Source organism: Silene latifolia, chromosome 2, assembly GCF_048544455.1.
Source record: "Silene latifolia isolate original U9 population chromosome 2, ASM4854445v1, whole genome shotgun sequence".
Classification (NCBI taxonomy): Eukaryota; Viridiplantae; Streptophyta; class Magnoliopsida; order Caryophyllales; family Caryophyllaceae; genus Silene; species Silene latifolia.
This window is the reverse complement of record NC_133527.1, coordinates 114,796,506-114,868,594: the sequence shown is the minus strand read 5'-3', so window position 1 is coordinate 114,868,594 and position 72,089 is coordinate 114,796,506. Positions and strand designations below refer to the sequence as shown.

Below are 72,089 nucleotides of genomic sequence, written 5' to 3'. Positions count from 1 at the left end.
TAGGGGTCTCTTGACCGAGTCAGTGAGGTACTCGGTAGAGGATTGCGTACTCAGCTGAGTGTGTTGGGTACTCGGCCGAGTGCCCGTTATGGGGTCGTATTTTGCGCGGTTTGATTAGAATGATTTGGGAGTTATATAATCACATAATCAGTTTTCGTTAATCATTTCTAACCCTAAAACATTTCTCTAAACTCTCCCTAATCACTCTAATCTTCAACCTAGCAAGGATCTACCTTTTGTTGTCGGATTTCACCTTACGTCGCGTCAATCGTTGTTGTGAGTCTCGATCTCTATTCTTATGTTTATACTAGACCTAACCCTAATTTTGGGGAATTTGGGGGAATTGCTAACTGGGCACTAGATTGATTATTGAGGGGTAGTAGTGATTTTATGTGATTATTTGTAGGTGACGGTTTCATGGAGAGCATTGCTCTTGCGATTACATGTGTGCACTTGGATTGCGAAAAGGTAGGATTTCCTTACTAAATATGATTTTACCATTGTAACATCCCCACTTATCCAAGATCCTTAGGCTAGGCATCTCAGATAAAAGACGGTGTTACCATCTCAGTTGTTTGAGATAAATAGTACAAAAACTACGAATCAAAGGTACTTTAAATAAAAATTTAAACAGTGAAAGGAACTGTCCAATGTGGACTACAACCTCACGGCGAAACACGACCAACCAACCGTTATGCCAAATAAAATTTAAATCACAATCGGACAAATTAAGTGAAAAATAAATAGTAAAGTCTAACTACTAAACATAAATTAAAGTGATGACTCAGGTCCAGCTAACGCGTCCCAGCCAAGCCATAATCATCAACTATACCTGCTTATTATCTGCTCCATGACGGAAACAGTAATTAAAAGACACATAAACAAACATAAGTCAACCTCATGCTAGATAATAATAGAAGGACAATATGTGAATAATATAAAATAAACAATGCAATGATTACGAAGTCATAATGCCACTGCCTCAACCATAAGTCACAAGTAGTCTGTTGCCGAGGCTCTCAGCCCAAGCTCAACCACACCATGTGGACTAGCCACGCCAGGTCCAGGGCCAACTCCGAACACCATGTCCTTCCTATCCTATACAAAACGAGGTCCACGGCTCTTCCACATCCCCGTGCCTGGCCTATCCATATCACAACCAATCTCGCAACTTCGTTGCCAAAACAGAATAAACCAAGGCTCACACAGTTCAACCACTATGATAAATAAATGACAAGTATTTTAATAGCCAACAATGCTAAGTTCTCTTTACGTGAATTATATTAACATGTTAATGCCAAATGCAATACGATAAAATGCCAAGCAAATAATGGTCATGCCAATATGATACCATCAACTAGTGAAATAGGCAACAACCACTCCAAGGCCCGACCATAAGACAACACGCCATACATATTCGGCCAAAGGCCAATTACACAAACCAATTAGCAAATTCCGTCATATAAGATTATAATCATGCCAATGACAATTAATTAAGACACATAAACACGTAAGGAAGCCTCGCAGTTAAATGTTGAGTAGCTAGCCTACCTTTTAGAAATTCCACTTAAGCAATCCAAGCAAAGCAACTCAAAAAGCTTCTTCAAACAAACAGTCACCTAATTCAAACAATGATACGAAATAATTACTAACTAGTTTAAGTTCAAGACGGTATTAAGTTTCTTAATTAAAACCAACACCCACAACATGTCTCGGCTAACTAACGCCACCCACCCATCGCCTGGTAAGCCACCTATTAACCACCACAATAGCAACCCGACAACACCGTATACCACCCTCACCAACACCACATGCTCTCGGCCTTACCCAAGCCCTAAACAAACCCGTGTCCTTGCCCTAATGCCAACACACACACCCATTCTCTAATACTCATCCTCGGCATCACCACCGATAGCACCACCCTTGGTCACCACCGTGTCAGCCACCAGCCCAGTAAACCACCCCCTTAACCAGTGTCCTATAGTCTGCCCTATCATACGGTACAACCACACCCACAACACATGTACACCGTTTAAGCCACCACCACAGACCCCACGGTCAAACTGCCATGGTCAGGTCAACGGTGGTCAAATAGGTAGTCTACGGTGGTCATGGTCAGAGGCGTCCCTCGGTGGTCAAAGACGAGACAACTATAATACGTAAACAATTGCTATTAGGGTTTAGTTACTTACCACGAATAAGATTAGCGCGAGGTAAAAACGTTTCACAATCTCTCTCAAATGTCCTCTTAAATTTCTCTTTGACCTCTCTTATAAGGTGAGTTGTGCTTTTGTGAAATAAAGATCTAGGTGGTATATGATGTAAGTATATATACTAGTCATAAAGAAGTTTCTAGGTAGTTTTATTATAAGATTAAATTAATAAAATATGTAAGACTAACCCAACTACCCTTTTGTACTACCCTACTCGTGTCCTACTTTGCCTTTTTCTTTTCTTCTTATTCTTATTACGATAATAAAACTCATAAAATATAAAATGCCTTATAAAATATAAAATAGATCTTTAAAATGTCTTATAAAAGCTTAAAAAAATACTGGGTATTACAACCGTTGTTGTATTGATTGATATTGTGGTTGATTATTTGTGATATCGTATTTGTGATTTATGAAGGTGTTGGTTGGATATTGTGAGCCATGTCGGGAGATGGTTTTGGTATTTTTGCGTTTTATGCAGGTTTTGGGATATCTATGATCATTGGGAAGCATGCCAAGAGGAAAGCACTCGATCGAGCACTTTTTGTGTTCGATCGAGTAACTGTGCAAGAAAAAGTTTTCGATCGAGTGGATTAAAGCTTTCGATCGAGTAGGTGAATTTGGGGTCTTCGATCGAGTAATAGAAGCTCTAGATCGAGCAAATGAGAAGAAAAGCTCTCGATCGAGTGGTTTCAAATCACTCGATCGAGCACACTGAGCTGATATGAGCACGAGGGAGTATCTCTTTCCCTCTTTCTATTTCATTTGCTCAATCTTTTTTCCCCCAAATCCCTCGACACTCCCAATCAATCCCTCACCAAATCCCTAATTTTTCCCTTAAATTACAAATTAATTACCCAAATACCTTCCCATTCATCAATTAAATCAATCCCCCTTAATTGCTTCATTGATTTTTGAGTAATTTGGGCCTTTTTGAAGAATTAGGGTTTCGAAAATCGGAATTTATTTCGATTAAATTGCGAATTTGTTGATTTTAATTGATTATTGTGTTGGGTAATCAATTCAAGTAAGTTCCCCCCCTCTCTTTAATGTTCAATCGCGATTTACCTTGATTTTGTGCAAAATTAGGGTTTTAAGAAATCGAATTGGGAAAAAATCGAATATGATTGATTGTATGTTGATTAGGAACTTGTCTTTTGTTTAATTGGATGGATAGTAGTATGTCAACTGTTTCCGCTTCTACCTCAGCTACTAGTCCGTCTATTTCTGAGACGGTGGTCCCTGCTGGTACCACCGTCACCACTGCCGCACCCGTTACCACACCTGCCACCACGGCTGAGGTGGTTACTCATGCTGCCACGGGTCCCATGGTGTCGACCCCTGCTGTGTCGACACCAACTGCTGTCACAACCACTGCTCTCGTCACTTCGACCACTGCTGCTGGTCTTGCCACTGCTGCTGCAGCTGCTTCGGGTTCACGTGCGGGGAAGGCTACGGGGTTTAGAGCTGCCGCTTTACGTACCGCTTCTAGGTACGCCACTGACACTTCCACGAAGACTCTGCCTGAGTTTCCGCATGTACGCTTTATAAACCGCTCCATCACACTCGTTTCTTACATTTGCTAGAATGTGACGTGACATCGATCTGTTTCTTGTGTCGACCATCCTTGGAGAAGTTGGGGATTTTTGAGCCCATTGTTGAGCTGCTCAACGGGACAGGCATGTCGGGTTTGGCCACCATGAAAGAGCTCACTTATAGACAGTCGACTTTAGAATTTTTTAGCTCTTTCACCTTTTCACCTGCGGCCTATGCGACTGACCCCGGGAGCAAGTGTATTACCTTTAGACTGTTCAACATGACCTACACCTGGACCTTAGGTGAGTTCGGGGGGCGGTTGGGTTTATTTAGCGACGGTCTTCAGGAGCCTCCTAGGAAGCTCCTGGCTCTACTTTGGCCCACACTTGCACAGACTCCCTTCGGTCTGTGACGTGTCGCTCACTTCCACCTACCCCCGGCCCGTTACTTTCTCTGTCTGCTGGGAGAGACCATTTTTGGTCGTCACGAGCCCAACAATGTTAACAATGTCGAGCTATCCATTTTAGCGGGTTACCTGTACATCGATAGCGGTGACCCGTTTGTCCTTAATATAGCTTACTTGATTGCTCAACATTTTAACACTGTCGGGCAGAAAGTGATGGGCACGATAGCTTGTGGCGGGTTGGTGACTCGCATTGCCCGCAGCCTTTTTCCTGACTTTCCCCGTGGCCTTAGATTTTTAGATAAGTTTAACGTCGTCGACATTCTAGTCATGTCTTCTATGCATTGGCTGACAGCTGACCATCGGACGTGGAAGATAGGCTCTTTCACGTCCATGACTTTACCTTCACCTAACCTACCCCGTATTTTACCCTTGACTACTGTGTCGGGTAGGTTAGCACCACCTCTTCCTTCCTACCTCTTAGACCTTACCCCCGATTCTTAGAGGCCTCCCACTATTGTTAGGGAGACCGATGAGGGGTCTACACAGACACAGGCTAGGCAGACGTCCACGCCCACGCCCACGCCTATCCCTACCCCTACAACTACACCCTCTGTCCCTCAACCGGCATTACCGTCTAATTTTGTTGCTCCTCCTATTTTTGAGGCGCCTAAGGTCATGGACCAAAGGCGTCGTGACGCTTTACTTTTAGAGATGTGCAGTAAAGTGGCTCGTATAGAGCGGGATCAGGCACTTGCCTTATTCCCTCTATATGAGTACCACATGATGAGAATGTTGGAGTATGTGTCCTCAACAATAGTGCGATCACATTAATAAAACTCATGATAAGAATACATAAAGGGATGATTTATTTTATACATCAACTGATCAACATTAATTGGTAATGATTGGCTGACTAGAGTTTGACATTACTGTTGTTTGACGGTGGTGATCAGTTGATCCCTTAAGGTCACACCTAAAGGACAATTCCCTTAATAGATAAATTAATTAATTGTATGATGATACAGATTAATTAATTCCTTAAAATAGAACAATTCACGAATGTGAGTAAGAATATGAATCTTATTGTAATTCGATTAAATGAGATTCGTTTTAGTAATTAAGATGTTATATTACTAAAATTTTGTTTGTGAAACATTTAAATTAAGAACGAACAGTTAATTATAATTGCAATATGTTGTAAATTATATTAACATGTATCATTTTATTTATATATAATTGGGAATTACTAGTCAATTATTGTATATAGTTAAATTAATATATGTAATGATATTTAATGGTTAAATATGCATTAGTATTAGTAATAACATGTTACATGTTACACATTATATGACAAAGTGACAATTGGCAAAAATAAAATGGATTCCATATTATAAGGGCCACCGGTTTTTAAAAGGGAAATGGGTGATTTGGTTAAGTTGTTTTAATTAGTGGAAAACATAATCATTACAATACTTAACCTAATCTACACACTAGTTGATATTGAGAAGAACAATCTAAAAAGAAAAGGAGCATGCATTGGCTCCCCCTTTTCTCCCTCCTAAACCGGTTTTCCCTCTTCTTTTCATTATAAGAATTGTTCTTATTATTCACTTATTCATTCTCACACAATTCACTTCTTACTCTTCTCTCCTTTTCTCTCTAAAATAAAGTTTTAGAAAAGAAAAATTAAATTGTTCAAAAATCTTATATTTAGATTACTAAAAGTAGTAATAGAAATAATAATAAGATTAATTTTTAAGGTCACTAATTTAATATATCTAGTTAATATATATAAATTAGTATTAAGGGTTTGTCTTGGTGCAATTGAAAGGAGATTCTCACATAATTGAGACAAGGAGGATTATCCATTTATTTTAAGCTCATGAACAAGTAAGAAACGTGTTCTTACTTGTGCCCTTATAAACCGATTTTCGCATTGTAAGAAGCTTTCTTTTTAATCTTTGTTTTAATTTTGTTATGCATGCATAAGATCAGTATCTAGTTTAATGAGCAAATTATCTATAATTAAAATACTTTAATTAGAGGGTTATAGAATCATTTTAAGTGGTATTAAGAGCTTTGGTTGTTGCATGCATAATCAGCTTAGTTTTTCCGACTAAATTAAAATTTAAAATTTGTGATTTATTTGATTAAGCCATGAAATTATTTTGCATGTCATATATTCTGGTCCTAAAATGAATTTAGGTCATTTTGATGATTTATGGTATTTTTAGCTCATTTTAATGATTTTTAGTAGTTTTATTACATTTTCTTGTTTTAAATGGTGTTTAAAATGCTAAAAATAGTTAAACTTTGTCTCTGACCTTGAATTTTTTATATGACCTCACATGCATATTTTACTTATTGTATGTAAAAGTTCGTATAAATTTGATTTTGGCGCATGATTTATGATTTTTATGAGATAAAAATAGAATAAATGGAGGTAAAATGATTAAAATTAGTTAAATTTCGTAACAGGCCATGAAATTTTAGTATGTTGTCACATGCATGTTTTTCTCACTGTGTGTAAAATTTGAGATGAAGATGATTCATTTTGCATGATTTATGAATTTTTAGATTAAAAATGACATAAATAGTGACTATTTTAGTAAAAATAGCTAAAACGAGTTACATGGCATGAGAAAATTATTTTAGGTTGTATAATTATCCCAGTTTTCAGATCTAAAGTTGGAACTTTGATTAGATTAATTTTCATACACTTTAGATGTTTTATTTGATAAAATCGATAAATAGCAACCATATTTTCTCGAAATAAATTTGAAAAATTTAACCTTGATTTTTGACATTATGAGTGTCATGGAATTTTTCTAAAATTTTCAAAAATTTAAAATTCAAATTTTGAAATTATAGTAATTTAATTTGGATTTATATCATAAAAGGTTATTATTTTAAGGTAAAAAATGAGCATAAATGTTAAAACAAGTTGAATTATTGTCAAAAATTGAGTAATGACTAATTTTTGAGTCCTAAGATATTAGAGTGATTAACTTGGACTAAAATTAGATTTTAGTATTATTTTGCGATTTTAATAAGTTAAAAATCGCAAATTTTCCATAAAACCGGATTATATACGATATAAGATTTAAGTAGGGCGATTTGGCACATTAATTTGGCATGTTATATACATATTATAATGCTGCATATTTCATTGATGAATGTCATATTTTATTTATGTAATTTTGGAATTATGTAATTTTATCTTAGTATGACCTTAGTTTTTAATTGGTATTACCCGTAATGAAAGGGAATATCGATTTGGTTGTAATTTTAATGTGAACTTGCATCACCGTCTTGTAATTTAATATATTTAATTTTTTTTATTACAAATGTATAATAGGAATAGCTACATATTTTTATTATTATTTTGTAATTACGGAGATTCCTAAAGACGGAGCCATTCGGAAAGGAGTTCCTATCAAGATGGTATTTCCTTGGGAGGCATGTCACTTGAAGTTCAAGGGACCAATGGAGTTGGTTTCCGAATTTGTAATAGAATATTAGATTTTCTATTTTAGGAAGGCCATACTAAGAAATTTATTTATTGCTTTGCATTTTTCTTTATATGTTTGCATGCATTGCAAAATCGCCATAACATCATATGCATTTATATATATATATATATATATATATATATATATATATATATATATATATATATATATATTGTTTTTCGACCGTGTCGATTATAATTATCGTAGTTCACTAATATAGTTCACAGAAAAGGTGATAGAAATAAATCGATAAGACCTCACACATATTTAAAATTGAGATTAGCCTTACCAAATAGTAGGACTCATGAATCTCTTTGACATTTGGGGTAGATTCGGTTCCTCGTGGTACTTTTATTTTTTATTGGGTAAGTGGGGGTAATAAAACGTTATTACACGCGAAATTTGGTTGGTCTCAACGGGACATGAAGACTAGTCTAATGTTCCGAGGCTAGAGATGAACTTAACGTAATTTCATCGACCGAGAGTTCTAATTGTAGAATCGGTTAAAAAGTTAACCCACCGAGTCATATTAGTGAGGGATGTATCGGTTTCCCGTGCCCGAGTTAATATGAATTTGGATCTCGGAATCATTTATATAATTGGGTGGAGGTCATTATATAAATGCTAAAACATGCTAAAATGTTTTTCATATTTTAACGATGAATGTTGTTTTTCCCATTATTTTGTTGTTTAATATTGTTCTTTATTATCGCTCCTACTAATATATGATATCAATTCGATTGTAACACGAGTCTCCGCTAAACCACTATTACTATCGACAAATAGAATCTCTTTCTAAATCCTCGAATGAACCATATCATAGGTTGTGGACTAGATACATAGGAATCGTTCTATTCCAAAGAACTCGATAGGAATCGTCCTATGCAAATATAAGATTAGCATCTTAAAATTCCTTACATACCTATGATTTCTTATGAAGAATATGAATAGAAGTAGTACTTAGTCAAAATATGTTTTGATAATTTCTTCTATGCATCCATGATTCAAAAGTCTTATTGCTCAACCTAAACACTTGTCATCAAGCACTTAAGTTGTTAAGAACATGACATTGTAAAATTGGTAAATTGATTTGTTAGAAATTTTGATTAACCAAATACCACAATAAAGGTAACCCTTGTGAAGGATTAACTAGGAATTTATATGAAGATAAGTCTTCATCAAATGGAAATTTTAAAGTTAGTGGGAGCAATAAGAAGTAAGTACCTATCTTAATTGTTAAGGATAGAACTAGGCTCGAAAGAGAAAGTGTTGGACACTAAATTAGATACAAACCCCAAATAAGTAAAGATCAAGGAAGTTGGTTGTGTGACTCCAACATACTCCTTCTTGAATATCTATGACATCGACATTGCATTCTTGCAAATTATCACGTCATGAGTATTTGATACAAATCTATGAATCATGTTAGAAATTGCCACATTTCATTTCATATGGCAAAAGGATGACAAAACCACCTTTCTAAATGGGTATTTAGAGGAGGATGTGTTCATAACACAATCCGAGGGTTTTGTAAATCCTTAGAATCCTAACATTGAATAATCGTATGACGACTAGCAAGAATAAATTTAGAAATTTACATGAATGGAACTAGGGTAGTTTCCATTTCATCCATGAACATATAAGTGTTATAGTGTACTCATTTTAGTTTTGTATTTAGAAATGTACCTCAATAATTATTATGATGTACACCAACTCTAAATAAGAATATAATTCAAGTTTAGCATTGTGCCCTATCACACCACGATTAAGATTATGGTGAGCCTACAAATCAAGGTAATTATATTCAAACTAAAATAAATGTCATATATATATATATTTATTACATAAGACTCAAGTTGGCGACCCCAATCATTTCTTAATTCTTGATTGAAAGTTGTATTTAGAAACTAGTTTTGACTAGTGTCCCAAACCATTTGATTGGGAATCTCTTGGTATGTACAAATCTTGTATTCAAAGCAAGATTAATTCATGACTTCTTTCTTGAAAAGGATTATGAATAGAGCAAGATATTCGCCCTATTTTCACGTTAAAGTGTATGATCGAATACAATTTCAATCAGAAAAGGTTATTACTTTTTCATCTCTTTTACCAACGAACTAAGTAGATACTTGGTATCCACTTAATGAGGTAAGACGAGAAATTCTTTGAATAAGTTCAATGAATGATTAAAAGTATCAAAACCTAGAGATTATAAAACCAAAGTATTAGTATTTTGTTAAAACAGGGAACAATAAAGTGAAGACTTTTATATGCACCAAAAGGAGTGTGATATGGTATCACAAGTTCACCTTCATAATATTAGAAGGTGACAAAGAATCCTATACGATATGATTGAATCTTTACTATAAAGTTGGAAGTAGTTTCTATCACAATTTGTCTAGTATTTATTTATTCCACTAAACCAAAACATAATTAAAGCAATCATCTACATTTCATATGAGATATGATTAGTGATCGGAGCCATTTCGTGTTCACAATTAAGCATATGTGGTCGTTGGTCAATGGTCGATACAAAACACAATTTATACTTTACAAACAACTCTACAATTAGTAAAGAGGCAAGTAAAGGTCGGATCCCAAGGGACGGGTATTGAAATGAAGATTCTATTGTAACTAGTGGTGTCTAGGGGTGTCACAAATTGGGTTGATGTAGAAGGTTACTAAACTAAGATAGCAATGAAAATAAACTAACAAGATAAATGAAATAAGGGGTGTAAACAATTGATTAAAAGCACTAGGGTGTCATGGGTTCATAGGGGAATCATGGGATATGATCATACAAACATGTTCTCAAATTATAAGCAAGCAATTATTGTTGTGATGGATTGAGTTGGGTTATATCTTACAATCCTAGGAAAGTTTGGGTCCCGGAGCCGAATCTCTTGGATTGTACAACACCTACAAGTCGACTTAATCTTCCCTACTTAACACATGCATGGTCTAACAAGACTCGAGTTGGGTTATGTCTTACAAGTCAAGTTGAAAGGATAGAAGATGATAGTAAATGCAGGGATTCATAGGCTTAGCATTTCATCAAATATAACATGTGCATGTATTAAGATCAAAACAAGCAAGCAAATAAGATATGAAAGCATATTAATTTAAGCATGAATCATTCCCCATGTTGGTTTCCCTAATCACCCATTAAACCCTAGCTAAGAGACTACTCACTCATTATCATATTGATCATGCTAGAAAGGTTGTCAATCATACTAACATAATGAAACATGATGAATAAATGAAAGTAATTAGCAATAATTAAAAAGGGATTAAGAGATTATACCTACTAATGATTCCAATAATAAAGCAAGAATAATAGAAGTACTTGAATCCTAGATTGAGAGGTTGTCAATCTCCCAATAATAACCCAAATAATCTTCAATTACCCAAAATAAAGTAAGAACAAGAGAGAGATTAAAGAACTAAAACTTGGATTAAAACTTGATTAATATTTGATTACAATATTGAAGAGAGATTTGATTGATATTAACTACACTAATTATTGATAAGAAGAACATGCCCCTCTAATTAGACTAATGGGGTATTTATAGTGAAAATTAGGGAGGATGCATTAGGGTTAACTAAGGGCTAAACTAGTAATTACACTTTTTAAGTTGAGCAAGGAGCCTCCGGGATTATCCGAGAGAAGGGCTTCTCTTATCGATGCTTGAGGAATGAAAACGTGCTGTGCTGCGATCCGTGCGGATGGGAGTCGGGACGACCGGATCTGGGCTGAGGAATCCGAGCGGATTCTTGGGCAAGACGCTCGGATGGCGAGGGGGAATCCGAGCGGATTCCTTTGCGGGGACGCTCGGATTGGCGAGGACGGACGGATTCTCTACAATCCGTTCGGATTGTAGTTCAACAACTTTCCTTCTTCTTTTTCTTCCCTTTTCTTCATGAATTCCTTGGGGATTTCCTTGGGGACTCAAGGATCCTTTTCTCAACAATGCTCTTCTACTATGCTATGTACAAAGGCCTTCTAGTCTTGTCTCTCCTTGATGCTTGGTCATTGAATATGATCAATTTAGCCTTGTTTTGCCATGAAAATGCAAGATTCTTACTCCTTTCCTACCAAGGGATCAAAATCTCAAAGAATATGCAAAACAAAGAACTAAAGATAAGAAATGACCCAAATAGGCACTAAAAAGCATGGAAACAATGGTAATTCGGGGGCTAAATATGCGCCAATTATGGTCACATCAAATATCCCCAAACCGAACCTTTGCTCGTCCCGAGCAAAGAGGTGACAAAGACTAGGACCAATACTAACCTAACCTAATAATAATAGCCGATATGAGACAATTAGCGGGTCTCACTCCGCCCCTTCAACTCACAACAAGACAACCATGAGGTAGGATGCCTTCTTGCAAGGCAAGGTGGGTCTTGCCAAAATGGCGACACATCCAAACATTAAGCACACAAAAACACATAATGGATGCATCTACAAAAAGAATAGCCACTTTCATCATCTAAGTGGCGGAAATTATCTACAAGGGAAGCAATTCAAGGGTACACAATTCTTCATAGATGCAATTTGTTCAAACTACTAAGCCTAGAAGGATACCAATAAATCACCTCCAAAAGGTGTCAAGCTAGGGTACCTTTGTCCTCAATCGTTAAATGCTTTTGTCAAGAATAGACTCCCTATGGTGTTAGAAACACTGGAGGATCGCGGAATTCCCCCTCTTGCCTAGACAAGAAGAAGGGTCGTCCCCTCTCTACCATGCACAAAAATGGATATGATGGATAAAGGGATCAATAGATATTTGAGTTTCATTTTGGGAGTTTGCTTTCATTTTTGTTTTCCCCCCAAATTTCTTTGGCATTTGACTTTTTGAGAACACTTTCTTTGCCATTCTTTTTGATTTTTGGCATTTCAATACTTGACAACTTTTTGCATTTCTTTTGAACATTTTCAAAGTCACCCCAATTAGTAACGAGGGTGCTTTGTATTTGAAGCTTAGGAGTTCTATTTTTTTTTTGCTCCTCTTTTCATTTGATGCATTTTTGCAAACTTTCTTTCACTTTTCATTTCATTGAACTCAAATTGATTTCTTTTTGTTTTGTGCCCATTACCTTTGATGACAAAAATATGGTAGAACATGGATGAATGATAGAAGTATGCATGGTTTCAAGGGTCACCTTGGAATAAACGGTAGCCAAGGAGTTATCACACCACAAGGTACTCTTGACTAGGCCTTAAACCATGGGTCAAAGGATACTAGCATGACACATCCTAGGGTGTTTTACAAGTATTCTAACAAGCAAAGTCTTAAGAATAAAAAGCATCTACTAGGGCCTATATACACTTGTCAAGCTTCCCAAATAGACGGTTTCACAAAATTTTTCTAACATGCAACTACATGCCATGATGCAACTAGCATATACACATCCTAATGCAAATGATTCTACCAACTAATATGACATATAAACTAAATGCAATCCTAAGTTCACATTGTTTTTACCGCATCAATCAAAATAAAGCCACATAGTCATTAACATAAAGAGGAAAAAGGAGATTGGAAAGATCATACCATGCGGTCTTCAATATCCTCATGTCTCGGATGTGGCGTAGTCAATCAAAGTGAACAAGGATAAACAAACACAATATATACAAAACAATATATACAAAGGAAATGAACTTGTTTTTGGTTTTTCAATTTTTAAATTTTTATGATTTTTGAAATTTTTCAATTTTTATGGTTTTTTTGAATAAAAGTTAAGTGTTAGAATTCCCATCCCCACACTAATATGGGCATTGTCCTCAATGGCCAAAATGATGGAAATTATGCAAAGATGATGCATGATTTCTATACTAAATGCAATTCTATACTAAGCTATACTACATGATGCATGGTTTTTGTTATGACGGAGAGGATAATTTAGATTACCTCCCGTTGCGTATGCATTAACTTCCCCAAACCAAGTAAGACACTATTGCTAATGTCAAAGCATGGGGGAGTTCATGCACATGCTATGCTATGCATGAAACTAGATTGTCATTTTGGATTTTCAAAAATGGGAACAATAAAGAACACCTCAAAGGAACCGAGGTGTGAGTCCTTTGATGTTGCTAGGACTAAACCAACAATGATCAAAGTTAAATAAAATACAAACAAACAAGATGCAAAGTTCTTTTCATGAAAAATAAAGATAAAGAGGAGGGTTGAGAAAACTTCACTTGAACTAAGGTGGGTGCCTCTTGCCCGCTCCACCTAGTGATGAAGTAATCTCCTAGATATCGGCATCATCTCCTTCAATATCGGTATCCCAAATATCCCTAGAAGCATCACTTAAACTTGGATCCATGAATTCATCTTCTTCACTCTCAAGCTTCACCGTATCACCTCCACAAGAGTCGCCGCTCTCCTCCCCTTTGCGACCGTTTGCCCCTTCATTGGCTTTGTCCGAGTTAGGAAAGAGCAACTCCATTTGAGCCCATGAAGGAAAAGCTCCTTCTTCACTTATCCGTCCCTTTTGAACCATGTCGTGGTATTGAGGGTAAAGAGCATAATAGTTGTCCACCTTGGTTTCATATTGACGGTAGTGCAAGTCTTGCAAGATTCCCGTGACAAAGTCGTCACGGGGGAGGATGAAGGGATTCGGATGGTTGTAAGGTTGGTAGGGAAAGGGGTAGGGAGACACCTTTATCTTTTCACCTTGAGTTTGTTGTTCTTGTTGTTGTGGTGGAGGAGCTTGTGGGGGTGGAGCTTGCCTTTCTTGACTTTGAATGAGGTAAGAGGGTATTGGGGACAAGCTTCCTCTCCTTGGGGAGACTCGAGGTAGGTCGGCCATCGGAAGGTAGATAGGATCACTTCCTTTCGTCAACCATTTGATCCTTTTATCAACCCCCTCAAGGGTTATCCAATGGTGTTGGACAACAAGGAGGTCTTCATTAATTCTCATCCCTCCCGAGAGTGGAGTGTACTCATTGTTCTCATTGAACCTAGGATTAAAGTGCTTTGCAAGTCTTGTTATGAGTCCACCATTCACTATATGCTTCTTCCCATCATCATCACCATTTCGGAATTTCGCCCACTTTTCTAGCAAGACTAGAGGTGCATTGAGATGATACCCGTCTCTTCCTTGAATGTTTAGATAGGATTCCATGAACATGAGGTCCATTTGATTCACAATAGCCGGGTCTCGGCGGGCGAAGAGGGTACCCGAAAGAAATCGGTATGTGAGCCTCAAGATTGGGTTTTGGATGTGAAAAGCAAGACACTCTTTGGTAAGAATGAAGTCCCGACCCGTCATGGCCCTCCACAAAGGTGCGACACTATACTTCTTGGGTCTTGATGTTCGGGTAGGCGAGACATCAAGACCGAACACACTCGCAAATTCCACAAGGGTCATTGTTCTAGAGACATTCTCCAACCTAAACTCTATGCTAATCACTTTGTTTGAAGTTGTAATCTTTAAGCAACTCAAGAATTCGAGCACAAGAGACCGATAAGTGGGTTCAAACATGCGAAAGAGTGTTGAAAGACCAAAAACCTCAAATAAAGCCTCCACTTGGTGGAAAATTCCAAGCTTTCTTAAGGTATCATGACAAAGAAATTTAGTGGGAAGAATATTCTTACTTAAGAGTCGATGGAAGACCAATCGCTGCACATCATCAAGGAATTCCACATTCGAGAAATCGTCGAGCCTTGTGAGGTCTACAATTTCTACATGCTCTCTTCTAATGGTGTTGAGATGTGAGGTAGAGGAACTTCCCACCATCCTAGGTCTTCTTGCACTTCTAAAGGAGGATCTTCTAGGTGCCATCCTTGAGTTCTTTTGATTTGTGAAAGAGTAAGGTTGCTATTTGTTGATTGAGTGTTGAAAACCCTAGAAAATTTGGGGGTTTTTGATTTTGTGGGTGAAGAGAGTGATTTGGATATGTATGGGAGTTACAAGGGGGTGAGTTTTATAGGGTGAGTGGAAGGAGTAGTGATGTGTCATTATATGGGTGGTGGGGTGTAATTTAATTGAGAAAAGTCGGGTCGAGAAACGGGCAGGGAGACGAGCGGATTCGAAGCTGAGACGCTCGGATTCTCCTCTCACGGGACGGGCGGATTCTGGGCAAGACGCCCGGATTCTGCCACAGAGTATAATCCCAGAATTTTTCTCGCCTCAAGACGGGCGTCCCGAGCATAAGACGCTCGGATTCATCAGGGTCAGGACGGGCGTCTTCTTGAGAAGACGGGCGGATTCTTCGACAGAGATTTTTCTTTGAAATGCTCAGGGGAAAAGACGAGCGTCTTTCCACTAATCCGGCCGGATTCTCTCAGACGGGCGTCTTCTTCCTTAGGACGCTCGGATTCTTCTTGATCCGAAACCTTCAATTTCTCAACACGGTGGACGCGCGCGGTTTTTCCCTTGGACGTCCGTATTCTCGCCGGGGACGTCCGGATTTCCAGAGAGACGCACGGATTCTTGCTGCGAGTGTTGACTTTTTCTCCTTTCTTTCAATGCATCCCCACACTTAGGAATTTTCTCCTTCCTTCATTCAAAAACTCATTAGTAACCCTCCCTCACTTGCGCTCATGAAAAGAATTTATGCTTATTAAACAAATGCAATTAAATAATAAATACAAGTTAGAGGGTTAGTATATTTACAAATGGTGGTTTAGGGAGGACTCCACCAAACTCTCATTCTTGATGAGATGTCAAGGAGGAGGGGGACCGAGGTAGGTAGCCTCGACCTCTCCAACAAATGCTCCTTCATAGTATGGCTTCAATCTTTGACCATTTACCTTGAACTTGCTTCCATCTTCCGCCTTGAGTTCGAAATCTCCATACTTCCCAACTTCGGTTATCACATAGGGACCCATCCATCTAGAGTTCAATTTTCCGGGAAAGAGTCGGTAGCGGGAATTGAATAGAAGGACTTTGTCTCCCTTGTGCAAGGCCTTTTGTCGAATCCTCTTATCATGAAGCAATTTTGTTCTTTCTTTGTAAATCTTTGCATTCTCATAAGATTGTAGTCGGAATTCCTCCAACTCTTGGATTTGGATCATCCTCTTTTGACCGCTCAATTTGAGATCAAGATTGAGTGCTCGGATTGCCCAATAAGCTTTGTATTCCAATTCGATTGGTAAATGACATGCTTTTCCATATACAAGCTTGTAGGGGGAGGCACCTATGGGAGTCTTATAGGCCGTCCTATAAGCCCAAAGAGCATCATCAAGCTTTGTGCTCCAATCTTTCCGAGTCTTGTTCACAACTTTTTCAAGAATTTGCTTGATCTCTCTATTTGAAATTTCCACTTGACCGCTTGTTTGAGGATGATATCCCAAGCCGGTTCGATGTTGAACACCATATTTGGTCAAAAGGGATGCAAGCTTCTTTTCATGGAAATGTGTTCCTCCATCACTAATGATAGCTCTAGGAACTCCGAATCTTGGAAAAATTATCTTCTTGAAGAGCTTGGTGACCGTTTTTGCATCATCATTCGGGGTAGCAATTGCCTCTACCCACTTTGAAACGTAATCTACGGCCACAAGGATGTACTTGTTCCCGTTAGATGTCACAAAGGGTCCTTGGTAGTCGATTCCCCAAACATCGAAAATGTCTACCTCTAGGATGCCCCTTTGTGGCATTTCGTTCCTCCAAGATATATTGCCCGTTCTTTGACAAGCATCGCAATGAATGATGAATTCTCTTGTATCTTGAAACATTGTGGGCCAATAGAAACCCGATTGGAGGATTTTTGCAACGGTTCTTCTTGCTCCATGGTGGCCACCGTAGGGTGATGAATGACATCCTTCCAAGATTCCTTGGATTTCCCATTGAGGGATGCATCTCCGGTAGAGCCCATCACTACACTCCTTATAGAGGTTTGGATCATCCCAAAAGTACCTCTTCACTTCGAATAGGAATCTCTTCCTTTGGTTGTGGTTCAAGTTAGGAGGGAGCACTTTTCCAACAATAAAGTTAGCATAATCGGCAAACCATGGGGTGATGTGCCTTTCAAGTTGAGTTTGAATAGCCATCAAGATATCGTCGGGGAATGAGTCATTGATCGGGGTTTCTCCATTTTCATCATGAAACCGGATCCTTGACAAATGATCCGCCACTACATTCTCGGCTCCTTTCTTGTCTCTTATTTCCAAGTCAAATTCTTGAAGTAGCAAAATCCATCTCAACAACCTTGGTTTTGCCTCCTTCTTTATCAAGAGATGTCGAAGAGCACGGTGATCCGAAAATACAATCACCTTGGATCCAAGTAAGTAGGACCGAAATTTATCCAAAGCATATACAATGGCAAGAAGCTCCTTTTCGGTTGTGTCATAATTCACTTGAGAAGGGTCAAGGGTCTTGCTTATGTAATAGATGGCATGAAGAGCTCTCCCTACCCGTTGGCCAAGTACCGCTCCAACGGCGTAGTTGCTAGCGTCGCACATAATCTCAAAAGGTAACTCCCAATTTGGGGGTTGGATGATTGGTGCCGAGATTAATGCTTCTTTGATTCTATTGAAAGCTTCAACACATTCGTCAGTAAATTGGAATTGGGCATCCTTAAGCAAAAGTTGAGTGAGGGGTTTTGCTATTTTAGAAAAATCTTTTATGAAACGACGGTAAAAACCCGCGTGACCGAGAAAACTTCTCACCCCTCTAACATTCACGGGGGGTGGGAGTTTCTCTATCACCTCAACTTTAGCTTTATCGACCTCGATGCCTTTTTCCGAAATCAAATGACCCAAAACAATTCCTTCATTAACCATGAAATGACACTTTTCCCAATTTAAAACAAGACTAACATCTTCACATTTTTGCAATACAAGAGAAAGATTATGCAAGCATGAGTCAAAGTCCTTTCCATAAACACTAAAATCATCCATAAAAACTTCCATTATGGTCTCTAGATAATCGGAGAAGACACTCATCATGCATCTTTGGAAAGTAGCGGGGGCATTACATAATCCAAAAGGCATCCGTCTATATGCAAAAGTGCCATAGGGGCACGTGAAGGTGGTCTTATGTTGGTCATCCGGGTGTATAGGGATTTGGAAGAATCCCGAATACCCGTCAAGGTAACAAAAGAATTTGTTAGAGGCTAACCTTTCAAGCATTTGGTCAATGAATGGTAAGGGGAAGTGATCTTTCCTTGTTGCGGAGTTCAATTTACGGTAGTCAATGCACATACGCCAACCGGTGATCATTCTTGTGGGTATTAATTCATTCTTTTCATTTGTCACTACCGTAGTACCTCCATTCTTAGGTACCACTTGGACGGGGCTAACCCACAAAGAATCCGATATGGGATATATGATTCCCGCATCAAGTAATTTCATGACTTCTCCTTTGACAACTTCTTGCATGTGGGGGTTCAATCTTCTTTGGGGTTGAATGGTAGGTCTATGGTCGTCCTCTAGATGAATCCTATGCATGCAAAAGTTGGGACTAATCCCCTTAAGGTCATCTAGACTATAACCTATAGCCTTTTCATGTTGTTTCAACACATTAAGCAATTTACGCAATTGGTCATCATCAAGTCTATCATTAACAATCACGGGTTTGGTCTTTGATTCATCAAGGTAAGCATATTTCAAATTTGGGGGAAGGGGTTTTAAAGTAGGAGTTTGTACCTCACTTTCCTCCTTTGGAGTGTCATTGAGAATTTGCTCCATCTCCATTAGACATTCCATTCTCATAGCATACTCAACTTCACTTTCATTAACCTCATCATATTCAAATTCCATGATGGGTTCCTCTTGCTCTTGAGTTTGTAGAATATCCTCTAGGATAGATTGCTCATCCTCTATGGGTTGACATGCTTCTACTAGAATATTATGCACCAACTCGGATTGTGCATGGGTGAGTTCTTTGTTAGCTAGAGCGGCCTCAAAGAGATCCACCTCCAACTCCCAATACATGCTCTTAGCCTTACTTGCTTCTAAGGCCTCTAATGCTTGCATGGGATCCTTGAAGTAAGGGATACTCAAATGGTCCTCTACAAAACAATCTATGAAATCCATTCTCGCAAAATACCAAACAACTTGAAAACGATTAGAGCAAACCTCGAGGGGTTTTACTTCCCCAAGGTGAAAAAGACACAACTAAAAACAATAAAAGAAATCTTAAATCAATTAAACACCGTCCCCGGCAACGGCGCCATTTTTGATCGGAGCCATTTCGTGTTCACAATTAAGCATATGTGGTCGTTGGTCAATGGTCGATACAAAACACAATTTATACTTCACAAACAACTCTACAATTAGTAAAGAGGCAAGTAAAGGTCGGATCCCAAGGGACGGGTATTGAAATGAAGATTCTATTGTAACTAGTGGTGTCTAGGGGTGTCACAAATTGGGTTGATGTAGAAGGTTACTAAACTAAGATAGCAATGAAAATAAACTAACAAGATAAATGAAATAAGGGGTGTAAACAATTGATTAAAAGCACTAGGGTGTCATGGGTTCATAGGGGAATCATGGGATATGATCATACAAACATGTTCTCAAATTATAAGCAAGCAATTATTGTTGTGATGGATTGAGTTGGGTTATATCTTACAATCCTAGGAAAGTTTGGGTCCGGAGCCGAATCTCTTGGATTGTACAACACCTACAAGTCGACTTAATCTTCCCTACTTAACACATGCATGGTCTAACAAGACTCGAGTTGGGTTATGTCTTACAAGTCAAGTTGAAAGGATAGAAGATGATAGTAAATGCAGGGATTCATAGGCTTAGCATTTCATCAAATATAACATGTGCATGTATTAAGATCAAAACAAGCAAGCAAATAAGATATGAAAGCATATTAATTTAAGCATGAATCATTCCCCATGTTGGTTTCCCCTAATCACCCATTAAACCCTAGCTAAGAGACTACTCACTCATTATCATATTGATCATGCTAGAAAGGTTGTCAATCATACTAACATAATGAAACATGATGAATAAATGAAAGTAATTAGCAATAATTAAAAAGGGATTAAGAGATTATACCTACTAATGATTCCAATAATAAAGCAAGAATAATAGAAGTACTTGAATCCTAGATTGAGAGGTTGTCAATCTCCCAATAATAACCCAAATAATCTTCAATTACCCAAAATAAAGTAAGAACAAGAGAGAGATTAAAGAACTAAAACTTGGATTAAAACTTGATTAATATTTGATTACAATATTGAAGAGAGATTTGATTGATATTAACTACACTAATTATTGATAAGAAGAACATGCCCCTCTAATTAGACTAATGGGGTATTTATAGTGAAAATTAGGGAGGATGCATTAGGGTTAACTAAGGGCTAAACTAGTAATTACACTTTTTAAGTTGAGCAAGGAGCCTCCGGGATTATCCGAGAGAAGGGCTTCTCTTATCGATGCTTGAGGAATGAAAACGTGTTGTGCTGCGATCCGTGCGGATGGGAGTCGGGACGGCCGGATCTGGGCTGAGGAATCCGAGCGGATTCTTGGGCAAGACGCTCGGACTGGCGAGGGGGAATCCGAGCGGATTCCTTTGCGGGACGCTCGGATTGGCGAGGACGGACGGATTCTCTACAATCCGTTCGGATTGTAGTTCAGCAACTTTCCTTCTTCTTTTTCTTCCCTTTTCTTCATGAATTCCTTGGGGATTTCCTTGGGGACTCAAGGATCCTTTTCTCAACAATGCTCTTCTACTATGCTATGTACAAAGGCCTTCTAGTCTTGTCTCTCCTTGATGCTTAGTCATTGAATATGATCAATTTAGCCTTGTTTTGCCATGAAAATGCAAGATTCTTACTCCTTTCCTACCAAGGGATCAAAATCTCAAAGAATATGCAAAACAAAGAACTAAAGATAAGAAATGACCCAAATAGGCACTAAAAAGCATGGAAACAATGGTAATTCGGGGGCTAAATATGCGCCAATTATGGTCACATCAATTAGGCATGGTGCCTGAATTGTAACTTGTTTCGATAATAAATATGTGCTCTCTCTTCCTACATGATCACGAGAACAAAGGGTTTGTGGCTCGTGATGATGTGTATTAGAGAAAAGAGGATCATTTCTTATAGACAGAGTGGAAGAAAATGTTCAAGAGCCACAAACTGAGAATAAGATGTGGGAAGATGTTCCTTCTTGAGTACTAATGATTAGTAAATATTTCTTTGAAATCTAAGTAGACAGGAATCATGTTATTTTTGAAAATAACAAACATGTAACTTATTAAGATACTCTATCTAGTTTCAACTCCGCGAAAGTCCGAAGCAAACATAAACATGAAAATGTTTATTTAGCTTGGTTGGTTGGTGGCAAAGGGTTTTGCACGCAACAACAACGTTTCATTGTATTCGGATATGATTTGATATAGTTGGATTTTAAAATCATCTTGCATGAGTTTTGTAAATCGCAACTATCCTAAGGTAGGATACAAACTTAAGAAGAATTATTAAGTAGATGGTAAGGAGTTGAATTGTATGTTTTGATCATGTGCTAAACTTTTCTCGAATTGTCGAGTAGTTCTGTTTATACATGGAGTTTAGTGGGAGTACGGTGGTACTATTAGTCTTATATGTGAATGACATATTGATCACTGTGAATGATGAAAGCCTTAGGAGAGGAATAATACATTTCCAAGGTATCCAGACCTATAAAGATAGTTCTAAGAGGATATTAGCGTTAAATGAATATTCTTATATTGGTGAGAGTCTAGACAAGTTCAAAAGTATTGAACATGTAGAAATTGAATCCACATGCTTCCGCTGCGGGATTAATTCATTATGCTATAATGTATCGCCATTCTTAAAATTCGTATACTTAGAGTATCACGAAAGGTTATAAATCGAATTTATGTGAAAGTCACTATATAGCCATATAGTCTGATCTATTCATTAGTACTCAAGAAGCACTAATGATTTGTCTTCTATGTCTCATATGTAGATAACATATTATTCATTGAGAATGACAGGCCAATACTCTCTTCCGTCAATAAGTGATTGGGAGACTAGGAAGAGATGCAAGACATCTTTAGTATCCGAATCTATAGTGATAGATAAGAGAGGATAAGTGTGTAGAAATAATTAATGGATTTGTATGCAAGGAGTTACACAAATACTATACTCTAAAACACATAAGGATGGTTAGAGAACCGTCTTGGCTATATTATTTAAGGAGGATATCTGCTAGAAACATCCTAGGCAGTTGAACAATGAGATATACACAACGGAAATTGAGTACACTTGCAGTAATGAGGTATGCCAGAAGGAAGGGATGATATTAGGATTCAGTTTTGTGAATTGGAGGAACTATGGTAGTTCGTTCCAATAACCGAAGGTCCTATCCCTGCTCACTGTGAGATCAGTGGGAGCTATTCAAGGCTCGAAAGCCTATGTCTAGATTGAATTTAGACACGTACTCAAAAGTTTTATAATAAAGATTATACATAACAAAGGGAAAAAGTATACAGTAAGGTTAGGAAAGTGTAATGTGTTGCTAAGACTACAAACCAAAGCCTTCTCATAGGCTTAGCATGATAAGTCATGCCATTTCAATTAAGTTGAGATGTATGGATGTATACAATATTAAGATTGGATTATAGATTATGTTGTAGTTGATATAGTATCAATTTTACATAAGTGATAATATATTTATCGTTTGAGTTTTATTCAAAACTTTTTACTTATAATACTTTATTTTCTAAATAGGTTGTCGAGACAATAGTGAACCCTATTTAAGTGAACTGGATTAACATAGTAGTGGCCCCTAGTCACTTATATGAGGTGACGTCTCCAAGTGACTAGGGTGTGATGCGATTGATGTCAAGTTCAAGTGCCATAGGGTCATGAGAGATAACTAGTCGATCACATAGGTAGACTGTAAGGGACACTCTGTCGGGCAGTGACCGCTTATAGAGTTCTGGTAATTCATATACAGCCTGGTCGTGGCGAGAGCTACTATAGTATTCTTTGAGTCAATTCTTTAACTAAAGACTATTCGCCCAAGTTGGCACAGATTCTGAGTGACTTTGAGTTATGCTCTACGACTTTCGTAAATGGGGTTAAATGGGCAACTCTTGGGTCATGATGAGCTGTGGCTAAACAATGGGAATAGTGCGATAGGAATTGTCCATCCCCTTGTCAGGGTTATTTAAAATCTCAGGGCCACTCGAGGAGTAGTGAACTGGAAATGCGTGGCCACGCTCGGAAGGTATCTACGGTAGATAATTCCGGTCAGACAGTTACTCTCCAGATCGAGGAAACCACTCTAGATATTATCACTTGCAAGAACGACCTGCAAGACACCTTGCGTTGAGTGAGAGATAGTAATAGGACAAGAGAATTGGTGACGCACACTTGTCTCGGACAAGTGGGAGATTGTTGGAGTATGTGTTCTCAACAATAGTGCGATCACATTAATAAAACTCATGATAAAAATACATAAAGGGATGATTCATTTTATACATCAACTGATCAACATTAATCGGTAATGATTGACTGACTAGAGTTTGACATTACTGTCGTTTGACGGTGGTGATCAGTTGATCCCTTAAGGTCACACCTAAATGACAATTCCCTTAATAGATAAATTAATTAATTGTATGATGATACAGATTAATTAATTCCTTAAAATAGAACAATTCACGAATGTGAGTAAGAATATGAATCTTATTGTAATTCGATTAAATGAGATTCGTTTTAGTAATTAAGATGTTATATTACTAAAATTTTGTTTGTGAAACAATTAAATTAAGAATGAACAGTTAATTATAATTGCAATATGTCGTAGATTATATTAACATGGACCATTTTATTTACATATAATTGAGAATTACTAGTCAATTATTGTATATAGTTAAATTAATATATGTAATGATATTTAATTGTTAAATATGCATTAATATTATTAATAACATGTTACATGTTACATGTTACACATTATATGACAAAGTGACAATTGACAAAAATAAAATGGACTCCATATTATAAGGGCCACCGGTTTTTAGAAGGGAAATGGGTGATTTGGTTAAGTTGTTTTAATTAGTGGAAAACATAATCATTACAATACTTAACCTAATCTACACCCTAGTTGATATTGAGAAGAACAATCTAAAAAGAAAAGGAGCATGCATTGGCTCCCCTTTTTCTCCCTCCTAAACCGATTTTCCCCCTTCTTTTCATTATAAGAATTGTTCTTATTATTCACTTATTCATTCTCACACAATTCACTTATTACTCTTCTCTCCTTTTCTCTCTAAAATAAAGTTTTCGAAAAGAAAAATTAAATTGTTCAAAAATCTTATATTTAGATTACTAAAAGTAGTAATAGAAATAATAATAAGATTAATTTTTAAGGTCACTAATTTAATATATCTAGTTAATATATATAAATTAGTATTAAGGGTTTGTCTTGGTGCAACTGAAAGGTGGTTCTCACATAATTGAGACAAGGAGGATCATCCATTTATTTTAAGCTCAAGAACAAATAAGAAAGGTGTTCTTACTTATGCCCTTATAAACCAATTTTTGCATTGTAAGAAGCTTTCTTATTAATCTTTGTTTTAATTTTGTTATGCATGCATAAGATCAATATCTAGTTTAATGAGCAAATTAGATCTATAATTAAAATAGTTTAATTAGAGGGTTATAGAATCCTTTCAGAGAGGACGTCCTATCCCAGCTGACTGGCCACACCCTTCTTTCTACCGGTTCCCGGCGGAGGGTACCCACAGTCAGCGAGCGAGGAGGACACAGCTGAGAGGGAGGAGCGGTACAGAGCTGAGCTTGCTGCAGGAGGTCGTCAGAGAAGGAGAGGAGAAGTGGAGGAGGACCTCACCTACGAGGTGGTTGACGAGGAGGAGGCTGACGAGTAGCTACTGGTCTACTCACTTCCCCAGTTTATTGACTGGTTTGGGGAAGTTCGTATATATTGTAAGTATTTCTTGCTTTTTATTCTTTTTTATCTCCATTTTATTTATTTCATTTGTTTACATATTATTGGTTGTATTTTTCCCGTTCCCCATTTATTCTGTTGGTGTATGTTGGAGGGTAATGCATCCTTTGAGTCCGCATTTGCATTTGTTTTGCATTCACGTTTATTGCATTTCTGTTTGCATTGTATTTTATTTCAAAAAAATGAAAAAATCAAAAAAATCAAAAAGTTCGAAAAGTTCAAAAATATTTCACGTTTATTTTTGCATATAGGTTGAGTCGGAACGGTGAATGTCAATGATGAAATTGCACTACATTTAGTCATTTCACTTAAGCCTTGTGAAAAATTGATGTCTTATTAGCTTTGTCTTATTAGCTTTGTCTTATTGCATATCTACGAGTTAATGTTAAAATATAACTGAACAAATAGACTTGACCTGATAATTTTGGCAAACTACTTATAATTTCTAAGGAAATAAAGCCGTATAAACTGGTGTCATTTGTGACCAGTTCATGTAGGATTGTGAGTGGTATACTCCTTACATAGCATGTATCATTAATTTGCACATATATTAAATTCAATTGCTTTTTGCCTACATACATTCGGGTTAGTGGTTGGTGTCACATGCAGGGAGGTGCTTATATTCCCTTTTTCTATCATTTTTACCCATTAAACTTCACATTTAGCCAAATTTGCCTTTGACCCTTAACTACATCCAAATTTAGCCTACCTTGTCAAGCTAGTTTAGTGTATGTTTTGCGGTATTTTGTCTATTGATCCGAGTTTGGTTTATATTGTATTGTTTTGGAGTTGGTATATGAAAAAGAAGGAGGATGATATGATGAAAAAGTTGAAAGTGAAAGAAAAAAAAAGAAGAATTCGAAAAAAAAAGAAAAAAAAAAAAGAAAAACCGTGGAAAAGAAAGAGAAGAAGAAAAAAAAAGAGTTTGATTGTTGACGGTCTTCCTCCTATGCATTATTTTCATCCTATGAGGAGTATTTATTTGGTTAGTGAGTTTGTATGCCGAAATAAGGAGCACTTGTGCTTATTTCTAATGATTCAGAATCGGATATTGTTTAGTTTGGTTTTGATTAGGTTGCTAGCTTGACTATTACCTCACATTTCCAATTTTTTTTTTTTTTGCCTTTTCTTACCCATTGCCTCTTGTTCCCATAACTTTTGTAAGCCCTCGGCTGTGATAGACTCTATTTGGTTGGAATGTATGTACAGTAGTTAGAATTGTCTATCATATTAACTGCATGCATGTCTATGTCGGTCGTAGTTTAGGTGAGCGACTATTTTTCTTCCTCTCTTACATTCATATGCTTACCCTTTGCTTCATGAAAGAAGACTGACCCGTGAGAGTCCATTTTTAAAGGTCTTGCAAGGTCGACAGTTCAGCTTATTTATAAACATCTTGCAACTCGTTTACACTTGACTGTTTTGGCTATTAGTGTCAGTTTGTTTGCATTAAACCGGTTTAAGTGGACAATTTGTAGCTAGCTCTGAGTTTTCTTTTCCGTTCCATTAGTTAGTTTTGCATATAGTTTGCTTGGGGACAAGCAAATGTTTGGTTTGGGAAGGTTTGATACATGCATTTCATATAGTCTTTTTGAGCCTTTATTGCACGTATTTCTAAGTAATTTACGCAGTGTTATTGTAATACTACGGTTTTATGAGTCTCTGGGTACTCTATCGAGTGGGCCTTACTCTGTCGAGTAAGTGTGTTTTGCGTTTTAAAATAGTTTCTAACCTGTTGGGTACTCGATCGAGTAGCCTTGGTACTCGATCGAGTAGGCGACACTCGATCGAGTACGTCAGTTACTCGATCGAGTTGCCGTTTTACGGGGGGATGATTTGTCGGGTTTTTTTAATAATGCAAATTAATATATAAACACTTTCGTCACTTTCATAATACACTTTTACGAACCTAATTACTTTCAAAAGAGAAATCAATCTACGTACTTCGCATTCATCGCATTATTGACAAATCCCGGAGCTTGGAAGGTCGGAATTCATCTTCCTTTACATCTTTGTGATCCTTGCATCGAGGGTAAGATCTACGTACTGTTTTTATAGTATTTTGTTTAAGTTGATTAAACCCTAATTTGGGGATTTGGGGGTTTTGTTGTCTCTCTTGATTGGTAGTAATTGTATGATCATATGTTAGGAGGAGGATTCGTAGAAGAGGCCTTTTGATAACAACTGTTGAGATCGTCTGACTGTATTGCATTCCAAGTAGGGTTTCCCTACTCAGTATTAGTCCCATAATGTGTTGTTGGTGTTTTGTGGTTGTTGAATATTATCATACTCGTATTGTGACGATTGCTGGATTTGGTTGTTGATAGTAGTTGTGATTGTTTGTATCTATCTGTGTTCTTCGGGGCGCGTCCCTGGCTGAGTGGAGTCACTTGCGGGAGTGGCTTCACGCCCATTATTCGCCTTCTGTGGAACCCGCCACAAAAGGGATGTGCACATTAATGGATTTGGGTTTATCGCTCGACGGAGATGAGCGGGGATTAGGTGGGAACGGCTGCGGTCCCCCACTGGCGGCGTGGAGTGACCTGTTGCGATGGGCACTCTAGCAGGGCTACACACTTTAGTGTGTTGTCAGTATTGTGGAGTTGGTGATGGAGTTCGGAGTATATCTGTGACGATTAAGCTGTGTTGTTTGCTGTGTTGTTGGATTATATAAATTGTGTGATTAGTACTGACCCCGTTTAAATGTTTTAAAAACTGTGGTGATCCATTCGGGGGTGGTGAGCAGTTGTTGAGAAGGTATGATTGATGCGCATGGGATAGCTGGGATGAGTCATCACGTGGCAGTTAGAAGTCTTCCGCTGTGTCAGACGATGTCTAATAGCTTTGATAGTTTTATCAGTAGACCGTTTGAGTATTTTGTATTTCATTTAACAGTTTTGTTTGAGACATGTAATCAATTTAATTATATTTACTTTTAAAGTACGTTTCTTTATTGTCTTATGATTATCATTGCCTCGGGTAACCGAGATGGTAGCACTTCCATGCCTTAAGTGGTCCTGGTAAGGCACTTGGAGTATGGGGGTGTTACAAAATGGTATCAGAGCGACGATCCTGAAACCTGTAACCAATGAACCTAATGAACATAGGGAGTCAAATTAAAATGAACCGGGGTATAAGTTGTAGGAGCTAATGCAAAGGCTTGGGAGACGTCCTAAAGTCGCGAACTCGCCCTACAATTTTGAACCGGTCACCATGGGATATGAGTCGTGATCGCTATGTGTTTATTTTATGAATTGTGTACCAATATAGTGATGTGTGGCATGAATCGGTGTGATTTTGTATGTTGTTGGTTGAAAGCATGTTGAATTATAGTTGGTTTACAATGTTGGTTGGAATTGTTAGAAAAGTGTATGAGAATGATGAGTAATGTGGTGGAAAAAGGAAGTAGTTCATATGTGATAACATGTGATTAATAATGATGTTGCAGGATGGATAATCTACAATGCGACTATATTAGTAACATGTGATTAGGGGATGTGATATGATTATACATAATTTTGTTTGTGTAATTTTATATAATGATTTCATATACATGTCTACTATTGTTCATATGTATATGTTGTATGAAGAATGTGGTTGAAATGGATGAAGTGATTGGAAAAGATGGAGTGTCAATTACATGAGAATATGAATTTTGTGATTATGAATACGTTTAGGTGACGAAGTGTATTTGTAATATTGTTGTATTAATGGAAATAGGATTTGTAATGTATGAGTATGTTTTGTGTTACGAAAAGTTATAAAATTAAAGCATGCGGGTAGTACATGATTGATAAGTTGAATGTTATATGAGCATGATAGATGTTAATGTCTGGCTTTTGAAGATAGTAACATGTAATTAGGGATACTTGTTTTATGAGCATCGAGTTGTTTTTGTTTACCTTGTTGTCGTTTAAGTTGTTTGGAAGTAAAATCAAGTAGTTGTGTTTTCGATTATAGAGAGGTTGTCTTTAAACTGTTATAACTTGATATGCATAAATGATTTTAATGTGATTCCAATTGGAGGTGATAGTTTGTTCTTTTACGATTCTAACGATAGGTCACACGCCCAAAACAACCAAGAAATGAGTGAGTTATGACCGTTTTACGAAAACTGGACAGTGCTGAGAAATGCGTAGGGTATCCGATCGAGTGGCCCTTACTCGATCGAGTGCACCTTGGTTGTAACACCCCGTAAATTTGAAGAACTTTATTATATTTTAAAAGTAATATTTTAATCTATTTTAATTTTATATTAATTTATTTGGAATAAAATTTACTTGATAAAATATAATCTTATTTTATTTTGAAGAAAGGTAATTATTTTTGATAGTTTAGAAATGTTTAAAAGTGATTTAAACTATATTTAAACCTTTTCCTTTGATAAAATAGATTTCGGACAAAAGTCGTAAAATTGGGATTTTCCCATTTCTTACGGTCGTTGGGTAAACGAGTTTGGATATTGGGCATATGAGTACTTAATCTTTTAGTAAAATCGTGTTTAAGAACTTTAATATTCTCGGAAATCGCCTTCCGACGAATATTTCTATTTATCGTCGAAGCGAACCCAAAACGTAAACAATTGACCACATTCCCACACCATTTGGATCGACCACCTACCCCCATTTGTCCCCTCTTTCAATTCTCATTTCCTCCATAATTCACTCTCTCTCTCTTCCTTTCATCAAACACCAAATTCATCTCAAAAATCCTCCTTACAATCCCTAAATCCACCATAAATCCTTCATTTCTCCACCAAATCTCATAAAAATTATATATTTGGAATCCTCTCTTCAATCCTCATCTCCTAGTAAGCTTTATTTTCATTTCCCCCAATTTTGTTTTAAGACTCATTTTTTCAGGGTTTCGAATTTAAGCTTAATAATTGTGTTTTTGTTGTTCTTATAGGTGAAGAATTTGAAGATGAGTTAGGTGACTCATATATTGTAGAAGATGATGAGTGATTTCGGTTTCTAGGGCTCTTTCTCAAGTGTTATTGTTCTCTTTTTCTAGCTTAAGGTAGCTATTCCGAGTCACTCGACGAATTAATGTCACATTAGTAGTTGTATTTGTTGTTTGTTGTTGTTTGTTGTCGTTTGTTGTTGTTTGTTGTTGTTTGAGATGATCTTGTTGATAAATGAATGAATGGAGTAAGATGAGTATGCTTATGTTTAATTTATGTTACCCATTTGTATATTATTGTTTGGAACAAATTTGGACGAGGAATTATGTGTTGTGACAAGTATGTGTTTTGGCTGGAACGCGTCAGTACCGAACCGAGACGGTTTCCAATGTTTCCAAAAATATGGCAGATTGAACGGCATCGAAAAATTAGGTGGTTTAGCCACTTGAATCACTCAATTCGGAGTCCGTATGAGTAAATGGCGTCGTTTTATCGATTAAAAATTTATAGAAAAGTTTACCCTTGTGTGAGACGGTTATTTATGCTATTTTATTATGCGAGAATTTAATTGAATTGGACACTTTGTAAGTTGGAATATATTTCCTTATGTTGATAGTTTTTTACATGATAGAAATTGGAAATGGCATGAGAATGATATTGTGAGGAATTTTGTGATTTGGGCCAAAGTAGGCCAAGACTCTGAGCTGGGCCAGATTGACCGAACGAGTTTGGTCAAACTAGGTTTAAACCGGTCAACCTTGATTTGACCGATGACCCGTCGCGGGACTCGGGTCGAGGGTTTGTCTTTGAGGTGAGATTGGTTGTTATTGGATGTTTTATGTTGATGCCTTGATATTTGTGATTATCATTTCACATGTTGGTTGTTGGATGCTTTGGAGGCCTTATGCATGAGTCTTGTTGCCTCTTTGCCATTTTAGCTTGTTCTCATGGATTATGGTACCGTTGGTTAGCTGGAATTTGGATTATTATTGATATTGGAGATATTGTTGGATTGTCAGCTGAATATGCTCTTGCGTAGCCATTCATATGCTAGGGTGTGTATGATCATTTGTATGTGCAAGTTTGGACTCTTTGCCCCTCTTATGGTTAATTGGGTGTCCTACTTGTCTTGTGTGGTGTGGGCTAAAGTATTCAAGCTGGGACTAGGTCCTAGGTGAGTATTTCGGCCTTCATCATAGATAGGCCATTATAGTCTTTGACGAGTCTATGTTCACCGCTTAATAGCCTTTGTGTCTTAGCTTGGTGGGTTTATATCCAAGTTAGGGCATGACCTCCTGACGTACTCTTAGAAGTATGTGGTCAGCTTAAGTACTAGCCAACCCTTTGGTGGACTCCTTAGGGGTACTCATGTGGTGTTATCATGAGTCTTGGATGCAGTAGTTTTTCCGCATGTCGCTAGGTCTGCGCAGGTTTAGGACTAGGGTGTTTACCTTACCTCGTGGTATAGACTTGATGTGACCATAATTGGCGCATATTTAGCCCCCGAGTTAGCCTTGTTTCCATGCTTTTTAGTGCTTATTTGGGTCATTTCTTATCTTTAGTTCTTTGTTTTGCATATTCTTTGAGATTTTGATCCCTTGGTAGGAAAGGAGTAAGAATCTTGCATTTTCATGGCAAAACGAGACTAAATTGATCGAATTCAATGACCAAGCATCAAGGAGAGACAAGATTAGAAGGCCTTTGTACATATCATAGTAGAAGAGCAATGTTGAGGAAAGATCCTTGAGTCCCCAAGGAAATCCCCAAGGAATTTATGAAGAAAAGGGAAGAAAAGAAGAAGTTACTATCTTTGATCGACAATCCGAGCGGATTGTCAACAATCCGTCCATCCAGCCCCAGCACAATCCGAGCGTCCTTGCCTGAATCCGTTCGGATTCCCCCTCAACAATCCGCCCGGATTTCCCAGAATCCGCTCGGATTCCAACGGTGCAATCCGCCCGTCCCGACCCTATTCCGCCCGGATTTCTTCACAGCACGGATTGTCTTCTTCAAGCTACGAAAGGAGAAGCCCTTCTCTCCAAAAATACCGGGTCCTCCTTGCTCAACTTAAAAAGTGTAATTACTAGTTTAGCCCTTAGTTAACCCTAATGCATCCTCCCTAATTTTCACTATAAATACCCCATTAGTCTAATTAGAGGAGCATGTTCCTCTTATCAATAATTAGTGTAGTTAATATCAATCAAATCTCTCTTTAATAATGTAATCAATTATTAATCAAGTTTTAATCCAAGTTTCGGTTCTTTAATCTCTCTTTTGTTCATCCTTTATTTTGGGTAATTGAAGATTATTTGGGTTATTATTGGGAGATTGACAACCTCTCAATCAAACATCAAGTACTTCTATTATTCTTGCTTTATTATTGGAATCATTAGTAGGTATAATCTCTTAATCCCTTTTTAATTATTGTTAATTACTTTCATTTATTCATCATGTTTCATATTGTTGGTATGATTGACAACCTTGCTAGCATGATCAACATGATAATGAGTGAGTAGTCTCTTAGCTAGGGTTAATGGGTGATTAGGGGAAACCAACATGGGGAATGATTCATGCTTAAATTAATATGCTTTCATGTTTTATTTACTTGCTTGTTTTGATCTCAACTCATGCACATGTTATATTTGATGGAATGCTAAGCCTATGAATCCTTGCATTTACTATCATCTTCTATCTTTTCAATGAGACTTGTAAGACATAACCCAACTCGAGTCTCATTAGACCATGCATGTTGTTGAGTAGGGAAGATTAAGTCGACTTGTAGGTGTTGTACAATCTAATCGATTCGGCTCCGGGACCCAAACTTTCCTTGGATTGTAAGATATAACCCAACCCAATCCATCACAACAATAATTGCTTGCTTATAATTTGAGAACATGTTTGTATGATCATATCCCATGATTCCCCTATGATCCCATGACACCCTAGTGCCTTTAATCAATTGTTTACACCCCTTTAATTCATCTTGCTTGTTTATTTTCATTGTTATTCTAGTTTAGTGACCTTCTACATCAACCCAATTTGTGACACCCCTTAGACACCACTAGTTACAATAGAAATCTCATTTCAACTCCCGTCCCTTGGGATCCGACCTTTACTTGCCTCTTTACTATTTGTAGAGTTGTTTGTGGAGCTATAAATTGTGTTTTGATTCGACCGTGACCAACGACCACATCTTAATTTGTGAACACTTAGCGGAGTCGCATCAAAAATGGCGCCGTTGCCGGGGACGGTGTTTGTTTGATTTAGATTTCTTTTTATTGTCATTAGTTGTGTCTTTCTTCGCCTTGAGGAAGTAAAACTCCTCAAGGTTTGTTCTAATCATTTTCGAGTTGTTTGATATTTTGCATGTCTAGAAGGTTACAAGGTGATTTGTTACCTTTTGACCGTGAAATCGAAAGAACCTTGACGAACAATAGGAGACTTGTTAGGAGGAATTTGAGAGGTGTTGGTGAAGTTGTTCAACCCACTAGTGAGTTTGTCAATCCTTTCGCAATAGAAGGAGAAGAAAACCCATTACACAATACCCCACAAAATCCACCTACAATGCCAAAATTCTCGTCAGACTCCGTACCCACCGAGGAGAATCTACCAAATGGTACTCCTACACCGCAACATCTCACCGGAAATTTTATTGCCAAGTCCGCCTTCATCCAACTAGTTGAGAGGAGCCAATTTGGGGGGATGCCTAGTGAGGACCCTCATTCTCATATGGAAACCTTTTGCGACTATTGTGATGTTATCTCTCAAACGGGCGTGACTCAAGACCAAATTAGATGGGTCTTATTTCCTTTTTCCTTAATCGGCACCGCAAAACAATGGTTGAAGGGCCTTGATAAGGCCACCCTTGGAATAGATTCTTGGAAGAAGTTGGCTCTAGCTTTCTACAAAAAATTCTACCCACCGGAAAAGACCAACATGCTAAGAGCTCAAATTACGGGTTTTAAGCAAAGGGATGAAGAGTCTTTGTATGAAGCTTGGGAGCGGTTTAAAGGTATTTGTCGCTCATGTCCTCACCATGGACTTAGCGAATGGTTTTTGGTGCAACAATTTTGGAATGGTTTATATGAAGATTCTAGGAACATTCTCAATATGGGATCAAATGGAATGTTCACCGAAGTTGATGACAATCAAACATGGAACAAGATTGAGGAAATGGCGGTCCATAACTCACAATATAGTAGACCTCGCAAGGCTACTAGAGGAGGAAAGCATGAAGTGGACTCCGTTACTCAATTGGGTGCTCAACTTAGTGCTCACATTGACACAATCAACTTGAAGTTTGAACAAGCTATGGCTAGACTTGAGGAAAACTCAAAATCATCGAAGCATCATGTTAATGCCATGACGGCATCCTCATCAATCCCAAGTGGGATATGTGAGAATTGTGGAACTTTGGGACATGACCAAGGTGAATGTAGGGGAACAAATGAACAAGTGAATGCTTTCCAAGCATACAAGAGTGGTACCCCTTATTCCAACTTTTACAATGAAAACACCAAATTCCATCCAAATCTCTCATACAAAAGCCAAAATGTTCAAAACCCTCAAACAACATACACTCCACCACCCATGAGAAACCAAAATCAAAGACCCTTTTACAATCAAAACCAAGGTTACCAAAATCAAAATCCATACAATCACCAAAATGACAAAGGTTTTGATGTCCAAAAAGCGGTCCTCCAAATGCAAAAGAACCAACAAGAATTTTTCACTCAAATGCAAAAAGATAGCCAAGCAAAGGAAACCACCATCAACAACATTCTAGCTCACACCAAGATGTTGGAAACACAATTGACTCAACTAGCATCTTCAAGCTCACAAAGACAAAAGGGGCAATTACCACCTCAAAGTAATCCCCCTAGACATGAAACGGTTAGTGCCATTCACTTGAGAAGTGGTACAAGGTATGAAGCACCGAAGAAGCAAGTTGAGGATGAAGTTGTGGAAGCTAGTGAAAAGGAAGAAATTGTGCAAAACTCCAAAGATGGAGAATCATCAAAAGAAGAAAGTTCAAAGAAAAATGAAGACAAGGCCAAGGAGAAGGAGCCCATTGTGATTAGACTTCCTTTTTCAAGTCGTCAAGCCAAGCCCAAATTTGATGATCAACTTGGAAAGTTCATGGAAATTGTGAAGAATTTAGAAGTCTCAATTCCTTTCACGGAATTAATCAATCACGTTCTGGCCTATGCGAAGTACATGAAAGATATCCTCACAAAGAAGAAGTCGATCCGGAAACTTGAGACTATCGCCTTCACTAAGGTGAGTAGTGCAATACTTCAAGGTAGTTCACCTCCGAAGTTAAAGGATCCGGGAAGCTTCTCAATACCGTGTACCATTGGCGACACGACGATCAACAAAGCCTTATGTGATCTAGGGGCTAGTGTGAGTGTCATGCCATACTCGGTGAGTAAAAGGTTGGGGATGGGAGAGCTTAAATGCACCAACATCACACTCCAAATGGCCGATAGATCGACGAAGACACCGTTAGGGATATGGGAAGATGTCCCCGTGCGAATTGGGAAGTTTTTCATCCCGGTGGACTTTGTCATTGTTGATATGGAGGAAGATTCCAACATTCCAATCATCCTAGGAAGACCTTTCCTACACACCGCCGGTGCGGTGATTGATGTGAAACATGGTGAGCTCACTCTAGAAGTGGGAGATGAAAGCATAACTTTTAATTTTGACAAGACTATGAGAGCTGCTCGTTTGCATGAGCCATGTTTCATGATTGATCATTATAGCCGAAAAAATGAGAAGAAGAAATCGGAACTCCAATGGAAGAAGAAAATTGAAGATGCTCCATTCAAAGAGCAAGTGAATTGTGACAAGGAGAGCTTGCAAAGCTCATCAAAATCAACCAAGGAAGAAGAGGATGGCCTCATTGGCCAAGAGAAGAAATTGGGAGAGTTGTCTCCATCTAAGCAAGAGATTTTCAATGATCAACTCAATGAAGTTTGTGGTCTTTGGGACGACGAATTTGAAGGGATTTTTAATCCCTACATTGGGCATGCCATCGATCATGATCAACAACAAAGGCCACAGTCCATTGAGAACCTCTACCATGATAATGAACAAGCCTTTGATTACTTCTTCAAGGTGTTGAGCAACATCAACAACACCTTGGACATGCCCCCTTGACATCTCATCAAGAATGAGAGTTTGGTGGAGTCCTCCCTAAACCACCACTTGTAAATATTTCTAACTCCCTAACTTACATTTCAATTCTTGTATTGCATTTTTGTCATCTTTGGATTTTTATTTACTTTGATCAAAATAATTGTCATGTAAGAGAGAAGTGAGGGAGGGACTAACAATTTCAATTGATGTGTAGTGCTTTACCTTAGTGTGGGGATGACAATTGCCTAGGCTATCCATGCCTTAGTAGTGCCCCCACAATGAAGAACACAAGACTTGAAGAAAGAATGAAAGAATGATAAGGGAAATGCGCTGTGCACGGGTGGAATCGAATCCGTGTACACGAGAGGAAGAATCCGAGCGGATTCCCAAGAATTCGCCCGTCTTATGTAATCCGAGCGTCGCCCCGCAGAAAAGACGCCTGTCTTGAATCGAGCTGAATTTTGAAATTTTCTTGATGTTAAAGAATCCGAGCGGATTTCGAAAATCCCTGTCTTGAAGAATCCGTCCGTCCGAGAGAAAGACGTCCGTCTTTCTTTGCGGTGAGGAAAACAAGCAAATTTCTCGGACAGAAATCCGTCCGTCTTTGAGCAAATCCGCCCGTCCCGTGTTCAGCAAATCCGAGCGGATTGTCACAAATCCGCCCGTCTTTAGGCGAGCTTTGCAAAGCCCAGAAAGAGCAGAATCCGCACGGATTGGGAAGAATCCGCACGGATTGCCCCTGCAGATTCGAAATTTTCGGCCTCTTTAAAACCCCTCCCACCTTCATTCATTCATTCATTCATTCATAAACACTACCCACAACATCAAAACCCTCATCCTCTCCATCATAAAAACAAAAACCCTCAACAACATTCAACAAAAACAAATCAAACCATCCTTCCAACACCAAATTAATCACTCCTTCTTCAACAAAAATCAAAACCAAGAACAAAATCTTCAACCTTTGAGTCGATTTTTGTTTTCATAAAGGCAAAGCCTTTCACCTTCAAATCGATTTGGGCATACTACAAAGTGAAGATTTTTTCACTCTTTTATTGGTTAAGTTCATCAATGGCAAGGACTAAGGGAGCAACAAAGGCAACAAAGGCACCAAAGGCTAAGGCACTCTCACAAAGGCAAAAGGCTCTTCAAACAAAGAAAGCTTTGGCTATGGTGGTAGCAACACCAAACTTGGAAGTGCAACAACAACAACAACCTTCTATGGGAGCAACAACACCTTCTACTCCGGTAATTAATCAACTTTTGCATTATCCGGAGGTAACTTTTATTTCTGATACCCATAGAAATACCTTTGTCAAGTTTGCTATGAAGTCATTACAATCCACCAAATTCATATGTGAAGATACCTTACAAAAATTGGGTGTTCTTGAACAAACAAAAGCCTTTTTCAATGCCATGGGGTTAAAGAAATTGTTTGAAACAAGGGAATTGACATACCCCTCCCTTACCTTGGAATTTTTAAGTTCTTTGAAAGTCACCAAAGTTGAGAATAGAGAAAATCTCGAGTTTCGTCTAGCTAATGTTAGTAGACGCATTACCTTTAAGGAATTGGGTGAAATTTTGGGTCTTAGTGATGAATCGCGTTATCTTAAGCATTATGGAAAGTATGACCCCGAGCCTCTTTGGGAGGCAATCTCCGGGAAGAAATTCGAGGATTTTCATGCGAGTCGTGCTCTTTTGGTCCACCATCCGGGCATAAGAGTATGGCACAAGGTTGTGGGAAATACCATAATTGCTAGGAAAGACACCAATCATTTCACAAGACTTGATTTTATTCTCCTTGAATCGGCTTTGAATATCGGAAGAATTCATACCAAGCCTTACAATTCTTTGAGGCTCTTGGTAGATAGATGGCTCAACATCGATAGTGGGAAGAAGGGCACGACCGTTATTGTCAATGGCGGCCTAGTCACGGTCCTAGCTAAGCACTTTGATCCTAACTTCAACAAGGATAACAAGTACAAAGCAAAGGAGGGTGGCCATCTTGTTGATATGCATACTATGATTCACAAGTTCAAGTGGGTTGCCCAAAACCCCCTTGACACTAAGTATGGATGGCTAACTAGTGAAGCCAGATCGTTCACCTTGCCCTCGAAGATTTGTCGTCTAAGCGTCCACCGGACCAATTATCTACTTCCCCTTTCCGAAGAAGCCGAGTATATCATTCAACAACAAAAGGGTGATCTTGAAGCTCCCTCCTCTTCCATTGTCATACCACCTTACCCCTTTGAGTATGAAGAGTTCAAGCCGGCAGGAGTTGAAGTTGGGAAAGACTATGTGACTCTTCTCATGCAAACAATGCACAAGCAAGCCTATGAAGATCGGAAAAATGCTTATTTGGCTCAATATCCACCCTCCTACATTTAGCTAGGCAAGGACTCCTTGATCCATCTTGTCCTTTGCCTAGTTGGGCGGATAGAGAAGTCTTATTTCCGGGTGCATCTAGGGTCGTTTTGGGTGGCAATGAGGTTGTTGGAAATGATGAAGAAGTTGATGATAATATTGAGGAAGAAGCAAGTGACGGAGAAAATGATGGTGAAGATGAAGATGAGGAAGAAAGTGTAGAAGCAAATGACAAGGAAAGTGGCAATGTCACCACTTCTCATGAGGGAAGTGATGATGATAGCATGATGGAAGATTAGCAAGCCTTGGAGACTCCTACACTCTCATGGTTTGTCCATTTCTCTCTTTGTATTTTATTTAATTTTGATCATTGTTGGAGTAGTCCTAGCCCCATCAAAGGACTCACACCTCGGTACCATTGAGGTGTTCTTATTTTATTGTTCCCATTTGTAAAATCCAAAATGACAAATTAGTTTCATGCATAGCATAGTGTGTGCATGAACTATATCCATCCTTGGACATTAGCAATAGTGTCTCACTCGGTTTGGGGAAGTTAATGCATACGCAACGGGAGGTAATCTAAATTATCCTCTCCGTCATAACAAAAACCATGCATCATGTAGCATAGCTTAGTATAGATTGCATTTAGTATAGAAATCATGCATCATCTTTGCATAATTTCCATCATTTTGGCCATTGAGGACAATGCCCATATTAGTGTGGGGATGGGAATTCTAACATTTAACTCTTATTCAAAAATCCAAAAAAATTGAAAAATTTCAAAAATCATAAAAATTGAAAAAAATTGAAAACCCAAAAACAAGTTCATTTCCTTTGTATATATTGTCTTGTATATATTGTGTTTGTTCTATCCTTGTTCACATTGATTGACTACGCCACATCCGAGACATGAGGATATTGAAGACCGCATGGTATGATCTTTCCAATCTCCTTTTTCCTCTTTATGTTAATGACTATGTGGCTTTATTTTGATTGATGCGGTATAACAATGTGAATCTAGGACTTGCATTTAGTTTATATGGCATATTAGTTGGTATAATCATTTGCATTAGGATGTATATATGCTAGTTGCATCATGGCATGTAGTTGCATGTTAGAGAAATTTTGCGAAACCGTCTACTTGGGAAGCTTGACAAGTGTATATAGGCCCTAGTAGATGCTTTTTGTTCTTAAGACTTTGCTTGTTAGAATGCTTGTAAAACACCCTAGGATGTGTCATGCTAGTATCCTTTGACCTATGGTTCAAGGCCTAGTCAAGAGTACCTTGTGGTGTGATAACTCCTTGGCTACCGTTTATTCCAAGGTGACCCTTGAAACCATGCATCCATCTATCCATCTATCCATCATCCATGTTCTACCATACATTTTGTCATCAAAAGGGAATGGGCACAAAAAGAAATTGTTCAAAAATTTGAGTTCAATGAAATGAAAAGTGAAAGAAAGTTTGCAAAAATGCATCAAATGAAAAGAGGAGCAAAAATAGAACTCCTAAGCTTCAAATACAAGGCACCCTCGTTACTAATTGGGGTGACTTTGAAAATGTTCAAAAAGAAATGCAAAAAAGTTGTCAAGTATTGAAATGCCAAAAATCAAAAAGAAGTGGCAAGAAAGTGTTCTCAAATGTCAAATGCCACAAGAAATTGGGGGGGAAAAACAAGAGCAAAAGCAAACTCCCAAAGTGAAACTCAAATATCTATTGATCCCTTTATCCATCGTATCCATTTTTGTGCATGGTAGAGAGGGGACGACCCTTCTTCTTGTCTAGGCAAGAGGGGGAATTCCGCGATCCTCCAGTGTTTCTAACACCATAGGGAGTCTACTCTTGACAAAAGCATTTAACGATTGAGGACAAAGGTACCCTAGCTTGACACAACTTGGAGGTGATTTATTGGTATCCTTCTAGGCTTAGTAGTTTGAACAAATTGCATCTATGAAGGATTGTGTACCCTTGAATTGCTTCCCTTGTAGATAATTTCCGCCACTTGATGAGGGAGTGGCTATTCTTTTTGTAGATGCATCCATTATGTGCTTTTTGTGTGCTTAATGTTTGGATGTGTCGCCATTTTGGCAAGACCCACCTTGCCTTGCAAGAAGGCATCCTACCTCATGGTTGTCTTGTTGTGAGTTAAAGGGGCGGAGTGAGACCCGCTAATTGTCTCATATCGGCTATATTATTAGGATAGGTTAGTTTTGGTCCTAGTCTTTGTCACCTCTTTACTCGGGACGAGCAAAGGTTCGGTTTGGGGATATTTGATGTGACCATAATTGGCGCATATTTAGCCCCCGAATTAGCCTTGTTTCCATGCTTTTTAGTGCTTATTTGGGTCATTTCTTATCTTTAGTTCTTTGTTTTGCATATTCTTTGAGATTTTGATCCCTTGGTAGGAAAGGAGTAAGAATCTTGCATTTTCATGGCAAAACGAGACTAAATTGATCGAATTCAATGACCAAGCATCAAGGAGAGACAAGATTAGAAGGCCTTTGTACATATCATAGTAGAAGAGCAATGTTGAGGAAAGATCCTTGAGTCCCCAAGGAAATCCCCAAGGAATTTATGAAGAAAAGGGAAGAAAAGAAGAAGTTACTATCTTTGCCGATCGACAATCCGAGCGGATTGTCAACAATCCGTCCGTCGGCCCAGCCTCAAAGACAATCCGAGCGTCCTTGCTCGAATCCGCTCGGATTCCCCTCAACAATCCGCCCGGATTCCCCAGAATCCGCTCGGATTCCAACGGTGCAATCCACCCGTCCCGACCCTATTCCGCCCGGATTTCTTCACAGCACGGATTGTCTTCTTCAAGCTACGAAAGGAGAAGCCCTTCTCTCCAAAAATACCGGGTCCTCCTTGCTCAACTTAAAAAGTGTAATTACTAGTTTAGCCCTTAGTTAACCCTAATGCATCCTCCCTAATTTTCACTATAAATACCCCATTAGTCTAATTAGAGGAGCATGTTCCTCTTATCAATAATTAGTGTAGTTAATATCAATCAAATCTCTCTTTAATATTGTAATCAATTATTAATCAAGTTTTAATCCAAGTTTTGGTTCTTTAATCTCTCTTTTGTTCATCCTTTATTTTGGGTAATTGAAGATTATTTGGGTTATTATTGGGAGATTGACAACCTCTCAATCAAACATCAAGTACTTCTATTATTCTTGCTTTATTATTGGAATCATTAGTAGGTATAATCTCTTAATCCCTTTTTAATTATTGTTAATTACTTTCATTTATTCATCATGTTTCATATTGTTGGTATGATTGACAACCTTGCTAGCATGATCAACATGATAATGAGTGAGTAGTCTCTTAGCTAGGGTTAATGGGTGATTAGGGGAAACCAACATGGGGAATGATTCATGCTTAAATTAATATGCTTTCATGTTTTATTTACTTGCTTGTTTTGATCTCAACTCATGCACATGTTATATTTGATGAAATGCTAAGCCTATGAATCCTTGCATTTACTATCATCTTCTATCTTTTCAATGAGACTTGTAAGACATAACCCAACTCGAGTCTCATTAGACCATGCATGTTGTTGATTAGGGAAGATTAAGTCGACTTGTAGGTGTTGTACAATCTAATCGATTCGGCTCCGGGACCCAAACTTTCCTAGGATTGTAAGATATAACCCAACTCAATCCATCACAACAATAATTGCTTGCTTATAATTTGAGAACATGTTTGTATGATCATATCCCATGATTCCCCTATGATCCCATGACACCCTAGTGCCTTTAATCAATTGTTTACACCCCTTTAATTCATCTTGCTTGTTTATTTTCATTGTTATTCTAGTTTAGTGACCTTCTACATCAACCAAATTTGTGACACCCCTTAGACACCACTAGTTACAATAGAAATCTCATTTCAACTCCCGTCCCTTGGGATCCGACCTTTACTTGCCTCTTTACTAATTGTAGAGTTGTTTGTGGAGCTATAAATTGTGTTTTGATTCGACCGTGACCAACGACCACATCTTAATTTGTGAACACTTAGCGGAGTCGCATCAAGACTCGAGTTACAGAGTGACTATTGACTGTCCTAAGAACTTATGTCTGTCTCTAGATATATTGTTCTTTCTTGTTTGATGATTCTATGAATCATAGAAGGTGAGATGCAAGCCGGCTATGGTTGATAAGGTTTGGATTCCTGGATGTTATGTGATTCACATGATAGTGTAGTATGAGTCGGTCTAGTATTCACATGCTAGGACTATGTGTTGTTATATTGTTGTTCACATGATAAGCACGATTGTCTAGTATCTATATGCTAAGGCTATGTGTTATTCATATTCATATTCTTATATTTACATGATATATTAATTATGACATTTCGTGGCTGGGAGAACTCGGAGTTACTCCCCACTGACTGTGGCTTTTGTATTTGTATAAAATGCGATCCACAGGTATGGTGATGCTTATATGGGGTTCATGGACGAGCTAGAGAGCAAAGTAACCTTGGGACCTAGATTGGCTTTATTTTATTGTGACCCTTAAACACTTTTTATGTCATATACTTTTTAGGGACATATGTCTCCCTTTTTCATATTTGGGTTGTATAACTTCGTTTCGCGACTTTAACGATGTTTCATTTATGAGATTTACTTTAGACCTTGCATGTTTGACACCTTCCCATTTGGATATTTTTATGACAGGTTCAGGTTTTAGAAATTACAGGTTTTTACCCAAATGAACCTATTACAAACATATCCATGCAGTTTTTATCTAGAATTATGTGTTTACTTTTCCGCAATAAATTAGGGTGTCACAGTTGGTATCAGAGCATATTTGCTCCCGACGCACGTTTGTGCACCTCCAATATAAATAACTTGACCTTAAAATAATAAACTTGAGTGATGGGTAAGATGGGTAGACTTAGGACCTTATGTTGTAGTCCCTGTGTGTTTGCTCTTTGTTAGGTTCTAACATGTTTGTTGATTACCATGTAATATTTGTTGTGCCTTGTATCAATAACCGTAAACCTACCAACGTGAAGATCAAGATTTGATGCCTATTGCCGAGGACTGAAGATTTGTTTACCTTTGAAGAATGCTTCTACTTTCTCGAAGATGTTTCTCATTCTTCGTGTACCTTGTCTTATTCTTTATCTCTTGGTGCTTATTCTCCTTCTAAACTCTCTTTTCTCTTTCCTTGAAAGTTACTCTTGTACCCTCCTAAATTGTCCTTTGTTCCTTGGTTATCCTACCTTAACGCCTTTTTGATAGTACTCTTCCTTTTGAGAAACGTTGACCTTGGTTTGGAAAATTCAACTTTTGAGGAGATTGTTTGTGGTTAACCCATAACCCTGGTTTTAAGAGGTTGTGATGTTGGAAAGACTTAGGTGGAATTGAGTGGTGGAATCGAAGGTGTAAGATTGAGAGAGTAAGTAAGTTGAATTTACGATTGGCTTTCGTAATCACTTTGGATATGAGGGTTTATAAGGTATATGTTACCATATGAGAAATACTAATTTTAGGATTATTAGTTGGTCTAAGTGAGTGATCTTAATTACTACTTGAGGTATGGCATGAGAGTGAGACTAAGCTACATTGTTGGGAAATCTTAGCACTTGTTTTAGTAACTAGAAAGGATAATGGTATGGTTGACGCCAATTGTTAAGTTGAAGGACATAGTTTTAATTTATGGTGTTAGAATGTAGGAATTTAGAGATTGGAATTAGGACCCTTGATGGAAGATTTTATCATTTTGAGAAACCCATGGTTGACACTAGTTGGATATGAGTATAGCTTTGTTGGAAACCCTGACCTTGATCTTGTGGAAGTTGTTTGTGGATGTTTGAGGATTTGGAGTGATGAGATCACACTTATAGTGGAGTACCTTGTTTCACGGAATTGCTTAGGATGAAGTAACATGAGTGTTTTGAGGAAATCCTTGGGAGTGATGTGGTTATAAGTTTTGTTGCTAAGAAGTTTTCGGAACCGCTTAGGTTGATGTTGTTGTGTGAAATTTGAGTACCTGGCGTTTCCTTGTTGTCTAATTTCCTTTCTTCTTTGGCCATAAGCGTTACCGTTCATACCTCCTTTCCTCGCTTCATCTTGCTCATGATCTTGAATTAGCCACCTGGTACATGCCTTGAAGACATGGAGGCATTACCTTATTGGAGTTCATTGCCACATTTATACCGATCATAAGAGTTTGAGGTATATCTTTACCCAGAAAGAATTGAATATGAGACAAAGACCATGGCTAGAGTTGGTGAATGATTATGATGACAAGTTGATTTATCATGAAGGGAAAGCAAATGTGGTGGCCGATGCTTTGAGTAGGAAGACTAGTCACTCTTTGAGCACTATCCGTGTGTTACCTGATGAACTTACCACGGAATTTCAAAAGTTAGGGATAAGCCTTGTTGGGAAGGGCTTTGACTTTCTTAGTGCCTTGAGTGCAGAACCCGACTTTTACCGTGAGATCCGTACGTGCCTACCTAGGATGCTACTTTCAAGTCCATTCAAGCAAAAATCCAACTTGGGCAAGCTAAGGATTGTGTGGTGGATAGTGATGGATACCTTCGTTACCAAGGTAGGATGTATGTTCCGAGAGTAGCCGAGTTGAGGAAGAAGATCCTTGATGAAGCTCACCTTTCTCCTTACTCTATTCATCCTGGTGGTGACAAGATGTATAAAGACTTGAGATTACAGTTTTGGTGGCCTAGGATGAAGATTGATGTCCTAGAGTATGTTAGCAAGTGTCTTACCTGTCAGAAAGTGAAGATTGAGCATCAGAAACCCGAGGGTTTGCTACAACCTTTGGATGTTCCTCTTTGGAAATGGGAGTCCATCTCCATGGACTTTGTGATGGCTTTACCTAAGACTGCTAGCGGAAAAGATGCGGTTTGGGTGGTTGTAGATCGATTGACCAAATGTGCTAGGTTTATACCTATCAAGGAGACGTGGAGATTAGATGTCCTTGCTGAGGCCTATGTGAGGGAGATAGTACGCTACCATGGAGTGCCTAAGGATATAGTTTCAGAACGTGACCCTAGATTCTGTTCCCGTTTCTGGACTGCTTTGCAAGAAGCCATGGGTAGTAAACTACTGATGAGTACCGCTTTTCATGCCGCTACAGATGGGCAGACTGAGAGGACTATCCAGACTTTAGAGGACCTCCTCCGTGCTTGTGCTTTAGACTTCCACACTTCTTGGGAGAAATGTTTACCTCTTGTCGAATTCTCCTAGAACAATAGCTATCATTCCTCTATCAAGATGTCACCTTATGAAGCTTTGTACGGTAGGAAGTGCCGTAGTCCGGTTTGTTGGGACCAAGTCCAAGATGCTCATGTGTTGGGACCCAATTTGGTGACTGAGACCATCAATCAGGTTCAGATCATTCGAGAGCGTATAAAAGCCGCTCAAGACCGACAGAAATCTTATGCCGATGTCCGTCGTCGACCACTTGCCTTTGAAGTTGATGATCGGGTATTCCTTAAGCTGTCACCTATGAAAGGGGTGAAACGTTTTGGTGTGAAAGGAAAACTGAGTCCCAAATACATTGGACCTTTCCGTGTGCTTGAGAAGATTGGTCCCGTTGCTTACCGTCTAGAGTTGCCCCCTAATTTGAGCAAGGTTCATGATGTCTTCCATGTATCTCAGTTGAGGAAGTACATTAGTGATCCGAGCCATGTCATTCAAGAAGAAATCCCAGATTTGGAACCTAACTTGGCTTTGGAAGAAAGGCCGATCCGAATCCTCGAAAGAGCAAACAAGCAACTTAGAAACAAAGTTGTGCCCCTAGTTCGTATCCTTTGGCGTTGTGGAAATGTCGAAGAAGAAACTTGGGAGCCTGAATCTTCTATGTTAGCTAAATATCCCGAACTTTTCTCGTGAGGTAATTCTCTCTCCTTTATCTAATTCTTGTGAGTTTTAGCTATCCTTTCGAGTGTTCCTCTCCTTCTCTTAAATACTCTCCGCGTTAGTAGTCCTTGCTTAGTTGTTTAAAAGTCGTAGTTAGAGTTTGGTCATAGCTAGTGGAGTTATTATCCTTATTATAGAGTTTCGAACTAAAATTTTTTGAAAATGTTTTAATGTTTTCTACTGGTTTTAACGTCATTGAGTGGTAAAGCTCGTTATTGGAGACGTCTGATAATTGGTTTTCTCATTTGTTGGTGTAAAATATATATTTTTATGTCTTTGATTTGGAATGTTGATGTTCTTGAACGGCCGACGAGGATATTCCATTCCATTGAAAAGACACTTATATTTCATACGTTCACATTTTGAAGATTTTGTTCACTTCATTTTAAAGAGATAGACCTACATATATACAATGTTCCTTCTTCTAAGTTTCGGGGACGAAACTTCTTAAAAGGAGGGATGATTGTAACACCCCGTAAATTTGAAGACCTTTATTATATTTTAAAAGTAATATTTTAATCTATTTTAATTTTATATTAATTTATTTGGAATAAAATTTACTTGATAAAATATAATATTATTTTATTTTGAAGAAAGGTAATTATTTTTGATAGTTTAGAAATGTTTAAAAGTGATTTAAACTATATTTAAACCTTTTCCTTTGATAAAATAGATTTCGGACAAAAGTCATAAAATTGGGATTTTCCCATTTCTTACGGTCGTTGGGTAAACGAGTTTGGATATTGAGCATATGAGTACTTAATATTTTAGTAAAATCGTGTTTAAGAACTTTAATATTCTCGGAAATCGCGTTTGACGAATATTTCTATTTATCGTCGAAGCGAACCCAAAACGTAAACAATTGACCACATTCCCACACCATTTGGATCGACCACCTACCCCCATTTGTCCCCTCTTTCAATTCTCATTTCCTCCATAATTCACTCTCTCTCTTCCTTTCATCAAACACCAAATTCATCTCAAAAATCCTCCTTACAATCCCTAAATTCACCATAAATCCTTCATTTCTCCACCAAATCTCATAAAAATTATATATTTGGAATCCTCTCTTCAATCCTCATCTCCTAGTAAGCTTTATTTTCATTTCCCCTAATTTTGTTTTAAGACTCATTTTTTTAGGGTTTCGAATTTAAGCTTAATAATTGTGTTTTTGTTGTTCTTATAGGTGAAGAATTTGAAGATGAGTTAGGTGACTCATATATTGCAGAAGATGATGAGTGATTTCGGTTTCTAGGGCTCTTTCTCAAGTGTTATTGTTCTCTTTTTCTAGCTTAAGGTAACTATTCCGAGTCACTCGGCGAATTAATGTCACATTAGTAGTTGTATTTGTTGTTTGTTGTTGTTTGTTGTCGTTTGTTGTTGTTTGTTGTTGTTTGTTGTTGTTTGAGACGATCTTGTTGATAAATGAATGAATGGAGTAAGATGAGTATGCTTATGTTTAATTTATGTTACCCATTTGTATATTATTGTTTGGAACAAATTTGGACGAGGAATTATGTGTTGTGACAAGTCCGTGTTTTGGCTGGAACGCGTCAGTACCGGACCGAGATGGTTTCCAATGTTTCCAAAAATATGACAGATTCAACGGAATCGAAAAATTAGGTGGTTTAGCCACTTGAATCACTCAATTCGGAGTCCGTATGAGTAAATGGCGTCGTTTTATCGATTAAAAATTTATAGAAAAGTTTACCCTTGTGTGAGACGGTTATTTATGCTATTTTATTATGCGAGAATTTAATTGAATTGGACACTTTGTAAGTTGGAATATATTTCCTTATGTTGATAGTTTTTCACATGATAGAAATTGGAAATGGCATGAGAATGATATTGTGAGGAATTTTGTGATTTGGGCCAAAGTAGGCCAAGACTCTGAGCTGGGCCAGATTGACCGAACGAGTTTGGTCAAACTAGGTTTAAACCGGTCAGCCTCGATTTAACCGATGACCCGTCGCGGGACTCGGGTCGAGGGTTTGTCTTTGAGGTGAGATTGGTTGTTACTGGATGTTTTATGTTGATGCCTTGATATTTGTGATTATCATTTCACATGTTGGTTGTTGGATGCTTTGGATGCCTTATGCTTGAGTCTTGTTGCCTCTTTGCCATTTTAGCTTGTTCTCATGGATTATGGTACCGTTGGTTAGCTGGAATTTGGATTATTATTGATATTGGAGATATTGTTGGATTGTCAGCTGAATATGCTCTTGCGTAGCCTTTCATATGCTAGGGTGTGTATGATCATTTGTATGTGCAAGTTTGGACTCTTTGCCCCTCTTATGGTTAATTGGGTGTCCTACTTGTCTTGTGTGGTGTGGGCTAAAGTATTCAAGCTGGGACTAGGTCCTAGGTGAGTATTTCGGCCTTCATCATAGATAGGCCATTATAGTCTTTGACGAGTCTATGTTCACCGCTTAATAGCCTTTGTGTCTTAGCTTGGTGGGTTTATATCCAAGTTAGGGCATGACCTCCTGACGTACTCTTAGAAGTATGTGGCCAGCTTAAGTACTAGCCAACCCTTTGGTGGACTCCTTAGGGGTACTCATGTGGTGTTATCATGGGTCTTGGATGCGGTAGTTTTTCCGCATGTCGCTAGGTCTGCGCAGCTTTCGGACTAGGGTGTTTACCTTACCTCGTGGTATAGACTCGAGTTACATAGTGACTATTGACTGTCCTAAGAACTTATGCCTGTCTCTAGATATATTGTCCTTTCTTGTTTGATGATTCTATGAATCATAGAAGGTGAGATGCAAGCCGGCTATGGTTGATAGAGTTTGGATTCCTGGATGTTATGTGATTCACATGATACTGTAGTATGAGTCGGTCTAGTATTCACATGCTAGGACTATTTGTTGTTATATTGTTGTTCACATGATAAGCACTATTGTCTAGCATCTATATGCTAAGGCTATGTGTTATTCATATTCATATTCTTATATTTACATGTTATATTAATTATGACATTTCGTGGCTGGGAGAACTCGGAGTTACTCCCCACTGACTGTGGCTTTCGTATTTGTATAAAATGCGATCCACAGGTATGGTGATGCTTACATGGGGTTCATGGACGAGCTAGCGAGCAAAGTAACCTTGGGATCTAGATTGGCTTTATTTTATTATGACCCTTAAACACTTTTTATGTCATATACTTTTTAGGGACATATGTCTCCCTTTTTCATATTTGGGTTGTATAACTTCGTTTCGCGACTTTAGCGTTGTTTCATTTATGAGATTTACTTTAGACCTTGCATGTTTGACACCTTCCCATTTGGATATTTTTATGACAGGTTCAGGTTTTAAAAATTACAGGTTTTTACCCAAATGAACCCATTACAAACATATCCATGCAGTTTTTATCTAGAATTATGTGTTTACTTTTCCGCTATAAATGAGGGTGTCACATTGGTACTCGATCGAGTACCCCTTACTCGATCGAGTAGCCCTGGTAATTTTTATATACGTGTCTCTGACTTTCACCTACTCGATCGAGTAAGTTATTTACTCGATCGAGTGGCCTGTACTCGATCTAGTGACCCCTGTTTTGGGTCATATGCCTATATTTTGACTTTGTTGCATATCATGTTTAATTCAAAAGTGTTATTTTGCTTCTTTATGCATTGTTTTACATGTATGTTGGTCTTGATGCGTAAGTTACCCAATATTATGGAGTAGTGAGTGGCACCCTATGGTGGGTATAAATTCGGTGGGAGGACATGAGTTATATGTGGTTGTGATAGATAGAGGAAAAAGAAAAGGATGATTGGCAAGGCTTAATTGATAGAGCATGTTTTGTGAGACGGGAGGAGTGATATGATTGTGTGTTGAGTAATATAAAAGTAAGTAAATATGGGGAAATGATGATGTGAGTCTAAGGAGCGTTAGAATGAATAGATTGAAAGGAAGAATGTGACAGTAGCAACTTGAAATGTGTAAAGAATTATGGAGGGAGATGGTTAGGAATTGTGTTGGTTAAGAATATATATATATATATATATATATATATATATATATATATATATATATATATATATATATATATATATATATATATATATATATATATATATATATATATATATAATGAAAGGTCGTTTTAGAGGGATTGAGAAGAGTGGTATATAGTGAACTTAATGGAGACATGTCGCGTCGAAGATTTGCAGTTAGTAAGTGAGTTCGGGAATTTGTGATTCAAGATATGAAACTAATGCGTTATTTCCTTTGGCAATTAACGGTATAAAATGAATTTTGATTTCTAGAGATGTAAAAAGGGAGATGCAATTGTTTGAACAAGTAAACGTTGATTCCATGGATGGATTAGTGGCAAGGGTGAGTGATAGCATAATAAGAGAATATTTATGGTAAGAAAGAGTGAGATGATATCGATAAGAAATAATGGGATTTGAGTTTTGGAGCAATGAGAAGGTAATCGGAGCACTAAAGAGTTAGGAAGAAATAATAAGGAGTTTTATAGTTAACTGATTTTGTCGAGTGTAAAAGAAAAGAATGAGGGGAGTAAAACTAGGAAAATGTTGACCGGAGTTATGTGATATAGAGGTAAGGAGTCGTCGAGATGTGTGATACCAATCACGAGGATGTTAGTTAATGGTTATATAGGAGTTTCGGGACAACATGATTAATCTTGAGTTCTGAGGAATTAAGGAAAGTAAGAAGTTGGTAGAATATCTCCATGATATGAGATTTTGGTGGAGACTGGAGAGTTAGATGATGATACCATTAAGGATAGTGTCGGGAAGAATGTTGAGGTAATTTTGTTGATGGATTTGATGATCGTTAATTGAGATGTTAACCAAAGATAGGAAAGAAACTGTGATGTTTAGAGACGAGTGTAAGAGGCTTGATGTCGGAACGATGGTAGGGTTGAGGGGTTGTCACTAATGGTTAAGAGTGACGATAAATAGAAAAAAAATGGCCATTCTAAAGGGATTGATTTTATAGAGACCCGATTGATGAGTACGGTTGTGAGGAAGTATGAGGTGTGGTCTTAGAAGGCGGTTGCTAGTAGTTAAGTACTAGTTGAATGGTTATTCTTGACAGGAGGTGATGGTTATGCGAATGGGGAAATATGTTATGAGGGGCATATGAGTTAAGCTCGGGCGACATGTAACCTTTGTTGAGTGGTAACTTACGTGATCAGGATTGACTAGTTGGATGTGATTATGGGTCTAAGATGGATATAAATGTTTGTGTGAGGTTGTGACCTAACGAGAAGCGGTATGGTGTGATAGTTATAATGTTGTTATCTGAATGTTCTGTAATATATGTTGGATACGGTAACTTAATGGAATGATGACCAAAAGGGATAGTTTGGGTGGTCTGACAATACTGGTTATACTTGCATGTGTATTCATGATATATGTTTATTCCGTGAAAAGGTATGGATGGTATGCATGAGATTCTTGTCTGTTATTCCGTATGATATACGGTGTTGTGATCTAGTAAAGCAGTCTTGAGTAAGTTTTTCTTGTCCGAGATGTTATATTGAGTCAGTGTTTATGGGATTGTGTATGTTGTGATGTCTATCAGTGTGGTTGTGGTGCCTCGGGTGGTGATCCGGGCACGGTACTTAGTGTTGTGATGCGGGTATTTTCGCACCGCGGTGTGGCTGTTGGTGGCGGTGTTGCGATGTCGTCACCGGTTGTGGTGGAATAGGCGAGATGATTATGATACGAGTTTTCGAAAGTACATACCAGTTAAACATAGATTGTTGTTTTGTTTGCTGCTGTTCCTTGTGAGTTTTGGTTGAACATGTAGACTGTTGTTTGGTTTGTTGATGTTTCTTACCAGTTTCAGTTTGGGAATGAGGGTAGAGTATGATATGGAAGAGAGTTGTATATGTTTTCGTTGTTGTCATGGTATAGTGATATTCTTTTGATGGGACACAGTTGTGAGTAGTTGTTACAGTAATTTTGATCTTGTTTTAAGATGAGGCATCGGTAGTCATAGTCATGGCAAGTGATTCATGGAACATTTGTTGTAATGATCTGAAAGCGGCAGGTGGTTCATAATCTTTTGTTGAGATAGTGAGTGCAGGGTATTGGTAATTGGTGTCATGTTAAGTTATATATGAATTTTGCGGTAATAAAAGAAAAGAACTTGAGGATCTAGTGTGAGTGTACGTAACAAGTGTGGATTGTGAGTTATGCTTTTGGTGATGGGAGTTTTATATATTTTATATAGAGAGGTATGTCATGTTGCGGTAATGTGGAAGAGTTGAAGTTTTGGGTTAAGCTAAAGATTTTGAGGTATAGGTTATGTGGTGTGACGAGTGAATTGAAGTATGAGAATTGTTTAAGTAAGAGAGCCTTAGATTTATGCATGGCGAGTGTTCAGGTTATAGGTGGTTATCTTTGACATGCGGTGGTGATGGGGATAATGAGAAGATATAGCTAGGATTTAGTATTAGTGAGTTACGAGGACTTAACATTTATCTTAAGAGGAGTAGGATACGATAAAAGAGATTTTGATGATTGTACAAGTTGTAGTAGATTTGGAAGTTTGAGTCTTGATGTATAATAAAAGATTGATTCGTGTTGTGGTTGATTTTATTAAAGGTCATGACCGTGCTTGTAGTAGTGTAATGTTTAGGAATGGGAGAATATTTCAATAGTGTTGACAGTTGGATGATGATTTTATGAGTGTGAGTAAACTTCGAGGACGAAGTTCCTTTTAAGGGTGGTAGAATGTAACATTCCGTTTGATGTTAGTGGATGGTAGTTGGTAGTGTATGGAGTTAGTGTCGGGAGAGTCTATGATGTAGTTGATACGATATCGTGAGCCATGTTGGGGAGGTAGGAATAGTTGGTGGAGTTGGTGTTAAGAGTTCATGTTTTATAGGTTGGGGTTTTGTTTTGAGTTCTTAGTTGCGTTGTTGTGTCTTGGTCGAGTTAGTATGTTTGTTTTTATGTATGGGTTGAACTTCGGGGACGAAGTTCCTTTTAAGGAGGGAAGACTGTAATACTACGGTTTTATGAGTCTCTGGGTACTCTATCGAGTGGGCCTTACTCTGTCGAGTAAATGTGTTTTGCGTTTTAAAATAGTTTCTGACCTGTTGAGTACTTGATCGAGTAGTGATGGATGATGTGGAATGCGATGTCGTCGGGTCACATCCAATCAAACACATTTATAATACTCAACATACAACTAGTTAGCGGTAAGTCGAGGTCGATCCATGGGACGGTGTGCTTTGGATTCTAAGTCTATCTATCTCAATTTATTCTAGTGTCACAATTTGGTTGGGTTTGTAGTTGTGTCATAGGCTAATGCAAGCAATAAAGTAAAACAAGCAGTAAAAGAAGGATGTAAACAATTAATTAAAGATGCTAGGATATCATGGGGACATAGGGGGTTCATGGTTTTGATCATACAAACATGTTTACAATTATAAGCAAGCAATTAATGTTATGAAGGAACCGAGTTGGTTTATATCTTACGGTTCTTAGGAAGAGTTGGGTCCCGGAGCCGAATCGATTAGATTGTACAACACCTACAAGTCGACTTAATTTCCTCCTAATCAACTTCTATGCATGGTCTAACAAGACTCGAGTTGGTTTATATCTTACAAGTCAAGTTGAGTAGATAAGAGATGGTTGTAAATGCAAGGATTCATAGGCTTAGCATTTCATCAAACATAACATGTGCATAAAGTTGACATCACAACAAGCAAGCAATTTAATCATGTGAACATATTAGATTAAGCATGAATCAATCCCATGTTGCTTTCCCCTAGTTACCCACTAATCCTAGCTAAAAGACTACTCACTCATTATCAAGTTTGACATGCTAACAAGGTTGTCTGTAACACCCGCGAATTTCCCATTTTTAGCATTTATAATTTAATTAACCGTTCTATTGTTTTATTTATATTTTAAATTATTTAATTTAATAATTTCGTTTTAAACAAATTTTATAAAAGTTACATTATAAGCTTGTTTATATAAAAATAATTATATTAAGTCAGACAGTAATAATAGTGAGAATAATAATAATATATTTTCGTCTTAAGTTATAGACATATTTCCGTCTAGCAAAGATCGTCGCATTTCTCTTGTAAAGCTTTTTATTCGGACCAACCCGATTTCGACAACACATGACTCTCACCTACCCTCTTACACTCTACTTTTAAATAATTCTTTTATTATTATTATTATTATTATTATTATTATTATTATTATTATTATTATTATTATTATTATTATTATTATTATTATTTTTATTATTTTTATTATTATTATTATTATTATTATTATTATTATTTTTATTATTTTTATTATTATTATTATTATTATTATTATTATTATTATTATTATTATTATTATTATTATTATTATTATTATTATTATTATTATTATTATTATTATTATTATTATTATTATTATTATTATTATTATTATTATTATTATTATTATTATTATTATTATTATTATTATTATTATTATTATTATTATTATTATTATTATTATTATTATTATTATTATTATTATTATTATTATTGTTCCACTACCTCATCCCCACCCCGTCATTTCCCTTTCCCCTTTCATTTCTTCCTTTCCTCTTTCGATCTATCAGCCAACAACCAGTGAACCACAACACCCACCATTTTCGTCACCTCCAACCTCAGATCCCGCCTCCATTCTCAACCAAATTTGATAAGTTTTACACCAATAGCTTCATTTCCTCGTCCTCCTTCTTTATATGTAAAAAAGAGCCAAACTTTCGTCCTATTTCAATTCGGCCGCCTTACAAAGGATTCGGATTTTGGGTTAATTTCTTCTGTTTTTGGGTTTCATGTCATCCTTGGGCGATTCCTGTGGCGTTTAGGAGAGCAAAAAAAGGTAACGGTGATAGGTTACTCGACAAATGTCGAAATTCCATCTTATATGTCGATTTATATGCTCTTGTTTGATAAAGTTTGATCCTTTATGTTTTTCTCAATTGTGTGATAATTTCCGTCTCGAAATAATGTTTGAATTAAGCTGTTTTGTTTATGCGCTCTTCATTTAAATTGGTTTGGTATGAGTCGTGTGGTCTTCGGGACCGATTTAAAGTGTAAATTGGGACTGTTTGGTGGTCAATATGATACGGCTTACTTCTCTGTTTAGGGAATGGTTTCATGGAGGATTTGAGTGCTGATATTGAGCTGGTTTAAGAAGGAAGTGGGACTACTTTAGGGACGGTTGTATACAACATTTTGGGACTGTTTTGCGTCACTGTGTGCAGGTTACTCATGGACTGTATGATGCTATTGTGGGACTGTTTTTGTTTTTTTTTTAGGACGATTTCTCGCTGTTTTGAGGTAGTCTTTGCAGGTACTTCATGACAGTTTTGGGGACGAGTTGTATGCCTTTTTAGGATTGTCTTGGGACTGTTTTACATAGCTTAGTTCGGTCGCTTTCAGATTAAATTGGGACTGTTTTGGGATTGTTTTGGAGTCATATTGCAGGCCGGTTGGTCAGTGGGAATCTGTTTTGCAGAGGTCTGTCACGGCTGGATGTCTGGGGGCCTGTGTTGGCTCGGTTCGGGGACCGTTTGTGGGTTCTCGATTTCCGATCTGTCTTCGAGTCTTGGATGCGGACTGTTCTGCCGCATGTCGAATCGGGGACCGTTCTGCCCCGAGAGTCTGGCCAGATTTAGACTAGGACTGAGTCTTGGGAGTACCATTGTCGTCCTACCAGGGGAATTATATTTTGATATATGAGTAGTAAAGGTCTTGCTTGGTTATAGATATTGGTATTTGTTTTTCAAGGCAAGAGTTATGCCTTGTGTTGTTTGTCTTGGTCCTATCGGATACTAGAGGTGAGCTATAAGCCCTCTAGTTGCGATATGATCGTCGGGATTGATGCTCCCATCCGTTCTTATGGTGAGATGCAAGCCATAAGTATGAATGTGACATTAGTAGCCACGTCCCGTGCAATGTTTGCTAAGTGGTTTTCCAAATAATGGCTACGGTTTCTATTCTTGTATTTTGCATTGGTTGATCCCTTACTTAACTGCTTCACATGATTCGGATTCTAATCTCATATCTATTTCGTAATTCCTTGAAATGCGCACTTTTTCATAAATGACCGTATTCTTATCTTTCAAATTATTTAATGGTCTCACGTGAAAAGTTGAATCTTTAGTATGCTAATGTTGGCCTATCTTGTTCCATTTCAATTATCTGCCAGGTTTACATATAAACTTGATATTCTTATCTTTTGTATGTATCTTATATGACTTACATGTTTTAGTTCCTTATTATGTTCGTTTTGACATATTGTGGCTGGGAGAACCTTGAGTTACTCCCCACTGACTGTGGCGTTCATGTTTACATGAATGACAGGTATTAATTGGTGCATCTATGGGGTGAAGACATGTGTGAGCTAGCGAGCACTTTGGCCTAGTAATCGGTTTATTAGGATTGTTTAGACTCACCTTTTATTGTATTGTCATTCGAGGGATATATTTTCCCTCACCTTGACTATCGCGTTTGTATAATTTAAACTTTATTTCCGCATTCTTTATTTATGTTTTGGATTTTAATGAACCCGCGCTTTAATTTTTAAAAGTTTCAAAATTTCCTAATTTCCGCTTGAATTTATAACTTATATTTTCTGCTTTATCGCGGGGTGTCACAGTTGGTATCAGAGCCTAAGTTGCTCCCGACGCACACACGTGTACCCCAAACTTAAATTTGAACTTGACCTTGAATAATGAATGAGAGATGGGTAGAAATAAGGACCTAAGTTGGTAGTCTCTTTGTGTATGCTTCGTGGTAGGTTCTAACATGTTTGTTGATTGTCATCTGTTTTTGTGGCCTTGGATCGACAAACCATGAGCTTACCCGTGTTGCGATCAAGACTTGGTGCCTAATACCGGAAATTGAAGATTTGTTCAACTTTGAAGAATGCTTCTTCTTCCTCGAAGATATTCCTCCTTCTTTGTGTACCTTGCCTTATCCTTTACTTCTTGATGCGTAATTCTTCTTCTAAACTCTCTTTTATTTTCCCTTGGAAGTTACTCTTGTACTCTCTCAACTTGCCCTTTATCCCTTGCTTCTCCACCCTTGACGCCTTGTTTATAGTTCTTTTTATTTCGTGGGATGTTAACCTTGGTTGAAAAATTTGGTTTGGTAGAGTTTGTTTGTGGTTGACCCATAACCCTTGGTTTTGAGAGGTTGTGATGTTAGAAAGACTAGGTAGTGTGATGTGACATGCTTAGTGACTCTTATACGTAGTTCCTTGATAAAGTGAGTATAATTAATTGTTTGGTGGATTTTGTGTGTTAAGTGTGAATTGCCTATGATATTAAAATTTTGGAACTTAGCCCTGTTGTTTATACTTGGAATTTGAGAACTTGGTAACTCGAGTATTGTTGCTTGGGGTTTTGACATGGAGTAGAGTTTATGATGAGAGCTTGGAAGGAAACACCTCTAGGACGTTGTTGGCCATTGGTGATGAAAGTGTTACTTGGAAGTTTTTGATGAGCTAGAGGTTAGCATAGTCGGTATACTTTTGTGAGTGTTGTGATGGTTACATAGGGACCTTGTTAGGTGAGAGTTGCAGCTAGTTTTGAAATCTCATTTTGGTATCCACTTTGCGGTAATGAGGGTTAGTTACCAGAGTTCTTGAGATGTGATTATAGCTTGAGATCGATAGATGTTGAGCTGAGATGAGTTAGATGTCTTGGGTGGCTGTCTGATCATAAGCGTTACCGTTCATACCTCCCTTTCCTCGCTTCATCGTGCTCCTCCTTTAAGTTTGATTCTAGTAACTTATAAAAACTCTACCTCTGACATACTTGTTGACCTCACTTCGACTCCTACCCTTAGGAAGTTCATCTTAGTTCTTTTGTTAGTTAAGTTTGGACTCTCTAAGCGTACCTTGTACTTATGTTGTCTAGATTATTTTTCATTTCGTACAATTTCTAAACAATTCAAACTAGCATTTTTGGTTCATTGTTAAGAATTTATGTTACTTTTTCAAAACTTTACCTATTTTAAAGGTTCGAAAATGAAAATTTGATTTAGTTCCCCTTTTGTTCTTTGAGTGTAAACTTCTTTATCGTGAATTTTGATTGCTACACCCGAGTTGCTTTTGAATTTTGCTCAATTTCCAACTAACTTTGATCTACTTATGATTTCTTTGTCAAAATTTATTGTTATATTTTCGAGAACTTAACTCCTTTTAGGGTTTAAAAACGAAACATTTATTTTTATTTTGGCTTTTGCAAAAAGGAAATTTGAGTGGATTATCATTTTCATTGGGTTTTAACGTTGATGGGATGTTAGGACTCGTTATTAAAGGCGTCTAATAACCTGTCCTACGCTTGTCAACGGATAACTTTTGTTTCAGACTTGTCTTTTACTTGGAAAGTTAGTGCTCTTGTGTGCACGACAAGAGCAATTTCGTTCTATGAAGGAGACCTATCCTTTTGAAAACTCTCCATAATTGTTTTGGAAGTATTTTGATTTCGTATTTCTACAAATGATTTGGTATTTGGCCTTGTCTTTGATTTGGAATGTGATGTTCTTGAATGCGCAACGAGAACATTTTCGTTCCTTTGACGAGAACTTGGTGCTGTTGGAAAATTCTACTTGAAACTTTTGAAGGAATTTTAATTCTTACACTGAGTAACCTTTTAACGTTTTAGTTACCGGTTTCAAAGCCCAGTTTTACCTTTATAACCTTTCATTTTCTACTTTCAAGTTTCGAGGACGAAACTTTTTAAAAGATGGGGTGATTGTAACACCCGCGAATTTCCCATTTTTAGAATTTATAATTTAATTAACCGTTCTATTGTTTTATTTATATTTTAAATTATTTAATTTAATAATTTCGTTTTAAACAAATTTTATAAAAGTTACATTATAAGCTTGTTTATATAAAAATAATTATATTAAGTCAGACAGTAATAATAGTGAGAATAATAATAATATATTTTCGTCTTAAGTTATAGACATATTTCCGTCTAGCAAAGATCGTCGCATTTCTCTTGTAAAGCTTTTTATTCGGACCAACCCGATTTCGACAACACATGACTCTCACCTACCCTCTTACACTCTACTTTTAAATAATTCTTTTATTATTATTATTATTATTATTATTATTATTATTATTATTATTATTATTATTATTATTATTATTATTATTATTATTATTATTATTATTATTATTATTATTATTATTTATTATTATTATTATTATTATTATTATTATTATTATTATTATTATTATTATTATTATTATTATTATTATTATTATTATTATTATTATTATTATTATTATTATTATTATTATTATTATTATTATTATTATTATTATTATTATTATTATTATTATTATTATTATTATTATTATTATTATTATTATTATTATTATTATTATTATTATTGTTCCACTACCTCATCCCCACCCCGTCATTTCCCTTTCCCCTTTCATTTCTTCCTTTCCTCTTTCGATCTATCAGCCAACAACCAGTGAACCACAACACCCACCATTTTCGTCACCTCCAACCTCAGATCCCGCCTCCATTATCAACCAAATTTGATAAGTTTTACACCAATAGCTTCCTTTCCTCGTCCTCCTTCTTTATATGTAAAAAAGAGCCAAGCTTTCGTCCTATTTCAATTCGGCCGCCTTATAAAAGGATTCGGATTTTGGGTTAATTTCTTCTGTTTTTGGGTTTCATGTCATCCTTGGGCGATTCCTGTGGCGTTTAGGAGAGCAAAAAAAGGTAACGGTGATAGGTTACTCGACAAATGTCGAAATTCCATCTTATATGTCGATTTATATGCTCTTGTTTGATAAAGTTTGATCCTTTTTTTTTCTCAATTGTGTGATAATTTCCGTCTCGAAATAATGTTTGAATTAAGCTGTTTTGTTTATGCGCTCTTCATTTAGATTGGTTTGGTACGAGTCGTGTGGTCTTCGGGACCGATTTAAAGTGTAAATTGGGACTGTTTGGTGGTCAATATGATACGGCTTACTTATCTGTTTAGGGAATGGTTTCATGGAGGATTTGAGTGCTGATATTGAGCTGGTTTAAGAAGGAAGTGGGACTACTTTAGGGACGGTTGTATACAACATTTTGGGACTGTTTCGAGTCACTGTGTGCAGGTTACTCATGGACTGTATGATGCTATTGTGGGACTGTTTTTGTTTTTTTTTTTGGGGACGATTTCTCGCTGTTTTGAGGTAGTCTTTGCAGGTACTTCATGACAGTTTTGGGGACGAGTTGTATGCCTTTTTAGGATTGTCTTGGGACTGTTTTACATAGCTTAGTTCGGTCGCTTTCAGATTAAATTGGGACTGTTTTGGGATTGTTTTGGAGTCATATTGCAGGCCGGTTGGTCAGTGGGAATCTGTTTTGCAGAGGTCTGTCACGGCTGGATGTCTGGGGGCCTGTGTTGGCTCGGTTTTTGGAGCCGGGTTGCAAATTCGTTTTGTACCGTGGAGGTTCTGATGAGGGTTGTCGGGTAGCTGGTTTTGGTGGTTGATTTAGGTGGAATTTATAATTGATTTTGATGTTTATCCTGGGTGGGAGAAGAGTAAAGAGTATGGACATAAGCGGCAGATTAGTTGGACTTTGTAGTTGGACGATGCTTTATGTGTGGAATAAGTCATGGGTTGGTTAAATTGTTAAATAATTGGGATTTGGAAAATTGAAACGTAAGTAATTGTTTAAGGGATGTGTGACCTTCTTTAATCTTTGTCTCGGCATTAGAGTTGCAGGTCTTGAGGAGGGGTGTTGGTAGCCTAGGCAGGGACGGCCTGTGGCCTGTGCAGGGGCGACTTGTGGCCTGGTTAGGGGCTGCCTGTGGCTAGGGCTGGCCCGTTATGGCCCTAGTCACGAGTAGAGGCATGGCCATGATTTGAACTGTGGCCTAGCCTCGGGTTGTGTACCTTGATTGAGTCGATTTAAATTCGTGTTTGGTTTATTTAAATCTCGTCTCATGCTTTATGTAACTTAATTTGTTAAATACCGTTCATTTATATATTTTTCTCACATGAATCATAATTGTGGAATTCATTATTTGATTATCTCATTTACATATAAAATGACGTGCATGCCTTATAATACGCATCCAATTCGATTATTTACACTTTGTAAGTAGTAAATGGTCTATCTTACATTCGAGTCATTTATAATTAAATTCTTGTCTTTCTTATTATAAATTGTTCATTTTCGTTTATTTACTTTTTTTTTATTCAAGTGACGAGTATTTGAGAAATGAGTCACTAATCCATGTTTACGAGTATAACTGGACTTGGATTGTCTTACTTGAATTATCATTCGCTCATTATATGTAGTAGTCTCTTTCCAAGTTGATTCGTATCGCTTGGTTGAGTCGTATCCGTTTGATAATGCTTTTATGCTATACCGTATTGCTTGACTTATCTTTACGCCTCTTTCGGACTGTCCTGCCGATTGTGGGTTTAGCTCATATTTTCCGCCTCTTTCGGACTGTCCTGCCGATTGTGGGTTCTCGATTTCCGATCTGTCTTCGAGTCTTGGATGCGGACTGTTCTGCCGCATGTCGAATCGGGGACCGTTCGCCCGAGAGTCGGCGATTTAGACTAGGACCGAGTCTTGGGAGTACCATTGTCGTCCTACCAGGGGAATTATATTTTGATATATGAGTAGTAAAGGTCTTGCTTGGTTATAGATATTGGTATTTGTTTTTCAAGGCAAGAGTTATGCCTTGTGTTGTTTGTCTTGGTCCTATCGGATACTAGAGGTGAGCTATAAGCCCTCTAGTTGCGATATGATCGTCGGGATTGATGCTCCCATCCGTTCTTATGGTGAGATGCAAGCCATAAGTATGAATGTGACATTAGTAGCCACGTCCCGTGCAATGTTTGCTAAGTGGTTTTCCAAATAATGGCTACGGTTTCTATTCTTGTATTTTGCATTGGTTGATCCCTTACTTAACTGCTTCACATGATTCGGATTCTAATCTCATATCTATTTCGTTATTCCTTGAAATGCGCACTTTTTCATAAATGACCGTATTCTTATCTTTCAAATTATTTAATGGTCTCACGTGAAAAGTTGAATCTTTAGTATGCTAATGTTGGCCTATCTTGTTCCATTTCAATTATCTGCCAGGTTTACATATAAACTTGATATTCTTATCTTTTGTATGTATCTTATATGACTTACATGTTTTAGTTCCTTATTATGTTCGTTTTGACATATTGTGGCTGGGAGAACCTTGAGTTACTCCCCACTGACTGTGGCGTTCATGTTTACATGAATGACAGGTATTAATTGGTGCATCTATGGGGTGAAGACATGTGTGAGCTAGCGAGCACTTTGGCCTAGTAATCGGTTTATTAGGATTGTTTAGACTCACCTTTTATTGTATTGTCATTCGAGGGATATATTTTCCCTCACCTTGACTATCGCGTTTGTATAATTTAAACTTTATTTCCGCATTCTTTATTTATGTTTTGGATTTTAATGAACCCGCGCTTTAATTTTTAAAAGTTTCAAAATTTCCTAATTTCCGCTTGAATTTATAACTTATATTTTCCGCTTTATCGTGGGTTGTCACATTGTCAATCATATTAACAAGGCAAAACATGATGAACAAGTAAGAAAGATTAACAATAATTAAAACAATGATTAAAAGAATTATACCTATGGAGATTCCAAAATAATAATGCAAAGAATAATAGAAGAACTTGATGATTGATGGAAGGTTGTCAATCTCCCAATAAACCCAATAATCTTCAATTACCCAAAATTGATGAACTTGAAATAATAAACTTGAACAATAATTAAGGAGAGATTAATGTGAGATTTGTGGAAAGATTAAAGAGTAATCTATTCTAATCTACTCCTAATCTAATCTAGGAGGATTTCCTACTAAGAGAGCCTTCTTTCTAATCTAATAAAACTTGATAAAAGGATCCCCCCTTTGATTATTTACAAGTGGGGTATATATAGTAGGGATTCACTAGGTTAACTAAGGCTAAATTAGTAATTACACTTTTGAGATTTGAGCAGGGAGACGCCGATATTTTTTGAAGGAAGGGCTTCTTTCTTTGAAGCTTGAAGAAACGGATTAGTGCTGGACTGGAATCCGTGCGTCTTAGGCACGGGACGGGCGGATTCGGTGGTCTGGGCCCGGGCGTCTTGGGGTGAAGACGGGCGGATTTGGAGCAAGACGGGCGTCTTGTGGTTCACGTAGCAAGGAAAAGTTTCCTGTCCAGGAATACGCCCGTCCCGAGCGAAATATGGGCGTCCTGGTCTTCAACCCGAGCGGGTTGAATTTGACCCGAGCGGGTTGAGCTGCATCTTGAGCTCGGATTGTAAAACGGACGTCATTTCCTCATCCGGACTCCTATTGGAGTGATTCAAAAGCCTATATCACTTGATTTTTCGACGCCGTTACATGTAACATATTTTCAGAGCCAAAGGAGTAACCCTTGGTTCGGTTTTCGAGCGATTTCTTCTTGTAATGCCTTCCCTCTCGTCATTCTTACTTTTAACCCTTTAATCCTTCTATATACACTTTATTCCTACGTCTTTGGTCATAATTCTTGCCTCCTCTTCATACTAGTCCAGCTAATATCATCAATAAGCTTCCAAATATACACGAAAGACGGGAATTTCCGCCTTATTATCTCCTTTTCTACAAAACATATGAAATGCGATAGAAAAGGAAATATGAAGGTTTTGACGGATAAAATGGCCATGGAATGTTATAATAGTATGCAAAATAGGCTCAATTAGGGGACTAAATGTGCGCAAATAATGTTCACATCAAATATCCCCAAACCGAACCTTTACTCGTCCCGAGTAAAGAGGTGACAAAAACTAGACCTTTATTTAAACTAACCTCCTAATATAGCGATATGAGACAATTAGCGGGTCTCACTCCGCCCCTTCAACTCACAACAAGACAACCATGAGGTAGGATGCCTTCTTGAAAGGCAAGGTGGGTCTTGCCAAAATGGCGACACATCCAAACATTAAGCACACAAAATCAAATAATGGATGCATCTACAAAAGAATAGCCACTTTCCTCATCTAAGTGGCGGAAATTATCTACAAGGGAAGCAATTCAAGGGTACACACTCCTTCATAGATGCAATTTCTTCAAACTACTAAGCCTAGAAGGATACCAATAAATCACCTCCAAGTTGTTTCAAGCTAGGGTACCTTTGTCCTCAATCGTTAAATGCTTTTGTCAAGAATAGACTCCCTATGGTGTTAGAAACACTGGAGGATCGCGGAATTCCCCCTCTTGCCTAGACAAGAAGAAGGGTTGTCCCCTTTCTACCATGCACAAAAATGTATACGATGGATAAAGGGATCAATAGACATTTGAGTTTCATTTGGGAGTTTGCTTTTGTTGTTGTTTTTCCCCCCAATTTCTTGTGGCATATAACATTTGAGAACACTTTCTTTTTGCCATTTCTTTTGATTTTTGGCATTTCAATACTTGACAACTTTTCAACTTTTTGTATTTTCTTTTGAACATTTTCAAAGTCACCCCATATGTAGTGAAGGTGGTTTATAATTGAAGCTTTAGGAGTCTATTTTTGCTCCTCTTTTCATTTGATGCATTTTGCAAACTTTCTTTCACTTTTCATTTCATTGAACTCAAATCAATTTCTTTTTGTGCCCATTCCCTTTGATGACAAAAATGTGGTAGAACATGGATGAATGATGGATGGATGCATGGTTTCAAGGGTCACCTTGGAATAAACGGTAGCCAAGGAGTTATCACACCACAAGGTACTCTTGACTAGGCCTTAATACATGGGTCAAAGGATACTAGCATGACACATCCTAGGGTGTTTTACAAGTATTCTAACAAGCAAAGTCTTAAGAAGAAAAAGCATCTACTAGGGCCTATATACACTTGTCAAGTTTCCCAAGTAGACGGTTTCACAAAATTTTCTAACATGCAACTACATGCCATGATGCAACTACTATATAAACATCCTAATGCAAATGATTCTACCAACTAGTATGACATATAAACTAAATGCAAGTCCTAAGTTCATATTGTTATGCCGCATCAATCAAAATAAAGCCACATAGTCATTAACATAAAGAGGAAAAAGGAGATTGGAAAGATCATACCATGCGGTCTTCCATATCCTCATGTCTCGGATGTGGCGTAGTCGATCAATGTGAACAAGGATAAAACAAATACAATATATACAATATATACATGACTACACTACAAAGGAAATGAACTTGTTTTTTGATTTTTCAATTTTTCAAATTTTTATGGTTTTTGATTTTGTGAAATTAAAGAACATATTTTTGGGATTTTTCAAAATTTTTCGATTTTTATCATTTTTGGAATATAAATTCCCATCCCCCACTTTATTTTGGACATTGTCCTCAATGTACATGTAGGAGTAGGAATAAAAAGGAAAACATGTTTTTGAATTTTTGATTTTTTTGAAATAAAGTACAAATGCCATGATATGACATGAATGAATGCATGCTCTAACTAAATGCAATTCTATATGACATATATAACAAATGAATGCAATCTACATTACACTAAATGATGCATGATTTCTAGTAAACTATGGTCACCTATGATCAAACCTCCCCAAACCGATTTAAACACTATCTCTAGTGTAGAAATGAATAGGTTTGGCCAATAGTGTCTATGCATGAATTCTAGTCTATATGCAACTATCTACATGAATCATGTGAGATATATACAATGCAACTATACTATATAAACTAACTAATGTAAATGCAATATGAAATATAATACAAATGCAAGCTAAGTGTATATGTAAATAACTAAATGCAAGTGGAAATGTAATGCAAAGTGAAAGGAAATGATATCTTACAAATGGTGGTTTGAGGGAGGACTCCACCAAACTCATTCCTTGATGCCATGATTATTGATGTTGTCCATGTTGCTCAATGCTCTCAATAACCGGTCAAAGGCTTGAGCACAATCCTCAAATAAGCATGAATACGGTTTGTTCCAATTCAATATGAAGCTTGGCCAAGGTAGCTTGCCACTTACTCTCTCATTCACCTTGCCCTTGGCACTTGAGTCTCTGTAATGCTTCAAACCGATAAGCCCATGATTCTTGCTAACATAAGGTATGAAGTATGGCTTATTTTCATCCGAAGATTTCCACTTACCACCTTCTCCTCTAAGTTTGGTGATGATGATAGCACTTTGATTTGTCAATCCTTCCAAAGTAGAAGGAGAATTCTCATAACATTGATGATCGGATACCTTAGGAGTTGAGATTGTGGGTGCCAAACCTCCACAAGCACGTTCATTTGCAATTTTGTTCTTGAGCTTCTCCACCAAGTACCCTTTATATGATGTTTTGACCTTTTGGAGAAGGTCCACCATATCATCTCCAACAATCATAGGTTCCATGGTGGGTGCGAAAAGGTCTTTATGGTCAATAGGAAAGAGGAATTCATCTTCTTCATGGAAGCATACCTCAAACTTCTCAAGGATGGGCTCCTCAAGTGAGACAATCTCACAACTCCATTCCTCTTCTTCAATGCAAGACACATATTCCACACAAGCTTATTCCATAGGCTTGTCATCGTCGCTATCTCCATAAGAATCATAAATGGGGGCTTCACTCCTCTTCATTAATTCTTCCTCCACCATCTCAACATTCACATCAAATGATACACCCTCATACTCACAAAGCTTAAGAGTATTTGGCTTACTCAACTTCATATCTTCCTCATCAAACACCACACTTTCATACTCACAAGAGCTTAATGAGGTTGGCTCTTCCCACTTCTCATCAAAGGTAACTCCTTCAAACTCACATTCATGGTCAATGTCTAAAGAGTGATGAGGGGTAGTTAGTTGGGTTTCTTTTATTTTGGCAATTTGAATTTCCAACTCCTCACCTTGAGTAACAATGCCTTGAAGAACAATGTCCCTTCTTTGGCTCTCTTCTAGCATTTGTTTGAAGAAGTTTTGTTGATCTCCCATCATTTGGAGAATCACATTTTGAATGGGTTCATCTTCTTGTTGTGGGTAGGTGTGAAAGTGGTTGTATTGTGGCATTTGGAATTGGTTGTATAGTGAGTTTTGGGTGGTTGGTTGTTGTGGGTATTGGATGTGGTGATTTTGGTGGGGAAAGTTGGGGTAGTGGTTAGGATTTTAATTGTACAAATAGTAAGGTAGGTTTATGTTAACTTGCTCCTCAAACTACCCATACCCATAGTCATACTAAAAAGATCCACCACATACTCCATATGTCAAGTCTTGAGTCATCATCATGGTTAAGACAAGGAAACAACTACAAGCATGAAAACTACAATAAAACGGTAAAAACAATCCTTGAGGAACAAGTTCCTCAAGGTGAAAGCAAAATCAAAATAGACAAACAAGTAAGAACTTAATCACATAGCACCATCCCCGGCAACGGCGCCATTTTTTTGGAATACGATGTCGTCGGGTCACATCCAATCAAACACATTTATAATACTCAACATACAACTAGTTAGCGGTAAGTCGAGGTCGATCCATGGGACGGTGTGCTTTGGGTTCTAAGTCTATCTATCTCAATTTATGCTAGTGTCACAATTTGGTTGGGTTTGTAGTTGTGTCCTAGGCTAATGCAAGCAATAAAGTAAAACAAGCAGTAAAAGAAGGATGTAAACAATTAATTAAAGATGCTAGGATATCATGGGGACATAGGGGGTTCATGGTTTTGATCATACAAACATGTTTACAATTATAAGCAAGCAATTAATGTTGTGAAGGAACCGAGTTGGTTTATATCTTACGGTTCTTAGGAAGAGTTGGGTCCCGGAGCCGAATCGATTAGATTGTACAACACCTACAAGTCAACTTACTTTCCTCCTAATCAACTTCTATGCATGGTCTAACAAGACTCGAGTTGTTTTATATCTTACAAGTCAAGTTGAGTAGGTAAGAGATGGTTGTAAATGCAAGGATTCATAGGCTTAGCATTTCATCAAACATAACATGTGCATAAAGTTGACATCACAACAAGCAAGCAATTTAATCATGTGAACATATTAGATTAAGCATGAATCAATCCCATGTTGCTTTCCCCTAGTTACCCACTAATCCTAGCTAAAAGACTACTCACTCATTATCAAGTTTGACATGCTAACAAGGTTGTCAATCATATTAATAAGGCAAAACATGATGAACAAGTAAGAAAGATTAACAATAATTAAAACAAGGATTAAAAGGATTATACCTATGGAGATTCCAAAATAATAATGCAAAGAATAATAGAAGAACTTGATGATTGATGGAAGGTTGTCAATCTCCCAATAAACCCAATAATCTTCAATTGCCCAAAAGTGATGAACTTGAAATAATAAACTTGAACAATAATTAAGGAGAGATTAATGTGAGATTTGTGGAAAGATTAAAGAGTAATCTATTCTAATCTACTCCTAATCTAATCTAGGAGGATTTCTGATGTGGAATGCGATGTCGTCGGGTCACATCCAATCAAACACATTTATAATACTCAACAAACAACTAGTTAGCGGTAAGTCGAGGTCGATCCATGGGACGGTGTGCTTTGGGTTCTAAGTCTATCTATCTCAATTTATGCTAGTGTCACAATTTGTTTGGGTTTGTAGTTGTGTCTAGACTAATGCAAACAATAAGGTAAAACAAGCAATAAAGGAAAGATGTAAACAAATGATTAAAAGTGCTAGGATATCATGGGGTCATAGGGGATTCATGGTGTTGATCATACAAACATGTTTACAAAGTTGCAAGCAATTAGTGTTGTGGAGGAACCGAGTTGGGTTATATCTTACGGTTCATAGGAAGAGTTGGGTCCCGGAGCCGAATCGATTAGATTGTACGACACCTACAAGTCGACTTACTTTCCTCCTATTCAACTTCTATGCATGGTTTAACAAGACTCGAGTTGGTTTATATCTTACAAGTCAAGTTGAGTAGATAAGAGATGGTAAAAATGCAAGGATTCATAGGCTTAGCATTTCATCAAACATAACATGTGCATAAAGTTGACATCACAACAAGCAAGCAATTTAATCATGTGAACATATTAGATTAAGCATGAATCAATCCCATGTTGGTTTCCCTTAATTACCCACTAATCCTAGCTAAGTAACTACTCACTCATCATTATGGGAAGCATGTCATTAATGGTGTCAATCATCACAACAAGTATAAACATGATAATAGAATGAAGAAATGAACAATAAAGATTAAAGAGTAAAGGAATTATACCAAACTTGAGGTGATCCAAATAATAATGCAAAGAATAATAGAAGAACTTGATGATTGATGGAAGGTTGTCAATCTCCCAATAATAACCCAATAATCTTCAATTACCCAATAATAAACTCGAATAATAAACTTGAACAATAATTAAGGAGAGATTAATGTGTAATTTGTGGAAAGATTGAAGAGTAATCTATTCTAATCTACTCCTAATCTAATCTAAAGAAGGATTTTCTACTCTAAAAACTTGATTATCTCTAATAAGACTTGATAAAAAGATCTCCCCCTTTTGATTATTTACAAGTGGGGTATTTATAGTGGAAATTAGGGGGATTCATTAGGGTTAACTAAGGGATAAACTAGTAATTACACTTTTTAAATGGAGCAGGGAGGAGCCGGTATCTTTTGAAGGAAGGGCTTCTTTCTTTGAAGCTTTGAAGAAGACGAAAATGTGCTGGGCTGGAATCCGAGCGTCTTTGGGAGAATCCGGGCGGATTGGTGAAGAGGAAAACGGGCGGATTGGGGAGAAGACGCACGGGTTCCGTGCATTGTGGACGGCCGGATTTCAGAGAATCCGCTCGGGTTGGACTTCAGTTTTCGTTTTCTCTTCTATTCTTCCTTTTCCTTCACTTCCATTTCATTCTTGTAGGCTTGGTTTTCAGTTCTTGCTTCCTCCTCATACTAATCCATCAAATGTCGTCAAATAGCTTCCGAATATGCACGAAAGACGGGAATTTTCGTCTTATTAACTCCTTTCCTACAAAACATATAGAATGCGATAGAAAAACAAATAGGAAGGTTTTGACGGATAAAATGGCCATGAAATGCTATAATAGTATGCAAAATAGGCTCAATTAGGGGACTAAATGTGCGCGAATAATGGTCACATCAAATATCCCCAAACCAAACCTTTACTCGTCCCGAGTAAAGAGGTGACAAAAACTAGACCTTTATTTAAACTATCCTAATAATATAGCTGATATGAGACAATTAGCGGGTCTCACTCCGCCCCTTCAACTCACAACAAGACAACCATGAGGTAGGATGCCTTCTTGCAAGGCAAGGTGGGGCTTGCCAAAATGGCGACACATCCAAGCATTAAGCACATAAAATCAAGTAATGGATGCATCTACAAAAGAATAGCCACTTTCCTCATCTAAGTGGCGGAAATTATCTACAAGGGAAGCAATTCAAGGGTACACACTCCTTCATAGATGCAATTTCTTCAAACTACTAAGCCTAGAAGGATACCAATAAATCACCTCCAAGTTGTGTCAAGCTAGGGTACCTTTGTCCTCAATCGTTAAATGCTTTTGTCAAGAGTAGACTCCTTATGGTGTTAGAAACACTGGAGGATCGCGGAATTCCCCCTCTTGCCTAGACAAGAAGAAGGGTCGTCCCCTCTCTACCATGCACAAAAATGGATACGATGGATAAAGGGATCGATAGATATTTGAGTTTCACTTTGGGAGTTTGCTTTTGTTTTTTTTTTCCCCCCAATTTCATGTGACATATAACATTTGAGAACACTTTCTTGCCATTTCTTTTGATTTTTGGCATTTCAACACTTGACAACTTTCTTTGCATTTCTTTTGAACATTTTCAAAGTCACCCCATATGTAGTGAGGGTGCCTTATATTTGAAGCATAGGAGTTCTATTTTTGCTCCTCTTTTCATTTGATGCATTTATGCAAACTTTCTTTCACTTTTCATTTTATTGAACTCAAATTGATTTCTTTTTGTGCCCATTCCCTTTGACGACAAAATGTATGGTAGAACATGGATGAATGATGGTTGGATGGATGCATGGTTTCAAGGGTCACCTTGGAATAAACGGTAGCCAAGGAGTTATCACACCACAAGGTACTCTTGACTAGGCCTTAATCCATGGGTCAAAGGATACTAGCATGACACATCCTAGGGTGTTTTACAAGTATTCTAATAAACAAAGTCTTAAGAAGAAAAAGCATCTACTAGGGCCTATATACACTTGTC

The 72,089-nt window shown here is 37.5% G+C and overlaps 1 non-coding gene across 1 annotated transcript; it reads right to left on the bottom strand.

The window, feature by feature from the left end:
• Positions 1 to 34,400: 34,400 nt before the first annotated feature.
• On the bottom strand, positions 34,401 to 34,507 carry LOC141644542 (small nucleolar RNA R71). The gene has a single exon (XR_012544155.1). It is a non-coding gene; the product is annotated as a small nucleolar RNA R71 (small nucleolar RNA).
• Positions 34,508 to 72,089: the final 37,582 nt, after the last annotated feature.